This window comes from Lepus europaeus, chromosome 20, assembly GCF_033115175.1.
Source record: "Lepus europaeus isolate LE1 chromosome 20, mLepTim1.pri, whole genome shotgun sequence".
Lineage (NCBI taxonomy): Eukaryota > Metazoa > Chordata > Mammalia > Lagomorpha > Leporidae > Lepus > Lepus europaeus.
This window is the reverse complement of record NC_084846.1, coordinates 11,386,456-11,456,661: the sequence shown is the minus strand read 5'-3', so window position 1 is coordinate 11,456,661 and position 70,206 is coordinate 11,386,456. Positions and strand designations below refer to the sequence as shown.

General features: G+C 51.7%; 2 protein-coding genes and 1 pseudogene across 7 annotated transcripts; 1 reads left to right on the top strand and 2 right to left on the bottom strand.

Moving 5' to 3' along the window:
• The first annotated feature begins 17,148 nt into the window (after positions 1-17,148).
• On the top strand, positions 17,149-37,576 carry SLC1A6 (solute carrier family 1 member 6). 3 transcript variants are annotated; one of them, XM_062179029.1, is made up of 9 exons: positions 17,149-17,640; positions 18,681-18,818; positions 20,325-20,529; positions 21,222-21,264; positions 22,701-23,044; positions 24,847-25,080; positions 26,898-27,092; positions 35,071-35,205; positions 37,154-37,576. In XM_062179029.1, exons 1-9 carry the CDS (start codon positions 17,436-17,438, stop codon positions 37,347-37,349), a joined length of 1,695 nt encoding a protein of 564 aa, XP_062035013.1. In that variant the 5' UTR covers positions 17,149-17,435; the 3' UTR covers positions 37,350-37,576. The 3 variants fall into 3 exon arrangements, with proteins under 3 accessions (XP_062035013.1, XP_062035010.1, XP_062035012.1); XM_062179026.1 differs by lacking the exon at positions 35,071-35,205; XM_062179028.1 differs by lacking the exons at positions 35,071-35,205; positions 37,154-37,576 and adding an exon at positions 34,295-34,818 and having other exon boundaries at positions 17,152-17,640.
• A 2,167-nt stretch (positions 37,577-39,743) lies between these two features.
• LOC133749815 (uncharacterized) lies at positions 39,744-60,168 on the bottom strand. Of its 4 annotated transcripts, none has more exons than XR_009864617.1 (6): positions 60,083-60,168; positions 56,817-57,220; positions 55,864-56,025; positions 46,281-46,433; positions 44,787-44,862; positions 39,744-42,041 (listed from the first exon to the last, which is right to left on the bottom strand). XR_009864617.1 is itself a non-coding variant. In XM_062179162.1 (6 exons), exons 2-6 carry the CDS (start codon positions 57,144-57,146, stop codon positions 41,809-41,811), a joined length of 621 nt encoding a protein of 206 aa, XP_062035146.1. In that variant the 5' UTR covers positions 57,147-57,220; positions 60,083-60,168; the 3' UTR covers positions 39,744-41,808. The 4 variants fall into 4 exon arrangements, 2 of the variants coding, with proteins under 2 accessions (XP_062035146.1, XP_062035145.1); XM_062179162.1 differs by lacking the exon at positions 46,281-46,433 and having other exon boundaries at positions 56,817-56,933; positions 57,114-57,220; XM_062179161.1 differs by lacking the exons at positions 46,281-46,433; positions 60,083-60,168 and having other exon boundaries at positions 56,817-57,377.
• Positions 60,169-61,930: 1,762 nt separating this feature from the next.
• On the bottom strand, positions 61,931-62,829 carry LOC133749309 (olfactory receptor 7A17-like; annotated as a pseudogene).
• Positions 62,830-70,206: the final 7,377 nt, after the last annotated feature.

Genomic DNA, 70,206 nt, shown 5'->3' with positions numbered 1-70,206 from the left:
CAGGCCACAGCAGAGAGCTGGACTGGAAGAGGAGCAACTGGGACAGAATCCGGCACCTCGACCGGGACTAGAAACCGGGGAGGCTGTTACTTTTTCAAGCGGACCTCTTCCCTTTAAGAGTTTGACCTGAGGCTGGTATTGTGGTGTGGTGAGTTAAGCCACAGCGTGTGATGCCAGCATTTCATTGAATGCCAGTTCAAAGTCCCAGCTCCTCTGCTTATGATCCAGCTCCATAGTGCCTGGTTGGAGTCCTGGCTGCTTGGCTGTGCCAAACACCAAAACTCCCTAACACCAATGTTGACCCGATTTACCACCTTCCAAAACCCAGCTCTAGCTCAGGTCCCGGCTGCTCCACTTTCGATCCAGCTTCCTGCTAATGGGCCTGGAACAGCAGTAGAAGATGGCCCAAGAGCTTGGGACCCTGCACCCATGTGTGAGATCCAGAAGAAGCTCCTAGCTCCTGGCTTCCGATTGGCCAAGCTCTGGCCATTGCAGCCAACTAGGGAGTGAACCAGCGGATGGAAGACTCTCTCTCTCTCTCTCTCCTCTCTCTCTCTCTTTTTCTCTCTTTCTCTCTTTCTTCCTCCCTCCCTCTCTCCCTCCCTCTCTCCCTCCCTCTCTCCCTCCCTCTCTCCTTCCCTCTCTCTAGGTCATTGTAACACTGATTTTCAAATAAATAAATAAATCTTAAAAAATGAAAAAAGCCTTCCTAGCTTTCCTTTCTGCTTTTACTCTGGTATGTCACCTGGAGATGCCTTCTCTGAGGTGTGTAAAACAGAGACGCCCTCCCTGAGGTGTGTCACACAGAGACAACTTCCCTGAGGTGTGTCACACGGAGACCCTTCCCTGAGGTGTGTCACACAGAAACGCCTTTCCTGAGGTGAGTCACATGGAGACCCTTCCCTGAGATGTGTCACACACACACACACACCCCTTCCCTGGAGTGTGTCACACAGAGACACCTTCCCTGAGGTGTGTCACACAGAGACCCTTCCCTGATATGTGTCACACACACACACACACACACACCTTCTTTGAGGTGTGTAACACACACACCCCTTCTCTGAGGTGTGTCACACAGAGACCCTTTCCCTGAGGTGTGTCACAAGAAGACCCTTCCCTGAGGTGTGTCACATACACACACCTTCCCTGAGGTGTGTCACATGGAGACCCTTTCCTGAGGTGTGTCACACATGCACACCTTCCCATAGGTGTGTCACACACACACACACACACACCTTCCTTGAGTTGTATCACAGAGACATCTTCCCTGAGGTGTGTCACACACACACACACACCCATTCCCTAAAGTGTGTCACAGAGAGATGCCCTCCCTGAGGTGTGTCATACACACACATTCCCTGATGTGTGTCACACACAGATGCCTTCCCTGTGGTGTGTCACACACACACCTTCCCTGAGGTATGTCACACAGAGACACCTTCCCTGAGGTTTGTCACCAGCTTTGTACTTTCTTGTGTCACACAGAGATTCCTTCCCTGAGGTGTGTCACACAGAGACACCTTCCCTGAGGTGTGTTGCACAGAGACCCTTCCCTGAGGCATGTCATACAGAGACACCTTTCCTGAGGTGTGTCACACAGAGACCCTTTCCTTGAGGTGTTTCACATACACACACCTTCCCTGAGGTGTGTCACCCACACACGCCTTCCCTGAGGTGTGTCACAGAGAGACACCTTCTCTGAGGTATGTCACACAGAGACCCTTCCCTGAGGTGTGTCACAAGGAAACCCTTCCTTGAGGTGTGTCACATACACACACTTTCCCTGAGGTGTGTCACACACACACACCTTCCCTGAGGTGTGTCACACATGCACACCTTCCCAGAGGTGTGTCACATACACATACACACACCTTCCCTGAGGTGTGTCACACACAGATGCCTTCCCTGAGGTGTGTCACACACACACACACACACACCCCTTCCCTGAGGTGTGTCACACAGACACCTTCTCTGAGGTATGTCACACAGAGACCCTTCTCTGAGGTGTGTCATACAGAGACCCTTCCCTGAGGTGTGTCACACAGAGATACCTTCTCTGAGGTGTGTCACATAGAGACCCTTCCCTGAGGTGTATCACACAGAGACCCTTTCCCTGAGGTGTGTCACATACACACACTTTCCCTGAGGTGTGTCACACATATACGCCTTCCCTGAGGTGTGTCACACATGCACACCTTCCCAGAGGTGTGTCACATACACATACACATACACACACCTTCCCTGAGGTGTGTCACACACAGATGCCTTCCCTGAGGTGTGTCACACAGAGACACCTTCTCTGAGGTATGTCACACAGAGACCCTTCCCTGAGGTGTGTCACACAGAGACCCTTTCCCTGAGGTGTGTCACACGGATACCCTTACCTGAAGTGTGTCACACACACACTTTCCCAGAGGTGTGTCACACACACACACCTTCCCTGAGGTGTGTCACACAGAGACACCTTCCCTGAGGTGTGTCACACACACACACACACACACCCCTACCCTGAGATGTGTCACACAGAGACGCCTTCCCTGAGGTGTGTCACACAGAGACGCCTTCTCTGAGGTATGTCACACAGAGACCCTTCCCTGAGGTGTGTCACACAGAGACCCTTTCTCTGAGGTGTGTCACACGGATACCCTTACCTGAAGTGTGTCACACACACACTTTCCCAGAGGTGTGTCACACACACACACCTTCCCTGAGGTGTGTCACACACACACACAGCCCTTCCCTGAGGTGTGTCACAGAGAGACGCCTTCCCTGAGCTGTGTCACACACACACCTTCCCTGAGGTGTGTCACACAGAGACACCTTCCCTGAGGTGTGTCACACACACACACACACACATACACACACCCCTTCCCTGAGATGTGTCACAGAGACGCCTTCCCTGAGGTGTGTCACACAGAGACGCCTTCCCTGAGGTGTGTTGCAGAGACCCTTCCCTGTGGCATGTCACATGGAGATGCCCTTCCCTCAGGAAATCTTGGCAGGTCATTATCAGAGTCCCCTTTTTAGGGTCCCCAAAGTCTTCCCTTCTGGGGCAGTAGCTGCTACTTTTAGCAGGTGCCCCCTTTCTCTTGGAGATAATCACAGCACTTGTTCTTGCTCCAGGGGGATGTGACCCAGAATCCGATTTGTCTTTGAGAAATGAGGTCGATTTCCTTGGAGGAGGTGTTGGGGGTGGTGGGATGTCCCAGACTGGGAGAGGAAGTTCCTGCTGGTGACTGTGATGACTGTGCTAGCAAGTGAGTGTCCAAGGCTAGACCAGATGGCTGGACCCCCATCCATTCCCTGAAATGGCTCAAGCTCAGGTCCGCATGTCCTCCAGGTGTATTGATGCAAAAAAAAATGTTGAAATCCATGCACAGGTTTTTTTTTTTTAATAATATGCATTTTTATGAACTGTTGGAAGATCTCTTGTAGTCCTGGATTCAAAAAATTTTTGCACCCAAATAAATTTAACTTTTTATTCCATGTTGCAAGAACTTTAAAAGAAAAGATTTATTTTATTGGTTTGAAAGGCAGAGTGACACAAATGAAAGACACACACACACACAGAAGGAGAAAGAGAAAGAATTTTCCCCGTTCACTTATTCATGACCCAAGTGCCTGCAATGGCTGGGTCTGGGCCAGGCCAAAGCTGGGAGCCAGGAACTCAACCCAATTGGGTGGCAGGGCCCCAATTACTTGAGCCATCACTGCTGCCTCCCAGGGTCTGCATTAGCAGGAAGCTGGTGTCAAGATCCAGAGCTAGGGACCAATCTGAGACACTCTGATGGGGGATGTGGTCATTTTAACCATTGTCTTAAATGCTAGGCAAAATGTCTGCACTTGTGATCATGAGATTATAGTTATGAGGTGCAATATGTCACTTAATAATTATTGATTTGTATTTTGCATGAAAGGCAGAGAAGCAGTTGGCCTGTGGTACAGCAAGTCAAGTCACCACCTGTGATGCTGGCACTCCATATGAGCATTGCTCCAGCTCCTTGCTAATGTGCCTGAGACAGCAGCAGAAGATGGCCCAAGTACTTGGTTTCCTGCATCCATGTGGGAGACCCAGATGGAGTTCCAGGCTCCTGACTTCAGCCTGGCTCAGAGTTGGCAGTTGCAGCTATTTGGGGAGTGAGCCAGTGGGTGGAAGACCTCCCTCTGTCTTTGTATCTCTAACTCTGTCTTTCAAATCAACCAATCAATCAATAAATCCTCACAAAAATAGAGGCAGAGAGAAAAATAGGATAGATCTAGGCACAGACAAAGCCAAGCTGAGCCAGGATCTTGGTACTCAATTCAAGTCTCCAAAGTGGGTGGCAGGGGCCCGAGTACTTGGGCCATCTTCTTCTGCTTTCCCAGGTGCATGAGCAGGGAGCTAGATCAGAAGTGGAGCAGCTGGGTCTTGGACAAGCACTCCTATGGGGTGCTGGCATTGCAGGCAGGGGCTGAACCCACTGTGTCACAATATTGTCCCCTGTAAACTTTTTTTTTCAAACTACCCACTTCCAGGCATTTTGCTATAGCGGTGGAAAGACAGAGTAAGAGCATGAGCTGTCCAGTACCGGCTCCTCAGATCCTGGCCCCTGTGCACCTGCTCTATCCCATCTCCAGCTTCTGCTTTGTATCATGAAACACCAGTCATGCTGGGACGCACCACACTTGTTGAACCTCAAAGTTTCTGCATCTGATTTTCTCCTCTAGAATGTGTTCTTCTTTTTCTGGAATATTCTTTTTAAATTTTTGAGTCAACCTATTTTCAATTTACACTGCATCCCAAGGTTTAGTGCACCATTAAATAAAGAATCCAACAAATAAAAAGTAAGAAGACCACGCACAGCTCCGCAGGAATATATAGGGAAGGACTGTAAACAATTCTCAAATGAAAAGATGTGGTATAGATACACCCAATGCAATATTATACAGCCATAAAAAAGAATGATATTGCTATCATTTGCACCAAAATGGTTGCAACTAGAGAACATCTTGTTAAGTGCAAGAAGCTACACTCAGAAAGACAAATATTGCATGTTCTTCCTCCTAGGTGGGAGCTCAAACTGAGACAAAAATCAAAGACACAAAAAGAGAGATGCCTGTGCATATCAGTTTTGCTGCAAATATAGTGTTTTGTCAAACTTTGTTTTAAACTGTGGTCAAACAAGTCGTTAAGAATGATACACTATGATAGTTTTAATGAGTGGTGACTATTGTAAATTTACTGTCTAGGAGTGAAATAGTCATCTCCTTTGAGATGTTCTTATCCTTTTTTAAAAAGATTTATGTACTTATTTGAAAGGCAAGGTTATAGAGAGGTAGGAGCGGGGTGGGGGGGGGAGAAAGAGAGAGAGAGAGAGAGAGAGAGAGAGAGAGAGAGAGAGAGAGAGAGAGACTGACTCCCCAAATGGCTGCAATAGCCATAGCCGGGCTGATCCAAAGCCAGGAGCCAGGAGCTTCTTCCAGGTCTCCCACATGGGTGCAGGGGCCCAAGCACTTGGGCCATCTTCTGCTGCTTTCCAGGTGCATTAGCAGGAAGCTGGATCAGAAATGGAGCAGCCAGGACTCGAATTCGTGCCTCTAAGAGCTGTCAGGGTCGCAGGAAGCAGCTTAACCCACTGTGCCACAAATGCAGGCCCCCAAATATTACTTCTGTTCCTGGCTTCAGCCTGGTGCAGCCCCTGGCTTCTTATTTATTTAAGATATTTTTAATGAAAAATTTTCTTATTTACTTATTTTCATTTTATTTGAAAGGAAGAGACACAGAGATTGAAAAGAGTGAGAGAGACAGAGAGAGCTATCTTCCATCTGCTGGTTCACTCCTCCCAGATGCCTGTAACAGCCAGGACTGGGCCAGGCTGAAACCAGGAACCAGGAGCTCCATCTGGGTCTTCCACATGGGTGGCAGAGGCCCAAGCACTTGAGCCATCACCTGCTGCTTTTCTAGGTGCATTAGCAGGGAGCTGGTTCAGAAGTAGGGCAGCTGGGTCTCAAATGGGCACTTTGATATGGGATGAGGGCATTGCAAGTTGGTGGCTTAACCTGCTGCACCACAACCCCAGCCCAGATATCCTATTTCCCCACCATAACCCATCCCTACCCTCTCACTCCATGCTCCAGCCTCCCGTAAGCCAAACCCAGCAGCTCCCACAGGAGACTTGGGGGGCCCATCAGACAATCTCTTCCCAAACAGATTGATGGCTGGATGGTGGCTCAAGTGATTTGACTAGTGCAAGTGGATTTCTGCATCTGTGGATTCCACGTCTCCAGAGTTAACCAACCATTGGTGGAAAACATTAGGAAAAAACATTGCATCTGGCCCAAACACCTATAGGCTTTTTTTTTCCTTTGTCATTATTTCCCTGTGTAGTGTAACAGCTATTCACACAGCATTTACACTGAACTTGGCATTAGAAGGTATCTTTAGATGAAAGTATATGGAAGTGGGTAGGTTCTATGCAAATACAATGTTATTTTGTGTAGAAGGAACTAGGGGCTGGTGTTGTGGGTAATTTCTGCGAGCAGTGCCAGAGTCCCAAGTGGGCACTGGTTCAAGTCCCGGCTGCTCCTCTGCTGATCCAGCTCCCTGCTAATGCACCTGGGAAAGCAGTGGAGGATGGCCCAAGTGCCTGGGCCCCTGCACCCACATGGGAGACCCAGACGAAGCTCCTGGCTCCAGGCTTCAGCTTGGCCCAGCACTGGCTGTTGTGGCCACTTGGGGAGTGCACCAGGGGATGGAGGATCTTTCTGTCTCTCCCTCTCTCTCCTTCTCTCGGTCACTCTGCCTTTAAAATAAATAAATCTTTTTATTTTTTAAAAAATTTTAAAGATTTATTTATTTATTTGAAAGTCAGAGTTACACAGAGAGAAAGAGAGGCAGAGAGAGTGAGAGAGAGAGAGAGGTCTTCCATCTGCTGGTTCATTCCCCAACTGGCCGCAATGGCTGGAGCTGTGCCGATCCTAAGCCAAGAACCAGGAGCTTCTTCTGGATCACCCATGCAGGTACAGAGCCCAAGGACTTGGGCCATCTTCTACTGCTTTCCCAGGCTGTAGCAGAGAGCTGGATTGGAAGTGGAGCAGTCGGGACTCGAACCGGCGCCCATATGAGATGCTGACACTGCAGGGGGTGGCTCTACTTGCTACCCCACAGCTCTGCCCTGAGGGTTTTAAAAAATATTTATTTTAAAGACAGTATATATATATATATATATATATATAGAGAGAGAGAGAGAGAGAGAGAGGGAGGGAGGGAGGGAGAGAGAGCGGGAGAGGGAGAGGGAGAGGGAGAGACATGGAGAGAGGTCTTTCAACTGCTGTTCACTTTGCAGATGGCTGCAAAAGTTGGGATCTGGGAGCTTCATCAAGGTCTCCATGTGGCTGGCAAGGGCCCAAACACTCGGGCCATCTTCTGTGACTTTTCACAGGCCTCTAGCAGAGATCCAGATCAGAAATGGAGAAAGTGGGACTCGAACCAGTGCTGGGATCCTGGCATTGCAGGAGGCAGCTTTACCCACTATGCCATAGCGCCTGCCCCAAGACTGAAATTTGAGGTCAAGGCCATGCTTTTCCTCTCAGGCCATGCCCTCCACAAGGTAGATGTTAACAAATGTCAACTAAGTAATCAACAATAAAAACAGATTTTTATTTCAAAATTATTTTTATTTCTTGAATTCCTGATTGGGTAGAGTGATTAAACCTTTGACTATCATGTAAATTAAAAATACGTTATCTTAAAAATAATAAATGAATGGGGCTGGCGCTGTGGTGTAGTGAATAAAGCCGCCGCTGCAGTGCTGACATCCCATATGGGCACAGGTTCGAGTCCTGGCAGCTCCACTTCCGATCCATCTCTCTGCTATGAAAGCAGTAGAAGATGGCCCAAGTCCTTGGGCCCCTGCACCCATGTGGGAGACCTGGATGGAGTGCCTGGCTCCTAGATTTGGCCTGGCCCAGCCCTGGCCATTGTGGCCATTTAGGGGAGTGAGCCAGCAGATGGAAGGTGTCCCTGTCACTGTGCCTTTCAAATAAATAGAATAAATCTCAAAAAGATTATTTGATAATTAGAAACACACAGAGACAGGGGAATATCTTCCATCTGCCGGTTCACTCCCCAAATGCCTACAGCAGCCGGGCCAAAGCCTGAGCCAGGAGCTCCATCAGCTCCCAAGTGGGTGGCAGGGGCCCAAGCACTAGAGCCCTCTCCTGCTGCTTCCTAGGCACACTAGCAGGGAGCACAAGGAATTTTCGAGTTTGGGGCAGCAGTCCGGAGCTTTCATTTCTAACTCCCCCTCCTTTTCTCTCCTGGAAGTCTGCTTCTGCTCTTGAGCACCCGATTACATGTCAGCCCCATGTTGGTTATGGGGCTGGGAGACCTGACTTTCCCTAAGCCCGCCCCCCAGCTTCCGGCCCCGCCCCCAACTTCCAGTCTCATCTCTCGTCCCCCAGCTTCCGGCTCCTCCACTGCTCCTTGGGGTCTCCCCGGGGAACAGTGGGGAAGCTGCCAGATGCTAATGAGAGGCCCCCTCTCTTAATGACTCTGGGGGCTTCGGGGATGCCGCAGGCCAGCGCTGCCCTAATTAATTAATTAATAGCGAGAGCTTCCCACAGAGGAGTTAGCCTGGATTCCTCCTCCTCCTCCTCCTCCTCCTCCTCCTCCATCTCCTTCTCCTTCCCGGGCTGGTGGGGCCTGCAGCCAGGGTGGAGGCCCCACCTTGCAGTGGGGGCTGGTGGGCTGGGCCAGCCTGGGGTGCTTTGTTGCTGGATTTGGGGTGCTAAGAAGTTGATGTCATGGGGGCAGCATGAGGCATATGAAAGATAAGGGAGGGAACCGGTGCTGTGGTGTAGTGGGTAAAGCCACCTCCTGCAGTGCTGGCATCCCATATGGGCGCAGGTTCGAGTCCTGGCTGCTCCACTTTCGATCCTGCTTTCTGCTATGGCCTGGGAAAGCAGTGGAAGATGGCCCAAGTGCTTGCGCCCCTGCACCCGTGTGGGAGACTAGGGTGGAGCTCCAGGCTCTTGGCTTTGGCCTGGCCCAGCCCCTACTGGTGCAGCCATTTGGGGGAGTGAACCAGCAGATGGAGATGTCTCTCTCTCTCTCTCTGTAACTAGCTTTCAAAGAAATAAAAGTTAAAAATTTAATTACTTGTTAGAGATACTGAGATTCCAACTTCTACATGCTGTTTCATTCCTTAAATGCCCAGGGCAGCCAGGGCTGGGCCAGGCTGAAGCGAGGAGCCTGGGGCTCCATCCAGGTCTCCCACATGAACCATCATCCTCTGCCGCCCGGGGTGCAGGTTAGCAGGAAGAAGGATTTGGAACCAGAGCTGGGAAGTAGACCCAGGCACACTGATCTGTGGATCTGTGCTGCCCCTGTACCGTTTTTTACCCACAGCCAGGCCTCACCTGTCTCATCTTCCACAGAGCCCCAGAGAGTCATAGGAAAGAACTGCTACTATCCAGCCCTTCAAGTAACTCTCAGCACTTCCGCACAATGGTAATTCCAGTTATTCCCAGTTGTACAGAGAAGGAAACTGAGGCTTGAGGGAGTTAAAAGACCTATCCCCAGCTCACGGAGCTACCAGGTAGGAAGAGTTTAACTCAATCCCAGATAACCCCAGCCCAGGGGCCTGCAGCCTAAAACGTGTCTGTGGACTATGTGGGCGGTGCTGTTATACAGGTGGTGCTCAATATATGCAGGGGTTGGGGCTGAGGGAGAAGGATAAGGAATTCTGTCTCTGCAGGTAGAGTTTCAGTTATGCATACTGAAGTGTTGGTCTCTGTCCCCTACTACCCTGTTTCCTATCCAGCTCCCTACTAAAGCATCCCAGGAGGGAGTACTTGGGGCCCTGATACCCACATAGGAGACCTGGATGGAGTTCTGGGCTCTTGGCTTTAGCCTGGTAGTTGGGAGCATTGTGGGGGGCAGGTGGAGTGAACTATTGGATGGAAGATCTCTCTTTGTGTCTCTTTCTCTGTCACTCTGCTTTTCAAGTAGGTAAAAAAAAAAATCATTGACAAAAAGGTGCATGAAGTAGTAACAAGGATTCAGTGGGAGGGAGAGAGAGAGAGAATCTTCCACCCACTGGTTCACTCCTTAAATTCCCAGAAGCCGGAAGCTTATCCTAGTTTCCCAAGTAGGCGACAGGGACCCAGCTCCCTAAGCCCTCATCTGGTGTCTCCCAGGTGCATCCGCAGGGCACTGGATTGGAAGTGGAGCAGCCAGGACTGAAGCTGACACTCCAGCCAACATGGAATGCAGGTATCCTAAGGGCAGCTTAAGCCACTGCTCCACAATGCTTACCCTGAACATTAGAATTTTGAAGACTTGTTTTTCCACCCCTGTGATTCCTGATTATTGCGATTTTGTGATGACATTGCCAAGTGGAATTTTTTTTTCTGGTGTTGCAAAATGAAATGTGTTATATTTGGAAGATCTGTGTAATTCAGTGAGCTGAAACTTTTCAGATGACTAATGCAAGATGTTTCAAAATCACGCATGGGTAAAAGACGCGCCCAAGGCATTTTAATGGCAACGGTAGTACAAAAGGTTCAGCCTCTGCACCATAACTGTTGGTTAAGATGCTAAAAATGGGCTTAATCTTTTGCTTTTAGTGTGTATGTATTTATTTTCATTTACTCGAATCGCAGAGAGAGAGAAAGAGAGAGAGAGAGAGAATTCCCATCCATTTGTTTATGCACTGGTTGGGCCAGGCTCAGGTGGGGGCCAGGAATCCAATCCAGGTTTCCCATGTGGGCGGCAGGGACCCAACTACTCAAGTCATTACTGCTGCTCCCAGGTTCTGCGTCAGCGTAGGAAGCTGGGGTCAGGAGCCAGAGACCGTTTCCGCTTAAGAACCACTCGCCTGGTTGTTCGGACAAACAGCTGGAGTCGGGGAGGGTGGGGCAGGGTTTCCGGGCAGTGTGTGACCTTGGGCGAGCTCCCGAGCGCGCTCATCTGCATGCACTACACTAGAAGAGCTTGTCTCATCTCATCCGGGAGGTTAGAGCCGGCCACTGGTCAACACCCGCCACAGCCAGGCGCGGCCTCAGGACAGACCCCAAGATGTTGGAAGGAGCCGAGCGAGCGCCATCCGAAACATGTAGGTCGGCATTGCCAGCTGCAGCCTGCAGACGGCCAAGAAGAGGATTAATTACAACGCGAGCGGCAATGATTCGTTTCCCATTTGCTCATGCGCTGTTAATTGTCTCAGCTTTAATTCTCCGCCAGGTCGCCCGAGCCCAGGCTCCGAGAACAAGAACGGAGCGAGGGGGCCGGCCCAGGGGGACGGAGAGCCGGGCCGAGGAGCCCGCGCTGGGCCTGCTGCCACCCAGACACTGGCGCTCGTGTCTTGCTCAGACCTCCGTGGAGGACGTGGGCGCGGGCCCAGCGGTGCCAAGGCCGGGTCCCGCGCGCTCCCCACCCTCGACCCCGCCACAACACCCTAGGGAGACTCGGGAGTCTCGGAGGGCTGCGGAGGCGGCGGGGGGCGGGGGCTCGGAGCAGGGGGCGGGGGCTGGAGGCGGTCGCTCCCCCCCAACCCTCTCCCACCTCCCACCTCCCACCTCCTCCTCGCTCTTCCAACACGCGGTCTCTCCTTTCCCCGGGCGCGGCTGCAGCTCCTGGACTGGGCGCGGGGGAGGCAGGGGGCATCCCGGAGGGGATCCCGCCCCTTCCCCCCGCCTGGCCGCCCGCGCCCCCAAACCCACGTGAGCGCAGGGCCGGCTCCGGATCCCGCCGGCTGCACAGCGCTTCCCCGCTCTCCCGCGCCCGGCTCTGCACCGTCCTCGGCGGGTCTCGCGGCCCCGCGCCGGCCGCTTCACCGGGTTCCCTCCGGCTCCTGCAACCGCGCGCTGCGCCCTGGGCCCGGGCAGCCGCTGGGCCGCCTCCGCCGCTACCGACGCAGGTGAGTGGGGACCGTGCAGCGCGGCGGCGCGGCGCGGCGAGGCTCCGGCCGGGCAGGGACCAGGCTCAGGTTGAGCTCAAACCCGTGCCGGGCTCGCGCTGGGCTCGGGCAGGGTGGGGGTGTCCCCTGCGTCCACCTCCCCAGCTGCCGGCTGCTCTTTGTCTCAGCGCCAGCCTGATCCTTGGGGGTCTCCCTGGCGCGCATCCCCGTGCCTGGGTTACCCTGGGGCTCCGCATGCGTGGCCACGCGTGTTTCCAACCCTGAGCCCCACGCCTCCCAGGGCCGGGTTCCCTTACCCAGCTCCGCCCGCAGACACAGCCCGCCTGGCCAGGGTTTCTGCCACCGCCGCGCGGGGGCTCTGGGTATGAGAGGTGTCGCCCACGCGAGTGGGCGGGCGCGTGGCCGAGCTGTGTGTGCGTGAGGCTGCGTTTCTGAGTGGGCTTGCCTTCTGGAAGGGGGGAGTGTGGCAGAGGGCTGACAAGTGGAGGGGAATTTGAATGTCTCAAGTTTTGTGTGCTGGGGTGTGTGGGGGAGGTGCGTGCATGGAGGTGTGTGGTCACATGTGTGATGGTGTGCGCCCGATGTGTCACCTGTGCGGGAACTTTGTGACTGATGCTGTATGCGAGGAGATGCAGTTTTGGAGTGTGTGTGTGTGTGTGCGCGTGTGTGTGCATCTGATGCTGTGTGTGCATGTGTGTAATTGTGTGACTGATGCTGTATGCATGGAGTTGCATTTCTGGTGTGTATGTGTGTGCGTGTGTGCATCTGATGCTGTGTTTGTGTGTGTAGAAATTGTGTGACTTATGCCATATGTGTGGAATTGCATTTCTGATGTGTGTGTGGTTGTGTATCTGATGGTGTGTGTGTGGTTGTGATATGATGGTGTGTGTGTGTGGTGCATCTGATGGTGTGTACGTGGTTGTGCATCTGATGGTGTGTGTGTGTACAGAATGTGTGTGTGATGTATGCCTGGCACTGAGTTTCTGAAGAGGTGTGTGTGTGTGTGGCTGTGTGTCTGATGGTGTGTGTGTGTGTCCGATGGTGTGTGTGTGTGTGTGAGGTGCGTCTGATGGTGTGTGTGTGTGTGTCTGATGGGGTGTGTCTGATGGGGTATGTGTATGTGAGGTGCATCTGATGGTGTGTGTGTGTGTGTGTGTGGCTGTGTATCTGATGGTGTGTGTGTATAGAATGTGTGTGTGATGTATGCCTGGCACTGAGTTTCTGAAGAGGTGTGTGTGTGTGTGGCTGTGTGTCTGATGGTGTGTGTGTGTGTCCGATGGTGTGTGTGTGTGTGTGAGGTGCGTCTGATGGTGTGTGTGTGTGTGTGTCTGATGGGGTGTGTCTGGTGGGGTATGTGTATGTGAGGTGCATCTGATGGTGTGTGTGTGTGTGTGGCTGTGTATCTGATTTGTGTGTGTATAGAATGTGTGTGTGATGTATGCTCGGCACTGAGTTTCTGAAGAGGTGTGTGTGTTGCTGTGTGTCTGACGGGGTGTATGCATGTGTTGATTTCACCCCAGAAGCATTTGAGGTTGTATGTTCGAGTGTTGCCCCTGAGGTCTTGTCCTGTCTTTTCCTCCCTTCAACCCAACTCCTCATGCTAGCATAGCACTGACATGAAATGAAGGTATTTCAGTTGTGCCTATGGTGGCGTTCTTCAGCTCTGGGGATACAGGGGGCCTCCCCATCTTTCCCTTTGCCCTGGTCGGGTAGGGGTGGGTGGGCGGGCAGCAGTAACAGTCTCACCACATCTCTGAGTCTGAGGTGTGTGAGGGCTGGGGGAAGCAGGTGGGAGACCCATCCTTGAAGCCCTCAGATGATGCTGGAAGGGCCGTTTCCCAATCAGGAGGCCCAAGAAACAGGGCCAGGAGCAAGCCATGAAGGGAGGGATGGGGCTTCCCCAGGGACACCACCCAGAGCAAGACAGACCCCAGGAGGTCAAGGAGCCCAAGGAGGTCAAGGTTCTGGGAAAACCATTGGGAGTCAAGTATTTTTACAATGAATATTACTTTTTTTTTTTTAAAGAAAGATGTATTCATTTATTGGGAAGTCAGAGTTACAGGGGGTGGTGGGAGGAGAGAGATATCTTCCATTACTCCCCAAGTGGCTGCAACAGCTGGAGCTGCCAGGCTAAAGGCAGGAGCCAGGAGCTTCTTCTGAATCTCCCACGTGGGTGCAGGGGCCCAAGCTCTTGTGCCATCTTTGTTGCTCTTCCCAGAAGCATTAGCAGGGAGCTGGATTGGAAGTAGAGCAGCTGCACCACAACCCCAGCCAACAACTCTTTGGTGCCCGCCGGGTGCTGTCCTAAGTGTCTTGTGTATTGGGCCATCTGAACGATACAGTGGCCCTAAGCTGGCTCTTGCAAGGTGGAGGAGTTGTTTTTATTTTTTATTTGTGTGTGTGTGTGTGTGTGTGAGAGAGAGAGAGAGAGAGAGAGAGAGAGAGAGAGACAGAGAGGGAGAGAGCACGCAAGCAAGAGAGAGAGAAACTGCCAGACACCAGTTCACTCCTCAAATACCCACAATGGCCCCTGCTGGTGCCAAAACAAGGCATCTGGAAGTCCATCCAGGTCTCCCATATGAATGGCAGAGACTCAGTTACCTGAGCCATCACCTACCTGCCTCCCAGGGCCCGCAGGGAGCTGGAGCCAGGAGGTCAGAGCTATGGGTATCTTAACTGGTATCTTAACCGCTAGTCTAAATGCTCACCCTTCAGCTTACCATTGCATTTGGTTTTCCTGGTGAACTGGACATACCCTGGTCTGAGCAAGGTGATGGGAAACCTACAAGGCTGGGGCAGTCCCTGGGAACCAGCATCCTCTGGGGGAGCAGTTAGTGTTCCAAGGGCAGGGGAGGGAGCAGGGAGAGCACTGCCTGCCCCTGTCCCTGGAGCTGGGGCTTTAGGTGGAGGGACAGAGCCTCTGCCACAAAGGGACTTGGCTGAATAGCTGAGAACATCAATCCAACCTCCATTCTTCAGACAGCTGGTGGGTGGAGCTTGGGAGCTGGTGGGCGGAGCTTGGGAGGGGAAGGATGAACAGAATTCTCAGGTGCACCTGGCCCAGGGGCCTCCCAATGTTCTGCTGGGGAGGGGGTGGTCAGTGCAGGGCAAGCTGGCTTCCCCCCCCCCCCAGACGGGGGGGTGGGGGTGAAGGGTACTTCTAGAGAACCTCCCACCCCCTTGTCACGTTCTCATTTGTTCAGAATGAATAGACTTTGAGGTCAAAGAGAATGTCATAAGATTTGGAATGTTAAGGTGCCCATTTGTCACTTTGAAAGCTGGGTAACATAAACTCACCACTTCTCAAGGTAGCATCCCGCACCATTTAGTACTTTCACGATGTTTGCAGCCATCATTTCTTTGTAGTCCTTTTTTTTCTTTAATGGTTTATTTATTCATAAGTCAGAGTTACAGTGAGAGAAGGAGCGATAGAGTGAGGTCTTCCATCCACTGGTTCACTCCCCAAATGGCTGCAACCACGAGGGATGGGCCAGGTCAAATCCAGGAGCCAGGAGCTTCTTTCGGGTTTCCCACATGGGTACAGGGGCCCAAGCACTTGGGCCATCTTCCCCCACTTTGCCCGGCCATAGCAGAGAGCTGGATGGAAGAGGAGCTGCTGGGACATGAACTGGTGCCCATGTGGAATGCCGGCGCTTCATACCCACTACACCACAGTGCCGATCTCATTTCTTTCTAGTTCTAAAGTCACAGGCAGATGTGCCTATGCCCCTGGTGAGTTGAAAGTATCATTAGTCCAAAGTGCATGGAGTCCAGCTAACGGATTGCACAGCAGCAGTGTAAGGTGGAGGCTGCGTCCCCTTGTGGCTATGGGGCTGACTGGGAGCTGTGCTCCGCGTCACTGCCCAGCAGTAAAAAAAAAAAAAAAAAAAAAATCCAGATGCAAAGTTGGCTCCTACTGCATGCACATGGTATTGCAAGTCAGCCCATTATCAGTGGTAGCCGGTCTGTATTGTGCTTTATTCCAGTGCTGTTGCAAAAAAATATAATTTAAATATATCGCCTTTTTAAAAAAAAATTTTTGACAGGCAGAGTGGACAGTAAGAGAGAGACAGAGAGAAAAGTCTTCCTTTGCCATTGGTTCACCCTCCAATGGCCGCCGCGGTAGGCACGCTGCATCCGGCGCACCGCGCTGATCCGATGGCAGGAGCCAGGCGCTTATCCTGGTCTCCCATGGGGTGCAGGGCCCAAGCACTTGGGCCATCCTCCACTGCACTCCCTGGCCACAGCAGAGAGCTGGCCTGGAAGAGGGGCAACCGGGACAGGATCGGTGCCCCGACCGGGACTAGAACCTGGTGTGCCGGCGCCGCAAGGCGGAGGATTAGCCTAGTGAGCCGCGGCGCCGGCCAATATATTGCCTTTTTTTTAAATGCAGGCAGTGGTGCAGGTAGGGAAAAATTCCTCAGATCCATGAAAGTCACCATTTCTAAATTGCTCTGTACCTATGAGATTGGGAAATAGATGGACATCTTTTCATTTTTATTTGTAATTTAGTTGATGTTTATGAAAAATGGAACTAACATTTCCCATAGCCTTCTAGTTTCCATTTTAGACTTTAGATGCTTTTTTTTTTTTTTAAATCAAGTGAAAGGACACAAAGATAGAAGAGCACTCCTGGCTGCTGGCTCACTCCCCTAAATGTCTGCCAGTGGGGGGCTGGGCTGAGGTGGAAGCCAGGAGGTGGGAACTCCATCTGGGTCTCCCACGTGGGCAGCAGGGAGCCATCACCTGCAGCCTCCTAGGGTATGCACTAGCAGGCAGCCGGAGCCCCAGGTAGAACATAGACTCACAGCTGGGCACTTTGCATATAGTACGCAGGTGCATCCCGAGTGGCGCCTTAACCAAACAGCTATGCCAGACACCTGACACATTTTTTAAAAAGACAAATAAATAAGCGGACCTGGGAAAATGCCCAGATGCCAAAGAGCAGACACAAAGCTCTGGTCTTCAGGAAACGGAATGTCTGATACCCCAGGGAGGCTCAGAAACTAGCACCACTCACCTCCCAAGGACTGCCTCTCTCCTGTAGCTCACTAAGCCACTTCGCAACCTCCACTGCATTCCCAGGGCGCCCCCCGCTATGTGCCAGGCACCTGCTGATTCTCAAGGCACCCAGGTGTATTACTCTGTGCCCCGAGGTGCCTGGCTAGGGCCCTGCCTTAGATTTGTTCTCTGCGAGAGCCCCTCCTACTCCTTGCCTTGTTGGAGCCTTGGAATGAAAAAAAAAAAAAAAAACGCCCGTCTTTTGTCTAGTTTTCTGCCCGGCCACTTTGCGATCACACCGTTTCCTGTCTGGACTCCTTGAACCCCAGGCTGGGGCGCAGGTGTCCGGGTGGGTGGGGCGTGCGTGCGCAGGTGCATCCCCAGCAGACTGGCGCGCCCCTGACCCCCCAGCTTCCTCCAAGTGTCCTCCCCCCCACCCCTTCATCCCTCACTATCTCTTATCTCTCCTCCCAGGCCCGCCTCTGATCGCTAGCTCTGCTGACCCGGCCTCTGTCCCGGACCAAATAGACGATGAGCAGCCACGGCAACAGCCTCTTCCTGCGGGAGAGCGGCGGGCGGCTGGGTGGGGCGGGCTGGCCGGGGCGGCTGCGGGAGCGGCTGCGGCAGAGAGCGCTGCGCACGCGCCTGCAGCTGCAAACGTTGACCCGCGAGCACGTGCTGCGCTTCTTGCGTCGGAACGCGTTTATCCTGCTGACCGTCAGCGCTGTGGTCATTGGTGAGCGCCTGTCCGCCCCGGCCCCTCTCTCCCCCACGCTGGGGATTGCACCGTGAGCGTCTCTCCTGGCTTCGTGCCCGGCCCCCCTCGCACTTGCCTGCAGTTGCAGACACAGCTGTGTGCAGGGGCCAGCTCTCGTAGAGGAAGGGGCTTCATAAAGTCCATTAAAAGTTGTGTATTTGGTGCAAAAATATTGAAATTCATACATTTTAAAAAATATTTATTTGAAAGGCAGAGTTTTATACACACACAGAGAGAGAGAGAGAGAGAGAGAGAGAGAATCTTCCATATACTGGTTTGCTTCCTAAATGGCTGCAAGATCCAGGAGCTTCTGCAGGGCCATTTTCCACTGCTTTCCCAGGCACATTAGCAGGGATCTGGATTGGAAGTGGAGCAGCCGGGACTTGAACTAGTGCTCAGATGGGATGCCGGCACTGTAGGCTGTGGCCTAACCCTCTGTGCCATAACACCAGCCCCATTTCCCCCAGCTTTTTGAAGTAATGTGCATATATTCAGTGCACACACACATGTGCACATATGTGTTAGCATGGCCATATTTTTATGCCTGCACAGAACTTACAGGTGCAAACACAGAAAATCACATATGCACCCTTGAACACATGTACATGCATGACATGTTCACGTGGGTGAGCCCATTCTCTCACATGCTCCAATACACATGCACCCTCATGTGCAAATACAAAAACACAAGTCACACCCAAGAAAAGACAACATGTGTAGCCACATGTGTGGGCTTACACATACATGCTCACCAATGAACACACATGGCCACAGATGCACATGAACATGCACACAGACCCCATACATTAACACATGTAACACATGTGCACACACGTGTAACACATGTAACACACATACATCATTTCTCCCCTGTACATGCATCCCAGTGCTGACACAAGTATACTCTTGGAATGGTTCTGTCTCTCTTCCACCTACACACCTTTCTTGGGGGTGGACAGGCTCTGCCTGGGACTGGGTGACTCAGATTCCAGTCCACGGACCCCTGTCTTTGGCTCTAGGTGTCGGCCTGGCATTTGCCTTGCGTCCATACCAGCTCACATACCGTCAGATCAAGTACTTCTCCTTCCCCGGAGAGCTTCTCATGAGGATGCTACAGATGCTAGTGCTGCCGCTCATCATCTCCAGCCTGGTCACAGGTGAGAGATCTGAGGCCGCCATTGGCCTCCAAAACCTGTCCAGGGCCCAGGCTCACACCTGGGGCCCAGGCTTTCCCAAGCACGGGGCCACCTCCCCAGGACGGCTCCTCAAACAAGGAGCCTGCCCTTAGCCTGGATCCTGATCAGCCCCTGGTTGACCTCCCGTGACCCACACTTATCTCATCAGAGTTGCATCTCCAAGGGGCTCAGGATCACCTGGAGGTGAAAAAGAGGCTGTGGGAGGAGGCGTGGCATCCAGGGAAAGCAGCTGGGATAAGGGGTGAGGTGCAAGTGTTCGAGGTGGATGAGAGGGCGGTGGCAGGTTGGTGGGCAGAGCATGGGATGGGCATGTGGATGGATTATTCAGAGCTCCACAGACGTTTTCTCAGGAGGGCTTCTCAGCTTCGATGGCCACATTGCAACAACTTGGTTCTGCTGGCTTTGGACAAGACACAGTCATGCAACAAACATGGTTGCATTGTAGTCAAACTTTATTTACAAAACAAACAAAAAAAAACAGGCAGTAGATCTACAGCTGGTCTAAATTCCAGTTCATGGACCCCTCTTGTTGGACATGTGGTTAGCCTGGCATTTGCCTTGTGCCCGTACCAGCTCCCGTACCTGCCAAGATCAAGTACTTCTCCTTCCCCAGAGAGCTTCTCACGAGGATGCTCCACTCCGCAGTGTAGTTTGCCAGCTCCCCGGATCTGCCAATTGGGGATGTAGATTCAGGCAGAGAAGAATGGTTTTCTTAGGTCTCCCAGGAGCAGAGCCCAACCTGGGGGGGGGGGATATTTGCACAAGGAGGTTTATGGAGGAATAGCTCCAAACAAGGAGAAGTGAGGGATGCAGGGTTGGGGGAGGAAGAAGCTAACCAAAGGTGTGTGATGGGGAGTTACGCCCTCAGCCTGGTTCCCTACAGAGGGGAGCTCCGAGGTGTGAATGGCATCGTAGAATTGTCCTTCCGATTCGGCCCCTAATCTGGCCTTGTGCAAGTTGGGCCGTTGACCATAAGCTTCCCCTGGGACTTGGCTGGGCAAGGCGGCTCCTGTGCCACTGAGGGCAATCTTTGGCAGCTGGAGCTGCCAGTAGCAGCCAACACCTGCAGAAACAGGTGCATGGATAGACTTGTTAAGGGCGTTTGGGGGAAGCACCAATAGTATCTACTGCAGAGGGTGTATGTTGAGGTGGGTTGGAGGGAGGTGTGGTTTGGGGGGTGGATAGTGGGATGATGAGGGTGAACGAATCAAAGGAAGCTTAGGGTACAACATAGGGTTCCATGGAAGGTGGGTGAAGGTTGGAAAAGTTGGCTTGGGGAAGATGGAAGGTTGTAGGCTTGGTAGGGTTGGTGCTTGGGGTTACGGGTGCAGGGGAGTGCAAAGGACACATGGAAGACAGAATGGGGGTAGAGCGGTGGGCTGGGTGGATTCCAGGGATGGGGCGGTGGGTGGTAGGGTCCGGATCGGGTCCGTCCGTGGGCAGCTGTGCTAGTGTCCCGCCCTGCAGGGATGGCGTCGCTGGACAACAAGGCGACTGGCAGGATGGGCATGAGAGCGGCCGTGTACTACATGGTGACCACCATCATTGCCGTCTTCATCGGCATCCTCATGGTCACCATCATTCATCCTGGCAAGGGCTCCAAGGAGGGGCTTCACCGCGAGGGCCGCATCGAGACCATCCCCACAGCTGATGCCTTCATGGACCTGGTCAGGTGCTGTGCTCCCTCATTTTGATGACTGGGGACAACCTCTACTCAAGGAGTGACCCCGGGGGGAGGAGTGGGAGGAGGTGGGTGACACCCATTGGCCCTGTTTTCTTTCCTCTGGGGATTCTTGGGCATATCCACCCCTAGGATGTGAGCTCTCCACACCGAAGCTGGGGTGGATGGAACTGCAGTGCCTAGGGGTGCAGTGAGAAGAGCAGGTGTCTACTCAGCTCCATCAGAGGGTGATGGATTCTCTCAGAGCAGCCAGAATCAAGCCATAGCTCTTCCCACCTGCTGGTTCAGTGCTCGAAATGCCCGCAATGGCAGGGGGCGGGCCACGCTAAAGCCAGGGACCAGGGACTCATTCCAGGTCTCCCAAGTGAGTGGCAGGGATCCAAGCACTTGAGCCATCACCTGCTGCCCCCAAGGTACACACATCTGTAGGTTGCTAGAATTGGGAGCAGAGCTGGGACTCAAACCCAGGCCCTCCAATATGGGATGCCTGCCAAGTGGGCACTTAATTCCATGTCCTACTGTAGTGTTTAAATCCACTAATATAAGTGAGGCACTTTGCTGAGTGCCTGGCATAATGTATTTGTTCAGGTGTTGCCCCGATTGTGGCTGTTAGTGCTCCTGTGGTCACGTGACCTCACTTTTTTCAGGTCTAACCTCTTTCCTTCCTCTGGTGTTTTTTGCAGAAATATGTTCCCACCCAACCTCGTGGAGGCCTGCTTCAAACAGGTCAGGGGGTGGAGCTTGGAGGCTGGGGCGGGGCTTCCTGTGGGGACAGGCTTGCTGCTGAGTACACAGGCCCAAGGATCAGGAGTGGGTGAGAGGGGTACTGGGAGAGCTGTGGACAGGGGCTCTTGAAGGAGTCTGGGAGAACCAGTGCATTTCTCATTGGTGTGTGTGGGTATCAAGAGGGGTTAGCGACAAGGATAGACCGAAGGCTACCTGGATATGGGTGGGAGAGCCTGGGATTTATGACCACCCTAGGTGGTTGAGGGGAAGGGTCCATCCCCAGACTCAAGCTGGGCGTTGCCTGAGGAGCTTGTGAAAACGTGGAGTCTGTATTCACTCTTCCCTGCGTTGGGTTTTCACCCCCTCATTCAGGTATGCATGTGTTCATCCATTCCTTTACATTTTTATTAGAATTTGTATTAAAAAATAATCAATTAATTTAGAGAGAACGAGACAGAGAAGGAGAGGAAGAGAGAGAGAGAGAGAGAGAGGTCTTCCATCTGCTGGTTCACTCCTCAACTGGCTGCAATGGCCAGAAATGGGCCAATCAAAAGCCAGGATCCAGGAGCTTATTCTGGGTCTCTTATGTGGGTGTAGGAGCCCAAGCACCTGAGCCATCTTCCACTGCTTTCCCAGGCCATAGCAGAGAGCTGGATTGGAAGTGAAGCAGCCGGGACTAGAACTGGCGCCCATATGGGATGCCGGCACTGCAGGCAGCAGCTTTACCCGCTACTCCACAGTGCCGGCCCAGGAGATACTTCTTTGACATATGGATTTCATTTCCTTTGGCTATATACCCAGGGGGACACTGGCTTATACAGCAGTCCTATTTTTAACTTTTTTGAACAAGATTTATGTATTTATTTGAGAGGCATGGTTAACTAGAGAGAGAAGTTTTTTTTTTTTTTTTTTTTTTTAAGATTGATTTATTTGCAAGGCAGAGTTATAGAGAGAGAAGGGAGAAACACACAGAGTTGGGGAGAAATCTTTCATCCTCTGGTTCACTCCCCAAATGGCTGCAATGGCCAGGCTGAAACCAGGAGCCAGGAGCTTCTTCTGGGTCTCCCACGAGGGTGCAGGGGCCCAAGTACTTGGGCCATCTTCCGCTGCTTTCCCAGGCACATTAGCAGGGAGCTGGATCAGAAGTGGAGCAGCCAAGAACTGTGCCCACATGGGAAGCTGCTGGCATGGCAGGTGGCAGCTTTACCTTCCATGCCACAACACCAGCCCCCTATTTTTAATTTTCTGGAGTGCATTCATACCATTGTCCATCATGGCTCTAAGGATCACTTCATTCATTCCTCTGTGCATCGGTCCGATCATTCATTCACCTCTTCAGTTTTGTCGAAAAAATGTCCCAGTGCGTGGGAACCAGGAGTTCGTGTACTCAAGGCATTTCTGCAGGGGGTCCTGAGTCCCCTGTCTCCATGTTCCAGTTTAAGACACAGTACAGCACAAGGGTGGTTACCAGGACCGTCGTGAGGACAGAGAATGGCTCTGAGCTGGGCGCCTCCATGCCTTCCCCGTCCTCGGTGGAGAACGGAACCAGCTTCCTGGAAAACGTCACCCGAGCCCTGGGCTCCCTCCAGGAGGTGCTGAGCTTCGAGGAGACGGTCCCCGTGCCTGGCTCTGCCAATGGCATCAACGCCCTGGGCCTGGTGGTCTTCTCAGTGGCCTTTGGACTCGTCATCGGTGGCATGAAACACAAGGGCCGGGTCCTCAGGGACTTCTTCGACAGCCTCAATGAGGCTATTATGAGACTCGTGGGCATTATTATTTGGTGAGTGTGGACCTGAGCCCCTGAAGGGAGGGGGGAGCCAGGGCCAGGAGGTCAGGCTGCAGGGAAGCTGCTGAGTGGTTTGCTGGGGAGGGGGTCTGGGGCCAAGGTTATCTATGTGTTGGTTAATTTGCTAACTTATTCATTCATTTCCTTCTGCAATGGTCACTTTGCTTGTTTGTTCATTCACTTATTCTTCTGTGCATTCATTCATCCACTATTTTTAAAGATTTATTTATTTATTAGAGAGAGAGAGAGAGAGAGAGAGAGAGAGAGATATCTTCCATCTGCTGGTTTACTCCCCAGATGGCCAAAATGGCCAGAGCTGGACTGATTTGAAGCCAGAAGTCAGGAGCTTCTTCCAGGTCTCCCACGTGGGTGCAGGTGCCCAAGCACTTGGGCCATCCTCCACTGCTTTCCCAGGCCATAGAAGAGAGCTGGATCAGAAGTGGAACAGCCTGGACTTGAACCGGCACCCACATGGGATGCTGACATTGCAGGTGGCAGCTTTACCCGCTATACCACAGCGCTGGCCTGTGTTGTATGTCTTTATATTTTATTCATCTACACTCATTCTTGCATGCATTGTTGCATTTTCTCAACCATGTATTCACTTAAAAATCTATTTTAGTTAAAAAACAAAGGGTGCTTTTATAGGATAAAAATATTATAACATAATAAATATTATAATGACAATATGTTAAATACAGCATATAATATGATGTTCAAAATATGTTTATATTGTCAAACGGCTACACTGGGCTCATTTATGTTGGTGTCACCTTACATACTAATCTTTTGCAATGAGACCTGCTGTTTTAATGATTTTCAAGTATACTAAACATTGAAATATAGTTATAGTGTTGCATTTTTTTTTCATTTATTAAACTTTTATTTAATGAACATAAATTTCCAAAGTACAGCTTATGGGTTACAATGGCTTCCCCCCTCCCATAACTTCCCTCCCACCCGCATCCCTCCCCTTTCCCGCTCCCTCTCCCCTTCCATTCACATCAAGATTCATTTTCAATTCTCTTTATATACAGAAGATTAGTTTAGTATATATTAGGTAAAGATTTCAACAGTTTGCCCCCACATAAGTGTTGCATTTTTTTTAAGATTTATTTTCTTTGTTATTTGAAAGAAAGAGTTACAGAGAGAGGTTAGAGAGAGAGGTCTTCTATCTGCTGGTTCACTCCACAAATGGCCGTGACGGCCAGAGCTGGGCTGATCCAAAGCCAGGAGCCAGGAGCTTCTTCTGGGTCTCTCACATGGGTGGCAGGGGCCCAAGCACTTGGGCCATCTTCTATTGCTTTCCCAGGCCATAGCAGAGAGCTGGATCAGAAGTGGAGCAGCTGGGACTTGAACTGGTGCCCATATGGGATGCCGGTGCTTCAGGCCAGAGCATTAACCTGCTGTGCCACAGTGCCGGTCGCCAGTGTTGCATCTTTTGACTCACTTCTGCCTCCAACCTCCCAGCCCCAGTATTCCCATCCTACTCTTTGCTTCTATGAGGCCAACCTTTTGAGAGTCCAACATGGGGAGGGGAGGGCTAGGATGGGGAAGTTGCTTGATAAGGTTGTATGCCAGAGCTGTAGGGGTGTTTCTGCCCTTCAGGGGGAGCTGGGGTGAGCAGGAGGAGGAAGTGGAATAGGCGTGTGGAGTGCACACCTATTTCTTAGTGAGTGGGGGGATGTGGGATGGACTCAGGTACTGCGAGGTGGGCTGTGTTTGGTTCCCGGGTGGGCTCTTGACCTGGGAGGGGAGGCCCCTGAGAACCCTGACAAGGCACGTGGCTCACCCAGGTACGCGCCTGTGGGCATCTTGTTCCTGATTGCTGGGAAGATCCTGGAGATGGAAGACATGGCCGTCCTCGGGGGCCAGCTGGGCATGTACACGCTGACTGTCATCGTGGGCTTGTTCCTCCATGCCGGTGGTGTCTTGCCTCTCATCTACTTCCTCGTCACCCACCGAAACCCTTTCCCCTTCATCGGGGGCATGCTACAAGCCCTCATCACCGCCATGGGCACGTCTTCCAGGTATGGTCTCCTCCCCACATGCCTGCTTCCCTGGGGCCACCTCCAAAGGCTCCAAATGTCCGCAACAGCCAGGATGGGCCAGACTGAAGGGCTGAAGCCAGGAGCCAGGAATTCCATTAGGATCTCCCCTGGAACTTGGGCCATCCTCTGCTGCTTCCTCAGGCACATGAGCAGGGAGCTGGATTGGAAGTGGAGCACTTGGGACCCCAACCAGGGCTCTGACATGGGATGCTGGCGTTGTAACTGGTGGCTTAGCTTGCTGTGCCACACTGTCAGTCCCCCGTGTCATTTGTTTTTCTAACAGGCAGAGTGGACAGTGAGAGAGAGACAGAGAGAAAGGTCTTCCTTTGCCATTGGTTCACGCTCCAATGGCCGCCGTGCTGCAGCCGGTGCACCACGCTGATCCGAAGCCAGGAGCCAGGTGCTTCTCCTGGTCTCCAATGTGGGTTCAGGGCCCAAGCATTTGGGCCATCCTTCACTGCACTCCCAGGCCACAGCAGAGAGCTGGCCTGGAAGAGGGGCAACCAGACAGAATCCGGTGCCCCGACTGGGACTAGAACCCGGTGTGCCAGAGCCACAAGGTGGAGGATTAGCCTAGTGAGCTGCGGCGCCGGCCTCCCCTGTGTCATTTTTATGGTCCCTAATGCTGATGGGAGAACTTGCCTTTTGGCTTGTGCCCAAGATTGATGACCCTGCACCCAGGAATTAAACTCATCTCGTCGCCATTGAGTTGGACACTCCAAGGCTGTAAGTGTGAATCCAGGATTCTCACTGCCCAATGTAAAGCTGGCCAGACAGAGTACATGTTCTGATGCCAAATGAGATGTCCACTCTTTTTTTTTTAAAATCCCATTAAAGGGATCAATGCTGTGGCATAGCAGGTAAGGCCCCCATCTGCAGTGCCAGCATCCCATATGGGCACCAGTTTAAGTCCTGGCTGCTCCACTTCTGATCCAGCTCTCTGCTATGGCCTGGGGAAGTAGTGGAAGATGGCCCTGCACCTGTGTGGGAGATCTGGAAGAAGCTCCTGGCTCCTGGCTTTGGATTGGCAATTCGCGCAGCTCTGGCCATTGTGGCCATTTGGGGAGTGAACAAGCAGATGGAAGAGCTCTCTCTCAGTCTCTCCCTCTCTCTGTATGTAACTCTGCCTGTCAAATAAATAGAAAAAAATCTTAAAAAAAAATCCCATTAAAATTGTTTGAAGGACACACACACACACACACACACACAGAGAGAGAGAGAGAGAGAGAGGATCTTCTATGGGATAGCTTACCCCCCAGATGCCTGCAACAGCTGGAGTTGAGACAGGAATGCAACCCAGGTCTTCCATGCAGGTGGCAGGGACCTGACTCCTTGAGCCATTACCTGCTGCCTCCCGGGGTGCACCTCAGCTGGAAGCTGGAATTGGAAGCAGAGCTGAGACTGCAACCCAGGAACTGCAGTACAGGATCTGAGTGTTCCAAGTGGCAGCCCAACCACTCGGCCAAATGCCTGTCCCTCGATGCCTACTCCTTTGGCTAGACTTGCCAATCAATTAAGTCGGCTTCCCTTCTCTGTGAGCTGGTAGGAAGAGAGACTGATGGGGTTAGGGTAGCAAGGTCCCTCCCTGTGTCCGGGGAATGAGAGTCTTCTCTTATCCCCCAGGGTGTGTGGGGGTCAGTAGACCCAGTATGGTGCTCTCTCTCTGAAGGGTCATGCACCTGCTCCCTCCTCTTGCTTGAGCTCAGATCTTATTCTCAGTGTTCTCAAGGGGAACCCTCCATTGGTTACTCCCTTCTCAGTCCCCATCTCTCTCTGCCCCCCACCCCCGCCCCCAGCTCTGCGACTCTGCCCATTACCTTTCGCTGCCTGGAAGAGGGCCTGGGGGTGGACCGTCGCATCACCAGGTTTGTGCTGCCTGTGGGAGCCACTGTCAACATGGATGGCACTGCCCTCTACGAGGCCTTGGCCGCCATCTTCATTGCTCAAGTCAACAACTACGAACTCAATCTGGGCCAGATTACAACGATCAGGTGAGGGGACTTGGGGGTGACCTGCACAACAGGTGACATTGTCAGCTGGCCGGGGCAGGAAGGGAGCCCTACTGGAGAACAGAGGAGACCTCGAAGGTGGGAGTAGCCTGCTGTTGAGTGAGAGCCCAGTGTTGGTGGGTTTTCCTTACATGCTATCCTGGGCGATTCCTTTGTCAAGAGCTTTGTTTGTTTTCTAACTATTTATTTATTTGAGAGGCAGAGTTACAGACAGAGAAAGGGAGACACACAGAGAGAGGTCTTCCATCTGCTGGTTCACACCCCAAATGGCCACAATGGCCAGAGCTGAGCTGATCCAAAGCCAGGAGCCAGGAGCCTCTTCCGGGTCTCCTATGCAGGTGCATGGGCTCAAGCACCTGGGCCATCTGTGATTGCTTTCCCAGATGCATCAGCAGAGAGCTGGATCAGAAGTGGAACAGCTGGGACTCGAACCAGTATCCATATGGGATACCAGTGCTACAGGCAGAGTCTTAACCTGCTACACCACAGTGCTGGTGCCCATGGAGAGTTTTTCAAAGTGTGGCTGGTGCATTCTGATCACCCCAGGCTCCTGCTATAAATGCAGGTTCTTGGGCTCTGTCACCCAGATGTTCCAATGCGGTTCTTACAGGCTGAGCCACCCTAATCCCAACAAATCCCGAGTCCCTGAATCTGAAACATTTTGAATGTGGACATGTGGGAAATCCCACCCGATGGTTCAGTGGACACACAAGCTTGGTCTTATGCACACAGTCATCAAAAAATAGGTTGAAGGTATATATGAGATATGAATGAATTTCAGTATCATCCCTTAGAGATCTCTGTATGTAAATATTCAAAAATCAGTCCCAAATCTTAAACACTTCTGGTCGCAAGTATTTCAGATAAGGCAGAGGTAGGGATGTAATTTGGTGGGGCCCTGACAAGGCAACCACGGCTGGGGGGGACTTGAAATTCAATAAATCTTTAGGGGCCGGCACTGTGGCATAGTGGGTAAAGCCACCGCCTGCAGTGCTGGCATCCCATATGGATGCTGGTTTGAGTACCAGCTGCTCCACTTCTGATCCAGCTCCCTGCTACGACCTGGGAAAGCAGTAGAAGATGGCCCAAGTGCTTGGGCCCCTGTACCCACGTGGGAGACCCAGAAGAAGCTCCTGGCTCCTGGCTTCCAGTTGGCCCAGCTCTGGCTGTTGCGACCATCTGGAGAGTGAACCAGCGGATGGAAGACCTTTGTCTCTGCCTCTGTCTCTCTCTGTCTGTGGCTCTACTTCTCAGATAAATAAATAAAATCTTTAAAAAAATGCATTAGGGGCTGGCGCCATGGCTCACTAGGTTAATCCTCTGCCTGTGGTGCCGGCATCCCATATGGGCACCAGGTTCTAGTCCCAGTTGCTCCTCTTCCAGTCCAGCTCTCTGCTGTAGCTCGGGAGGGCAGTGGAGGATGGCTCAAGTGCTTGGGCCCCTGCACCTGCATGGGAGACCAGGAAGAAGCACCTGGCTCCTGGCTTCAGATCGGCACAGTGCTGGCCATAGCGGCCATTTGGGAAGTGAATCAATGGAAGGAAGACCTTTCTCTCTGTCTCTCTCTGTCTGTAACTCTACCTGTCAAATAAATTTTTTAAAAATGCATTAAAAAATTCTGTAGCAGGCTAATTTTTAAGTGGATCTTGTTAGTATGAGCCATGTTGTAAATGTCCAAAGGGGCCTTGGCATAGAAATGTTCCCACTCCTGAGACAAGGGATCTTCCACCTGTAGGAAAGTTATAGCAAACATTGTCATGTTCAGGTCTTGCCTCCATTGTCACTTTTTCAGGGAAGCTCTGTTTAAAATTGTATGTCTGGACTTTCCAAGGACAAGCCATTTCCCCAAATAGCACCATCATCTGTCTTAAGATGTATTGTGCTCCAGCCTGCTGCTTGCTTGCTTCTCCCACTACTGTTCTCACTAAGTTCTATTTGTGCAGGGATTTTTTTTTTCTACTACAGGTGGACTCTGACTTAGGATGGTTCCACGTCAGATGTTTCTGACTGTACAATGTTGCAAAAGCAATAGGCGTTCTGTGAAAACTACAGGTGTTGAATGTGGACATTGTCCTGGGCTTGCGATGGGTGGCATGATTCTCCATCATAATGCTGAGCAATTGTGGTAGTGGCAGCTCCAGGCCAGCCTTGCAACAACTGGGGTGGGGGGTGGGGGCGCGCAACCAGTGCTCTATGTGAGTGCTGAGCTGGGATAGATTTGATTCATTTTCGACTTACGATTTATTGAGTTTTCGGCTTAGAATGGGCTTATCAAGACAAACCTTGTAGTAAGTGTAGGAGCTTCTGTAGGTATCTAGCAAGTATCAGATGTTCAATAAATACGTCTTGAATGAACAGATTTATTGGGCATTCTGTAGCCAGTCTTGGTAAAATGCACATCCTTTGCTAAGGTAACCAAGGATATGGGAAAGAATGAGATATGAGGGGTCTTCAGAAATTAATGGAAAATATGCATCATGAAAAAAATTATGCATGATTTTCAAAAGTTTGGTATTTTTTTTTGCAGCAAAATAAGTCAATCTTTTAAAGAAGTTTATCTATGGGGCCGGTGTTGTGGCCAGTGGGTTAAGCCACCGTTTGCAATGTTGGCATCCCAGTTCAAGTCCCAGCTGCTCAAAATCTGATCCATCTCCCTTCTAAAGCACCTGAGAAGCCAGCAGAAGATGGCCCAAGTCCTTGGGCCCCTGACACCCACATGGGAGGCCAGGATGGAGTTCCTGGCTCCTGGCTTTGGCTTGGCCCAGACCTATCTGTTGCCAGCATTTCGGGAGTGAATCAGTGAATCAGTGATAGAAGCTGTCCCTCTCCCTCTCTGTCACTCTTTCAAATAACTCAGAGCCTGCGCCGCGGCTCACTAGGCTAATCCTGCACCTTGCAGCGCCGGCACACCGGGTTCTAGTCCCGGTCGGGGCACCGATCCTGTCCCGGTTGCCCCTCTTCCAGGCCAGCTCTCTGCTGTGGCCAGGGAGTGCAGTGGAGGATGGCCCAAGTCCTTGGGCCCTGCACCCGCATGGGAGACCAGGAGAAGCACCTGGCTCCTGCCATCGGATCAGCGAGATGCGCCGGCTGCAGCGCGCTACCGCGGCGGCCATTGGAGGGTGAACCAACGGCAAAAGGAAGACCTTTCTCTCTGTCTCTCTCTCACTATCCACTCTGCCTGTCAAAAAAAAAAAAAAAAAAACCTCAAAAAATTTAAATTAACTTTTATTTATTTTAAAGAGAGAGAGAGAGATTGAGAATGCTTCCATTCGTGGGTTTACTGTCAAATGCTAACACTGGGCCAGGCTAAGGCCAGGAGCCTGGAACTCCATCTTGGTCTCCCACGTGGGTGGCAGAGGCCCAAGCACTTGAGTCATTATCTGCTGCCTCCCAGCTTGGAGCCAGATTGGAAGTGTGGAGCAGCAGAGACTGCAGTATGGGATGCAGGAGTCGCAAGTGGCAGCTTAACCGGCTGTGCCCAATAAACCTGTCTTTAAATTCCATTCTTCATTAGCTTTTGGAAGCACCCTCCTGAAGATACTTTCCAAGGAACACTTTTTGGTCAGAGTCTCAGATGCAGCAATGATCACCTGTCATGGGGAATTTTGACATCATCGGGAATAGGGGACTTATCACAGAGGCTAATGATGTGAATCTCCAGTGTGGCGTTTTTTAATGAGCCAGGGGCTGAAGCATCTTTGTCAGCTGCTTCCTGGGAACCTGTGCAGAGTGGCTAGAGCTGGAGGCCAGCCCGACACTTGCTAGGTCACACTTCAACAGTTGGCAGCAGAGAGGGCTTGCTTACCTGCAGTCTCCTGGCTTGAACCAAGCCTAAACTTCACCTGGAGAAGTCCACGTTGCCTTCTTGGGTCTGGGTGGAATGAGCTCATCCCGTGCAAGGTTTCCATGTTCCCCACCTCCCGCGGGCATGCACAGGTCATGGTGGACGCCAGGGCCGGTGTGGAGAGGTGACAGGCTCCTTCACAGAGGGCAGTGGGCATAGTAGTGTTCCCCAGAAGCTCCTGCAGAAGTGGAATTCAAACCCGAGACTGTTTCGGTCAAAGGGTTTTGTAATCTTTACAAAGCTTGTGCAAAATGCATCAGACCAAAAAAAAAAAAAAAAAAAAAAAGGATCCATGGATGTCAAGATTGTTTTGCCCCAGAATGAACTCATCTGGAATTTTATCTTTCCATGCTTGTTTTGAACCATCTCCATGAGACGCTGTCTGTGCAACCCTGTGCTCATTTACTTCTGTCATCTGCCTATCCATCTATCATCTCTTTATCATCTACTTATGTCTGTCATCTACCTATTTCTATCTATATCCATCTATCAACCATCTGGCTATATCTATCTTCTATTATCTGCCAATCTATCATCTATCATCTATCAATCATTTATTATCTAACATCTCTTTATCTATCTATATCTATCATCTATCTATAGCTATCATCCATGGATTTATTATTTATATCTATCGATGTTGACTATCTATCAATCTATCTATCATTTATCAATCTATCATCTATCTATTTGTCTATGAATATCTGTATTAAGAAAACCAAATCCAAATAAGGTAAACTGAGAAAAACCAGGTGACCCTCTTAGGATATGAAATTTTCTTTTTCTTTTCTTTTTTTAAAGATTTACTTTATTTATCTGAAAGACAGAGTTACAGAGAGAGGCAGAGAGAGAGAGAGGTCCTCCATCCACCAGCTCACTCCCCAGATGGCTGCAATGGCTGGAGCTGTGCCGATCCGAAGCCAGGAGCCAGGAGCCCCCTCCAGGTCTCCCATGCGGGTGCAGAGGCTCAAGGACTTAGGCCGTCCTCCACTGCTTTCCCAGGCCATAGCAGAGAGTTGGATCGGAAGTGGAGCAGCAGGGACCAGAACCAGTGCCCACATGGGATGCCAGCACTTAAGGCCAGGGCCTTAACCCATGTGCCACAGCACTGGCCCAAAAATTTTATTCCTTGAAACTTCTCTGGACAGCAGTAACTGACATTTTCTTCTTTCCTTCCTTTCCTTCCTTCCTTCCTTCCTTCCTTCCTTCCTTCCTTCCTTCCTTCCTTCCTTCCTTCCTTCCTTCTTTCTCATCCTCCTCCTCCTTCTTTTAAAGATTTTATTTATTTATTTGAGAGGTGGAATTACAGACAGAGAGAAGGAGAGACAGAGAGGGAGGTCTTCCATCTGCTGGTTCACTCCCCAGATGGCTGCAATGGCCAGAGCTGGGCCAATCCAAAGTCAGGAACCAGGAGCTTCCTCCAGATCTTCCACATGGGTGCAGGGGCCCAAGGACTTGGGCCATCTTCCACTGCTTTCCCAGGCCAAAGCAGAGAACTGGATCGGAAGTGGAACAGCCGAGACGCAAACCGGCACCCATATGGGATGCCAGTGCTACAAGCAGAGGCTTAACTTTCTATGCCACAGCACTGGCCCCAGTATACATTCTTAACTGGTGGTTTGACAGCTATAAAATGACTGACAAAATTGTATTTGTGGCAATACTGATACAGAAATTTCTTTCTTTTGTTTTTAGAATTTTTCTTTTTTTAATTTTTAAAAAAGATTTTATTTATTTAAGAGATAGAGTTACAGACAGAGAGGGAGGAAGGGAAGGAGAGAGAGAGAGAGGTCTCCTATCTGCTGGTTCACTCCTCAAATCTGGGCCAGTCTGAAGCCAGGAGCCAGGAGCTTCTTCCAGGTCTCCCACATGGGTGCAGGGGCCCAAGCACTTGGGCCATCTTCCACTGCTTTCCCAGGCCATAGCAGAGAGCTGGATCGGAAGTGGAGCAGCTGGGACTCAAACCAGTGCCCATATGGGATGCTGGACAGCCCCTGCTCCACTTCTGATCCAGCTCCCTGTTGATGCTCTTGGGAAAACAGCAGATGGTGACCCCGGTACTTGGGTCCCTGCCACACATATGGGATACTTGGATGGAGTTCCAGGCTCTTGGCTTCAGCTTGGCCCAGCTTCAGCTGTCACGGTCACTTGGGGAGTGAACCAGCAGATGAAAGATCTCTTCATATTTCTCTATGTCTCCCTCCTTATGTCACCCTGCCTCTCAAATAAATAAAAACAAATCCTTAAAATAAACAAACAAACAAAAAATAACAAGTTCATAGGATATGGAGTGAACAATAACTTTATCTTGGTTCAAAATAATTGGAAATACATTTGTATGAGAAGTCTTCAAAGAGTTAATGAAAAGTGTGTACCCTTAAAAAACTATGCATTTCAAAATATTTTTGCACTAAGATAAATTTCTCTTAATTCTATTTTCCGTGGACATTTTTAAGTGACCTCATTTTATTTTATTTATTTTAAAGGTTTTATCTATCTATCTATCTATCTATCTATTTATTTATTTATTTATTTTATAGGGAGTTTGGATAAAAATAGGAGAAGCTGGACATGGTTTGGTAATATACTAATAAGAAATATTAACAATAGAGGGAGTAGGGCGAGAGTACATGGACTCTTCGTATTACTACCTCATACTTTTTGTTTTGTAAATTTAAAACTGTTCTAAAATGAAATGTCTTAAAAGAGGAGAAAAACAGAGAGAGAGAGAGAGAGAGATAGTGAGACCTTCTGTACATTGGTTCACTCCTCAAATACCTGCAACAGCCAGGGCTAGTCCAGGCTGAAGTCAGGAGTCTGGAGTTCCATCCAGATCCCCCACATGGGTAGCAGGGGCCCAAGCACTTGGGCCATCCTCCACTGCCTTTCCAGGCACATTAGCAGGGAGCTGGATTGGAAATGATTCAGCCGGGACTCAAAACGGTGTTCCCATATGGGATGCCGGCACTGCACCAAGCTTAGTTTACTGCACCGCCACACAAGGCCATGCATGGCCCAGTGCTTGAGCTGTCTCCTGCTGCTTCCCAGGGTGCACATCAGGGAAGCTGGGATTACCAGTGGAGCTGGGACTCCAGCCCATGCGGTGTCCTGTTAGGCCGGACGCTGGCCAGGACCCTGGGTCAGTCTGTCATCTGCTCAGCTCTGCAGACAATCCCTCCTTTTGAGTCTGAACGTGGCCCGGCTTCCCCAAGTCCATTCGCAGCACCTGGGCCTGGCTGTCCAGACCCCCTCCTCCTCCTGGTGTGTGTGTAGGGAGATGGGCAGCTCCCCTGGGTGATGCGTGGCTGCTGCCTAGTTTGTTGCATCCCTGCTTCTCCAGCCCCTAGATGCAGCTGGTGAGACACCTGCTCTTGTGTCTACATTTTCCCTGGATCCATTGAACCGACTTCCACTCAGAAACCTGGGTTCCAGGAGGGCCCCACCCTCCACAACCATCCATGACAGCCACTGGGGACCGGCGACTTAGGATGTGCATTTAATTCCTGAAACCCTCCCGTGTAGTATGAGTTTAAAATTCCTTTTATTGTACAAGCTCAAGGTGTAGCACACGATGTTGTAGTAAGCACATGTGCAGGGAAATGACTGCTACAGGTAAGCAACTTCATCTACCCATCATCTTCCTCTCTCTTGTTTTGCAACTAGAAGCTTAGAAAATTTCTGACATATAATATTACTACTAACCATGGCCCTCCCATTAACCATCCATCTCAGCCTTGGTGGCACCACAACACTGCAACTTTGTATCTTTTTTGATTCATGCTATACAAACTGCAACTTTGTATCTTTTTTGATTCATGCTACACAAACTGCAACTTTGTATCCTTTGAGCTGCCTCTCCCCCCCCCCCCCCCCCCCGCTCCTGTTCTCTAACCCAGTTCCAGTGTCTGTCTCTAGGTGTTTGAATTTTCTTCATTTTGATTGCACAGAGAAACAAGCATTGTTCTTTCTGCATCTGACTGGGGGTTTAGGATGCCCTGGGGAAATTGACTATTTCTCTTCTTTGTATTGGCCTCTTTGTCTCTGCCTTGCCTCTCCTTCCTGGCCCCCTCCTCCTGTGGTTTCCATGCTCTCCCCCCACTGCCCCTCCATGTGCAGCATCACAGCCACAGCGGCCAGCGTTGGGGCTGCTGGCATCCCCCAGGCGGGTCTGGTCACCATGGTCATCGTCCTCACGTCGGTTGGCCTGCCCACGGAGGACATCACACTGATCATCGCTGTGGACTGGTTCCTGTGAGTGCTCTCCTGTGCCCTCCCCTGGGTCCCAACCAACCCCACGGGCTCTCCTTCTGGCAGAATGAGTTCTAGAATGTTCCACCTCTAGAATTTTATTTTAAAATGTTTTTATTTATTTCATTTTTAAAAGAAGGTTTGTTATTATTTAAGAGAGAGAGAGAGAGAGAGAGAGAGAGACAGAGAATATCTCCCATATGCTCCTTCACTCCCCAAATGGCTGCAATGGTCAGAGTTGGGCCAGGCTGAAGCCAGGAGCCAGGATCTTCTTCCAGGTCTCCCATATGGGTGCAAGGGCCCAAGGACTTGGGCCATCTTCTGCTGCTTTCCGAGGCCATAGCAGAGAGCTGGATCAGAAGTGGAGCAGCTGGGACTTGAACCAGTGCCCATCTGGGATGCCAGGGCTGCAGGCAGTGGCTTAACCCGTTACACCACAATGCCAGCTCTCAAAGCCTCTCTTCTTACCTGTTTTATGTAGCAGTCACAAAGAGGTGATTCATGGGACAGAGCTGGCTGGCAAATTTTTTTTTTTTTTTTTTGAATTCTCAACTTTTACTAACAGTTTTCTTTTGGTGAAATATTTTAAAGACAGAACAAGGACTTTCTGGGTGAGAAAGGAACATAGGTTACCCACAAAGGCTTAAAAAGGGAAAGAATTTGCAAAATTGATCTCTTAGGATGGACAAAATAACTTTTTGTTGAGCCAAGTTGGTTTTGTTTCGATTAATTACTCCACGTGGGTGGACTGTTCTCAGATTTCTAGTCTGAGCTCCAGTGGTGGCATCAACACACAATGTTAGGAGGAGAGAAAAATTAGCTCTGGCACCAGAAAAAAAAGGAAGATGAAAACTCAGATGATAAACCTCAAATCTCACAAAATTGTAAAACTTTTGCTCAATGACTTTGCCACTCGGGAAGCATTCCTTAGAGGTCATTATAGGGACAGAAGAGCAAAATGTGCAAAATTATGATTGCAATGTGGAAGATGGCCCAAGTCCTTGGGCCCCTGCACCTGCATGGAGACCCAGAAGAAGCCCCCGGCTCCTGGCTTCGGATCGTCTCAGCTCTGGCCAATGCAGCCATTTGGGGAGTGAACCAGCGAATGGAAGACCTTTCTCTCTCTCTTTCTGTCTGTCTGTAACTCTGCCTCTCAAATAAATAAATAAAATCTTTAAAAAATAAAAAATATTGTGATTGGAACAAGATAGTGGAGGAACACCACAGAGAAAGCAGGTTCAGAAATGAGCTGTGAAGAGGCATGGGGGTGTCTGCCTTTATTGCTATCAGTTAAAGATGACAAAAGCCTGTCTTTACATTATTTTCTGAATAGCCTCTCCACCTTTCCTAGTGGCTGAACAAATGGATTTATGATCTGAAATGTTATATGGCTACTAAGATGTCACTTATGTAGAAAGAAAATAGGAAAAAAAAAAAAAAAGAGCAGGTTTACACAGAAACAAACCTGGGCTCCCAGCCGTGAGTGGGAACCGCCCGCTCCAATTTGAGTCCTAGTCCTGGCTCTTTCTTAAAAATTTATTTCTCTATTTATCCTCATTGTATTTGAAAGAGAGACAGTGAGAGTCATTCATTGGCTGCTTCACTCCCACCCCTCCCTGTCCCCCAGATGCTCCCCTAACAGCCAAGGCTGAGCCAAGAGCTCCATCTGTGTCTCCCATGTGGGTGGGCAGGGACCCAAGCCCTTAAGCCACCACCTGCTGCCTCCCAGGGTGTGCGCATGCGCAGGGAGCTGGACTTGGGGGCAGAGCTGGGACTGAAGCCCAGGCCCTCCAGACGGGGAGCCCTGAGCGACGGGCCCACTCTCCCCTTCCTTCTCCATGCTTTTCGGGTCACATCCCCAAGAAGAATCGCAGAGGGGGCCGAACCCTAACAGGGGATCTCTCTCTCTCTCCCTCCCTCTCCCTCCCTTCCTCTCTCTCTCGCCCACCAGCGATCGCCTTCGCACCATGACCAACGTGCTGGGGGACTCCATCGGAGCGGCGGTCATTGAGCATTTGTCCCAGCGGGAGCTGGAGCTGCAAGAGGCCGAGCTCACCCTCCCCAGCCTGGGGAAGCCCTACAAGTCGCTCATGGCTCATGAGAAAGGGGCCTCCAGAGGGCGGGGCGGGAACGAGAGTGCCATGTGAGGGGAGTGGGGACTTCCAGCTCCGCCACGCAGTGAGGACAGAAAGGGGCCTTGGGGAGGGAGGGGGTCCTGATGGTGGTTTGGGTGCAGCAGGAGCGCGCGCGCGCACACACACACACACACACACACACGAGCTCTGCCTGGCTTCTTTTGGGGCAGGGGGCAGCTGGGAGAACCGAGATAAAGGAGCCGGTGTGGAAGGTGTCTGAAGCCTCTGTTCCCTCTTTGAGCCCCCGCAGGAGGGGTTGGGTGGGGTGGGGTGGGGGAGTGGGGGAATCTTCCGGATCTCTGGCAGGTGGAGGGGGCACAGCTCTCATCCTCAAGGAGGAGCCCAAGCAAAGAGCTCAAAGCAAACCGCCTTTGTTTCTCGCAATGAAATCAGGGTCCCCAGGCCTTGTAGGGGTGGGGTGGCAGCCTCCCGAGCAGCTTTGGGGTTCAGGGACCCAGGAACCAGAGACAGAGGACTCAGAAAACAAACAAGCAAGCAGACCGATTTGTGCTCAGGTTGCTGGTTTATTCCACCGAAAGGTGCAGCTTCAAGTCAGCAAAAGGCAAAAATAAAAAGTTTCCGATGAGAGGAGACGCGAGGATCTACCTGAGCCCCTTTCCCAGCCTGATGTCGCCGCTATACACAGGGGGTGGATGTTGGGACACTTAGTATGATTTTTTTTTTCTTGGAGCTGAAATGAACCCAGGCTGTGTGTGTGTGTGTGCACGTGTGTTGGTAGTGTCTTAAATAAAGAGTGTTCTGTTGCTACAGCAGAGTCCCTGAAACCTTTATTTGGGCTCATGGTTCTGGAAGATGGAAGACTTTTTTTTTTTTTTTTTTTTTTTTTTTGACAGGCAGAGTGGATAGTGAGAGAGAGAGACAGAAAGGTCTTCCTTTTTGCCGTTGGTTCACCCTCCAATGGCCGCTGCGGTCGGCACATCGTGCTGATCCGAAGCCAGGAGCCAGGTGCTTCTCCTGGTCTCCCATGTGGGTGCAGGGCCCAAGGACTTGGGCCATCCTCCACTGCCTCCCCGGGCCATAGCAGAGAGCTGGCCTGGAAGAGGGGCAACCGGGACAGAATCCGGTGCCCCAACCGGGACTAGAACCCGGTGTGCCAGCGCCACAAGGTGGAGGATTAGCCTGTTATGCCACGGCGCCGGCCTAGAAGATGGAAGTCTTAACAATTGGGAGGGGCACTTGGGCGTGAGAAAAGGGGCGGAACTCCCACAGCCCTAACCCCACCCAGTAAGACCCCACCTCCCAACACTGCTGCAATGAGTTAAGGTTCTCATATGACTACCACGGACATCACTCAGATCACACACTGCAGAGAGCTAACATGAGCTTAGCTCTTGGTCCATGGAACTTGACATTAACTTAAAAAGTACAATCATTCAGGGCCCGGTGCTGTGGCTTAGTGGATTAAGCTGCAGCCTTCAGCGCCCGCATCCCAAATGCATACTGGTTCAAGTCCTGGCTGCTTCACTTTTGATCCAGCTCCCTGCAAGTGCACCTGGGAAAGCAGTGGAGGATGGCCCAAACGCTTGTGCCCCTGCGCGCATGAGGGAGACCTGGAGGAAGCTCCTGGCTCCTGGCTTTGGCTCAGTCCAGCTCTAGCCATTGTGGCCATTTGGGGAGTAAAATGGGGGATGGAAGACCTTTCTCTCTCCCAGTGTCTCTCCCTCTCTCACTGTAACTCTTTCAAAGAAATGAAATTTTTTTTAAAATTATTCATTAGAGAGGTAACTCCAATTGGCTGGTTCAATCCCCAGATGCCTGCAACAGCCAGGGCTGGGATGGGAACCATGCTAGGGAGTCAGGAACTCCATCCAGGTCTTTGGAAGCAGCTGTGGCAAGTACTCAACTACCTGAGCCATCAACCTTCTGCCTCAGCAGGAAGCTTAGCAGATTTGGGAGCCAGGGCTGGGAACTGAACCCCGGGCACTTTTTTTTCCCTTAAAGACTTATTTATTTATTTGAAAGGCAGAGTTACATAGAGGCAGAGAGAGAGAGAGAGAGAGAGAGAGAGAGAGGTCTTCCATCTGCTGGTTCACTCCCCAGATGGCTGTAATGGCTGGAGCTGGGCCAATCCCAAGCCAGGAGCCAAGAGCTTCTTCTGGATCTCCCACGAGGGTTCAGGGGCCCAAGAACTTGAGCCATCTTCTACTGCTTTCCCAGGCCACAGCAGAGAGCTGGGTGGGACGTGGAGCAGCCGGGACCCAAAGTGGTGTCCACATGGCATACCGGCCCTGCAGGCAGCGGCTTTACCGGCTATGCCACAACACTGGCGCCCACCTCCCAGCACTCTTGATATGGGCTATGTGGGTAGCATAGTAACCAGAGCCTTAATTACTAGGGTAAATGCCCACCGGCTTATTTATTTATTTTTTTTAAATTAAGGTGGGAGAACTAGTCAACAGTAGGGAGGAGTGAGCCTGGGCCCCCCTCTCCCAGGGGGTGGGAGAAGTAGACGTAGTAGAATGGAGTTAGCCTGGGTCCCCCTCTCCCAGGTTGAGGGAGAACTAGACAACAGTAGGAAGGAGTGAGCCTGTGTCCCCCTCTCCCAGGAGGTGGGAGAACTGGATGACAGTAGGAAGGAGTCAGCCTGAGTCCCTTCTCCCAGCAGTGGGAGAACTAGATGACAGTAGGAAGGAGTGAGCCTGGGTCCCCCTCTCCCAGGAGGTGGGAGAACTAGACGACAGCAGGAAGGAGTGACCCTGGGTTCCCCTCTCCCATTTTGAGGGAGAACTAGATGACAGCAGGAAGGAGTGAGCCTGGGTCCCCCTCTTTGCAGGAGGTGGGAGAACTGGATGACAGTAGGAAGGAGTCAGCCTGGGTCCTCCTCTCCCAGGAGGTGAGAGAACTAGATGACTGTAGGAAGGAGTGAGCATGGGTCCCCCTCTCCCAGGAGGTGAGAGAACTAGACGACTGTAGGAAGGAGTGAGCATGGGTCCCCCTCTCCCAGGAGGTGAGAGAACTAGATGACTGTAGGAAGGAGTGAGCATGGGTCCCCCTCTCCCAGGAGGTGAGAGAACTAGATGACTGTAGGAAGGAGTGAGCATGGGTCCCCCTCTCCCAGGAGGTGAGAGAACTAGACGACAGTTGAAGGAGTGAGCATGGGTCCCCCTTCCCAGGAGGTGAGAGAACTAGATGACTGTAGGAAGGAGTGAGCATGGGTCCCCCTCTCCCAGGAGGTGAGAGAACTAGACGACAGTAGGAAGGAGTGAACATGGGTCCCCCTCTCCCAGGAGGTGAGAGAACTAGATGACTGTAGGAAGGAGTGAGCATGGGTCCCCCTCTCCCAGCAGTGGGAAAACTAGATGACAGTTGAAGGAGTGAGCATGGGTCCCCCTCTCCCAGGAGGTGAGAGAACTAGACGACAGTTGAAGGAGTGAGCATGGGTCCCCCTTCCCAGGAGGTGGGAAAACAAGACTACAGTAGGAAGCAGTGAGCCTGAGTCCCCCTCTCCCAGATTGTGGGAAAACTAGACGTCAGTAGGAAGGAGTCAGCTGGGTCCCCCTGTCCTAGGAGGTGGGAGAATTAGATGACAGTAGGAAGAACTGACCCTGGGTCCCCCTCTCCCAGTAGTTGAGAGAACTAGATGATAGTAGGGACGAGTGAGCCTGGGTTCCCCTTTCCCAGGAGGTAGGAGAACTGGACGAGAGCAGAAAGGAGTTAGCCTGGGTTCCTCTCTCCCAGGGGATGGGAGAACTAGATAATAGCAGGAAGGAGTGAGCCCTGGGTTCCCCCTTCTCCTCGGGCTCAGATCTATTGTATGTCCAGTTGTTGGGGAGGAGCTTAGGGTTACCAGTGGGTCCCAAGAGTGTTCTGGAGTTTCTAGTGTGGCCAGTTGTAGGTTCTGTTCTGCGGTCACCTTGCAGCTTCTGATCAACAACTGATGTTGCTGTCGGGTGTGTGCCTTCCCGACATCAACACTGCCCATCACGCTGCCGAGAGGACATACTCAATGCTCCCTGAATGCTTAGAAAATAGTGCAAAATAACGAAAGAAATACATTGCATGGCTAGATTCACAGCCTGGTTGGCATGCATGCCTTCCTGTTGTGCTACGGTGGGCTTAGCTCCCCACCTTCCCGTGGGGTGCCCAGCTGCTGGCCATTGGCTGGTGGGCTCAGCTCCTGGGCACTGGGTAGGAGGTTCAGCTCCCTGCCTTCTGGTGGGTAGTTCAGCTCCTGAGTATTGTGTGGTAGGCAATGCTCCTGGCCGCTGGGCAGTGGGTTCAGCTTCCTGATTTCACATCTGGTGCTCAGCTCCTGGCCATTGACTGGTGGCAGGCTCAGCTCCTGGCTGTTGGCTGGTGGTAGGCTCAGCTCCTGGCCGTTGGCTGGTGGCAGGCTCAGCTCCTGGCCACTGGCTGGTGGGCTCAGCTCCTGCTCTTCTTTCAGTGGGCACAGCTTTTGTATAAGGGTTAGCTCCACGCCAGCTTTGGGTGTGCCCTGCTGCCAGCCACACTATGCCATGCTTGGCCGCTGTGGCCCCTGCTCATTCTCCGATGGGATGTGGCTGATGGAGGGCAGCAAGCTCGTTGACTCCAGGGACCACGCGATACGGACAGTGCTCTGTGAGAAGCATGGCGAGGGGTTTTCTGAGGCCAGCACCTCGTGCAGGACCTGGATGGTGCTGGTGGTGGTGGTGATGGTGGTGGTCTTTGGCCTCGAAGATGCTGGCATGGCATTCTCATTGTCTGCAAGGGAAGAAGTTTGGCCCTGAGCTCAGCTTTACCTGTGCTGAAAGGCTGGGAGCTCTGGGTTGGGGGTTAGACCCTACAGCCTGTTCCTCTGTCCTCCCGGGGAAACTCACCTTCTCCTGGCTGGGTGTAGGGGCCTCCCCTGGAGTGAGGCTACTCCTCCCGGCTCCCAGCCCTAGCCAGCTTAGAGAGGGCTCTGAGTCTGTGAGTAGGGGTCCTCTGACAGTGCTGCTGACTTCTCCCACCCACCTCTCCCTAAGTTCCTCTTGTCTCTGACCCTCCAGGCTAGGCCCTTAGCCACCGCCTGTCAGCTGCCTCATTGCTCCAAGCCTCAGGTTGGTGCTTCTGTTTGCATTCACGGATCTGCTTTTTCAAATGGTGTCCAATCTGTTAGCAGATCTGTCAATCAAACCTTTTTAAATTTCCGTGATCACATTAAATCAGAGTACATTTAAACCTTAGCGAGGGTCCGGCGCTGTGGCACAGCGGGTTGAAGCCCTGGCCTGAAGCGCTGGCATCCCATATGGGTGTCGATTCGAGTCCCAGCTGTTCCACTTCCGATCCAGCTCTCTGCTATCTCCTGGGAAAGCAGTGGAAGATGGCTCAAGTCCTTGGGACCCTGCACCCACGTGGGAGACCCAGGGGAAGCTCCTGGCTCCTGGCTCCTGGCTTTGCATCGGCGCAGCTCTGGCCCTAGAGGCCAATTGGGGAGTGAACCATCAGATGGAGAACCTTTCTCTGCCTCTCCTCTCTGTGTAACTCTGACTTTCAAGTAAATAAATAAATATATCTTAAAAAAAAAAAAACAACAACAACTCAGTGAGACTTTTCATTTGGTGCTCGTTCAAACTGATTGGCAGTTAAAAACCCAGTTTCCTGCTCTCTTCATCTGCTTTGAACTGGGTTTCCTCTCTCTCTCTCAACTGGTCTGAATACTTGTCGCTGTGTTTTTGCTGGGGCATCCACCCTGCCCCCAATCTCCATGAGTCTGCTCCCACTGTAGCCTCTCCCTGGTGCACTGTGCCCTCCTACACCCCCCCCCTGCACAAAACCCTCCCCCCACCACCAGGAGCTGCTTGCTTCAGGCAAGGACCCTTACAGGCCCACAGTGAGGTCAGTGAGGTCAGTTCCTTGCAGGGAATTCTGCCTGGCACCCTGGGGATGCTCAGCACAGCATCACTCTGTGGCTACTTTCTGTGGGCTGAGGTCACCCACCTAGCACCAAGGCAGCCAGGGAAAGCCTGCTGCTTTCCCAAGGACTTGGGCTGTCCAGTCCTGATCGCCCTGGGGTGGAGGGAGTGGGTCAACTCAGTTCCCTGCTGCCATCAGGGGCTCCCTGTGGGTACTGACTGGCCTCCTACTCTGCCTCAGCTCTGAGCTCCATCTGCTCTTCGCACTTCCTGTATAGCTGCGAGAGTTAAGTTCACAGGCCCGGCCACATCTTCCTGTGTTTCCCCTGCCTGAGACGCTGGCCTGGGAATTCCTTGTCTTGTCAGTACACGATGTCTTAAGAATACTTGCATCCTGGGTCCGGCGCTGTGGCGCAGGTGGTTAAAGCCTTGGCTTGCAGTGCTGGCATCCCATATGGGCGCCAGTTCAAGTCCTGGCTGCTCCACTTCTGATCCAGCTCTCTGCTATGGCCTGGGAAAGCAGAAGAGGGCCCAATTGCTTGGGTCCCTGCACCCACATGGGAGACCTGGAGGAAGCTCCTGGATCCTGGCTTTGGATTGGCACAGTTCCAGCCATTGTAGCCATCTGGGAAGTGAACCAGCAGATGGAAGACCTGTCTGTCTCTACTACTCTCTGTAACTCTTTCAAATAAATAAAATAAGTCTTTAAAAAAATAATACTGGCATCCACATGGACACACACACACACTCATGCACAAGAACAGGCATGCATGTGTGTGCACATGTAATGCCTATCTGTTCCCCACATATTGATTGGCCCTGGAAGCTGCCCTGCCTGTGACATGATTCTGTTTTATCAACATTTTTTTTTTCCTTTTACCTCCCCTTTTTTCATTTATACCACCTGTTTGGGTTTTATGAGTCTTGAAATCCACTTTAAACCTAGAATCATGGAAGAGACTCAGATGCTGGGGTCCCCCACCTACTTCAGTTGGGATGGACGAACAGCATAGTCTAGCTTCCGGGCCAGGCTCCCCTGACTGGACGCAAGGCGACAAGTGGCTGGGTGCCCCTGTGCGTGACGTCAGGTCCCTTTGGCCTGGCAGTGAGGGGGCCAGTCTTGGTTTCTACGTGTGACCAGTGCTTTAGGGCCAAGTCAGTTTCCAGCTGCTCTGTGGGGAATCTTCCCAAGAGCCGGGACAGGTAGGCTAAGGGTAGGCCCCCACCTTTTTTTTTTTTTTTTCCAAAAGCCATTGTAATCCTGAAGGCTTCTATCACTTCTGAAAGTTCTTCCATCAATGTCTTTGGGGGAAAATTGATTCTCAGCCAAGCCTTTGAGATGTGTATAAATCCAGGCAGTCTGTACCTGTACCTGTACCTGTACCTGAAGTTGTCCACAGAGACAACTTGTCTCTTGTCTGTCCCAAGAGACGGCAGACAGAAATATGCTGCCTGGGGAAGTGGGGTAGACATGGGGAGGTGGGCAGCAGCATTCTGGGGTCCTCACTGGCAGAGACAAGGGCATGAGCAGTGTTCCAGCCCTGGACTGTCCACTGGTGAGTCGGTTTGTCTGGGTATACCTCCACGTTGACTCAAACTGCAGAAGTCTTACCTGAAGCTAGCCTCTCATCCGTGTCACTGTCTTCTGCACTGGGCTCACTGGATTCTCTGTCCTGGAAACTCAGAGCCTGCAGAGAAAGAGAGAAGCTGTGGAGGATGCAAGGTGCGGCGTCTGTTACCCCCACAGAGGGGCCATGCAGCACTGTGGGTGCACGCCAGCTGGGAGACCTGAGCCATTGCTTGTCCTCTCTGCAGCCTGGGCACTCATCACCACACGAGCACCCCTTCCTCTATGTCCTGTGCACCCATCACCACGCAAGGAGCGTTACAAGGCTGCCTTGGCAGACGTAAGATGTTTCCTCCTGCACCAGTCCCTGCATCAGCATCCAGCCACGCTGTGCTCTGCTGAAGCAGTGAGGTAACGGAACCACAGGAACAACCTGTGGGGTCACCCTGGGGAGGCAGCAGCTGCTTAGGGATGGGCAGAGAACGGTCAGGCACTTGTATGCTGCAAACACTTCTGGAATGCATTGCCAATGACAGGCTGTGTGCCTACAGACAACAGCCATGGGTGCAGTGATCTTGGTAGGGTCAGGGCAATGCAAGGAAAACAAACAAAAAAATCAATGGAAGGAAGTGGCAGAAGCCGTGCTGTGTGTCATGTCACATGTGTGGTTTGTGCTGTGCTGTGGCATGTCACATGCTTAGTTCATGCTGTGCCGTGTATGTCACATACATGGTTCGTGCTATGCTGTCACATCACACGGGTGGTTCATGGTGTGCTGTGTCATGTCACATGAGTGGTTCATGCTGTGGATGTGAGACTGGACAAGGGCTGGGCATGAGGGAGCCCTGGGTGAGGGGGTGGAGGACGGCTTTCTATAATCAACAGACACATGCCTCTGGGTACTGACGTCTGAGGGTCTTTCTGCTCCCCTCAGGGAGAACTCAAACCAATGCCTCTCTATCTGGGTCATTCATGGCTGAGTCCATGGACCCTTAGGGCTCGGTATGGTGCCCCATAAGACTCATGCTAGCACTCTTCATTGTACTTTCCAGGAAAACACCAGCGCCAGCATCAAGGCAAGACCACAGGAACCACAACGCTAGGGGCGACTATGCAGTGCACTTTTCAAGGGCTACGTGGTGACGTGGTGTGTGGGTGACCTGGGGTTGACAAATGGGGTCTTTCTCAGCAGAGGGCATCGATTCTGTGCCAGATGTTGCTGGCACAGGTACAGGCTGGGAGTTGCACTAGAGACCAAACAGAAAGATGGGAAGCCCACTCTCCTGGCTCCCTGCATCCCCTCTGGCTGAGGGATGAGGAAGCTTGCAAGGGGGACAGCACCTCTGGGGTGGTGCTTTTCCAAGTAGAGCCCCCTCGTGCTCCTTGTGCTCTGCCCTTGCCAACGGATCCTAGTTTTGCTACGAGCTCATGTCTAGCCCAGGTTGACCGGGAAGCCATCTGCCTGGGGCGCCAAGCTGAGCATGCTGGGGATAGTGGGCAGTGCTCAGACCAGGGTGGGGAGTGGGGGGAGGTACATACTCAGATATATGTGAAAGAAAATCAGCTGCACCAGCATCAGCATGATGACAAAGCTGAGCAGCAGCACGCCCATCCCAAGGAACACGACCACAGCGGTGTTTGCCCACACGGTGAACACGGACAGGAAAAGCAACCAGGTGTTCTCTCCAACCTCTGCCAGAACAAGGGAGACACAAGTGGGGCTGGGTGAGGCCAAGGGGTGGAGCCTTGCTCCGGGAAGGGTGGAGTGAAGCAACCTTCTCCCTCCCTGGCCCGAGGGATGCCCAGGTGTATGCCCTGCCTTACCAGAGTGCCCTGGGCTCCCCCCAGCCCCCCTGCCCCGCCTGGCTGGTGTGATAACCCCACTCTGGCTCTGGAGGGTGAGGCCAAGTCCCCAGGTCTCATCCCTCCTCCCTGCTACTGACACACATACACACACACCTGAGCCTTGCCATGCCACACCCAGCTATCCTCCAAACAGAATGGGATGGCTACAGTCCTACCCTGCTCGCTCCTAGGACCCTGTCCTCTGCACCCCCAGAGTTGCCTACACTCAAAGCCGCATGGCTTTCCAGAAAGCCCATGTTGAGAACATTACAGGTGGGCTTGTATGAGGTGGAGCACGGTGGGACTGAGCTCCAAGGGGTGAGGTGCTCGCTTCCTTGCTCGGCTACCCTAAGGGACACCTGGCAGACATGGCCCTTGGTGGCGTGGCCTGTGTGGTACACTGGGCTGGACTGGGAGGCAGCCGAGCCACAAGGGTCCCCTCTAGCAGTGACCTGGTAGCCCTCTGCAGCCCGAGAGACACTTTGGTTGGGAAGCACCCTCCCTGACTCCCTGTGGAATTTTCTGGAACAGCAAAGCCAGGCAATTGCATACATACAGGAGTGGACGCTGCTGTCTCTGCTCTGCCATGGCCTTGGGGAGATAGGTCTCACAAGGACCAGGAAGGGGGGGGATCTGAGGCCTGCATCCTATGGCCACTGTGCCAAATGGGGGAGCCTTAGCACCGTCCACCCCCATGTCTGCAGCCTGGTGGGAGAGCTGTGTTCCCTCTGGGGGCCCTGGCCCTGGATTCTTCCCACCTCTTTTGACTCCTGGGGGCTGTGGGTTCTCCCAGGCTTGTGGCACGTTGGCTTCTCTGGGTTGGTGCCTCTGTCTCTCCTGTGTCTCATAGAACAGCTGCCACTGGGCCTGGGCCCACAGGACCACCCACCTTCAGTCACATCTGCAGGGACCCTCGGTTGGCATCAGGGGAGTTGCCACAGGCCCTGGGGTTGGGACATAGGCACATCTTTCCCCCTTGCTCGATGCAGACAGCGGTGCTCATGGTTGGGGCTCCTGGACCTGCTCAGCTCAGGTGTCCCCAGCTTCCTGTCTGGCCCCTTTCCTAGATGGCTGACTCCTCCAGGACAGCCCCACTTCCACCCCACCCTGCCCGTGCCCACCAGGGACCGGCACAACTTGAACATCCCAGGACTGACTGTGCAGGGGATTGAGGGGTAGGGAAGGCCCCTCTCCCATACCTGATGCCTGGCACCACAGCCCCCTAGCAGCCCTGGTGGTGCCAGATAGCCAGAGTGGCTGGCAGAGGTGTAGACACAGGGCTGCAGTGTAGACAAGGGGTAGTGGTCCTCAGACGAGGTCCAGAGCCTCAGATACCCCTGAAAGAGCAAAAGGGTCTGCTTCTGCTCCAGCCTCTTTTCCTGGGACAAGATGGGGTGACCACATTGCAGCTCGAGAGACTACGGGCTGGGAAACAGCTGACCTAGCACCCTGGAACCCAAGGGAGGCAGTGCTGGGAGCTGCCCCAGTGCCCTGGACCCCAAGGGAGGCAGTGCTGGGAGCTGCCCCAGCATCCTGAACCCCAGAGGGAGGCAGTGCTGGGAGCTGGCTGGCAGGTGCCCAAGGACCTTTGTATCGGTAGTCAGTACGGAGACTGTTGGGGTCTGTGATCTGCTTTACGAAGATATACGCCATGATGGACATTACAAAGAGTCCTTCACATGCATCTTTTGGTGGAGCAGAACAGGTGTCTTCTTCAGTCCTAAGAGGTGGTACTGTGTGTGTGTGTGGGGGGGTGCTTCATCCTGGCACCTCCCCCCAAACCCATCATCCTTCCTGTAGCAGGAAGGGTGCAGGATTCCACTTTCCAGATAGGACGGGTCGGCTCCTGTAAGAAACTCCCCACGGGGCTGCAGGGGGGTGGTTTACGTTTCTACACTGACAGCCAGGTGGCGCTGTGGCCCTCAGGCCTTGGTCCCCAGGGTGTGAATGCCAACTGCTTTGGTGGGGGAGGGGGTTGCTGGCCAAAGTCAAGACCTCAGGATGTTGGGAGACATGCCCAGAGCTCTCGAATCATCTCCTGTTCTGGGCTTCCTCTGTGCCGCAGGCTGGGGACAGAGGCTGCCAAGGGTGTGTGAGGGCATCCAGGGAGCTGTCTGTCCATCCCCACCTCAGGGTGCACACACACACCACACACCAGACACACCACACATATACCATACACACCACACACACACCATACGCACCACACACATCATATCCACTATACACACCATACACCACACACACAATACACACCACACACACACCATACATCACACACCATACATCACACACCATACACACCACATACACTAAACACACTATACACTACACAGCATACACACACACACTATACACACCATACAACACACACATCATATACACCACACACAGCATACACACTATACACACCAAACATTACACACCATACACACCACACAGCATACACACACACCATACACACTATACATACCACACACACAGCATACATAGACACTATACACACTATAAACACCACACACACCATACACATCACATAAACTACACATACCATACACTACACACACCACACACCATATACAATATACACCATATACCACACACACGTCTTACATACAACACACACCATACACCTCACACACCACACACACCATACACACCACAGAGCATACACACACACCATATACACCACACACAACACCATATACACCACACAGCATAGACACCATACACACTATACACACCATACGCCACATACATACCGTAAGTCACACACCATACACACCACACAGCATACACACACACCATACACACCACACCCATACCATACACCACACAATACACACCACATAGCATACACACACACCATATACACTATACACACCACAGATTACACACCACACAGCATACACACACACCACTCTATACACACATAACACACACCATACATCACACACATCATACACACCACATGCCACACACACCTACCACATGCCATACACACTACGCACACACCAAACACTTTGCACACCACATAAACACCATACATCACACACCATACACACTGAACACACACCACACAGCATATACACACCATACATTACACACCATAAATATTACACAGCATACACACACACCATACACACTATACACACCATACATTACACACCACACACCATTCACACCGCACAGCATACACACACACCGTACACACTATACACACCATATACCATACACACCACACACACACCATACACCTCACACACCACACACTACACACACACCATACACACTATACACAGCATACACCACACACACCATACATTACACACCATATACACTACAGCATACACAGACACCATACACACTATACACACCATATACCACACACACCATACACACCACATGCCATACACACTCCACACACACCTTACTATACACACCATACACCACATACACACCATACATCACACAGCATACACACTACACACCATATACCACACACCATACATACCACAGAGCATACACACACACCATACACATGCTACACACCACACACACACCATACATCACACACCATACATACTGTATGCACCACACACACTAAACACCACACACCATACACACCACACAGCATACACACACACACTCTACACACCATATACCACACACACACCACACACCATACACGCACACCATATTCCACACACACACCATACACACCACATATACCATATACATTACAGAGCATACACACACACCACACACACCATACACCACACACACATCACACTACACACCACACACACACTATACATACCATATGCTACACATACACTACAACCATACACCACATACAACCACACACACACTACACACCACACACATACACATCACACCACACACTACACACCACACAGCAGACACACCCCACCCATGTACCAGACACATCTATCACACACACACAACTACCACATATATATAACACATTCACTACACACAGAGCTACCTGATATACCCATACCTCCATCACACACATACCACTCCCCCATTATACACACACCACATCCTATATGCACACAACATACGCATATACACTACACACCATCACAGTACATGAACACACATGGTTTTTCAGGCCTCAGAACCCCTCTTGCTGATGTCACCCTGCATCCTGGGGTGGGGGCCTCCAGCCCCTCCCCATGCCTGGCTAGGGGCCACCTCTGGCAGGCTCTCTGGCCGCCTGGCCTCCACCCTAGCACCCCACGACTCCAGTGGGCTCATCCTGTCGAGTGCTTGCCATGAACCTCTTGGAATCCCAATTCTGGGATTCTACGGCAGTCTCAGAGACTGGTCACTATGGGGTTGGGACCCAGTGTCTCCCAGTCACATCTGTGCCCCATTTTGGACCCTGGTTTTCATCTTCCTGGCCAGGGGGATGGGAGAGGGCTCTGTCCTGTCTCAGTGGGAGGGGCCAGCATCTGGTCAGCTACTCTGCTACACTGCTCAGGGCGAGGGGCCCTGTGTGGCCCCACCAGTGTGCATCCTGGCCTCTACCCACTCCTGGGAGGGGCCTCAGCCACCTGCTATCCACTCCCACCTGATGCACTGACAGCCTCCTCCCTCACTAGCCACCACCCTTGTAAACAGTGTCAGGATCTGCACCCTAAGGTTCACACCATGGGCATCCCATTCGGAGGCGTGCTGGTGGTGCCTGTCCACCCCTTGGCCACTCTCGCTACCCCTGCCCCTACTGCCTGGGGCAGCCCTGCCTTCCCATCTTCCACCCCCCCCCCCCCCCCGGAGAAACAGCTCTTCAGCTCAGCATCAGCTCCCCATATGCTCCCCCCACACCTGGGTACCAGAATCGCTAACTCACAGCAATTGGAATACAATCTGGACAGCGAAGTCCAACCAAACACTTCTCGCTCAGTGAAGGCTGACTTGAGAAGTGAGGAGGGGACCTGTGGAGTCACACGGAACCCAAGGCACCTCACAGAGCCCATGACTCGGCAACCATGGCAACGCCCCCATGGTGGTGGGGGGAGGGGAATGGCTCTGACCTGGCGGGGGAGGGGAGAGCTGGAAAGGGGCTGTGGGATGGATCTCCCAAGTCCCTCCTGAATCTGGTTCACAACTCTGTTTTTTTTTTTTTTTTTAAAGGTTTATTTAGTTATTTGAAAGTCAGAGTTACACACACACACACACACAGAGCGCGCGCGAGAGCGGGGTCTTCCATTCTCATCCAGCAAATTTATTTGTCAGATACTTTTTTAAAAAAAAACTTATTTATTTATTTGAAAGTCAGTGTTACACAGAGAGAGGAGAAGCAGATTGAGAGAGGAAGGTCTTCCATCCGCTGGTTCACTCCCCTATTGGCCGCAATGGCCAGAACTGCACTGATCTAAAGCCAGGAGCCAGGAGCTTCTTCTGGGTCTCCCACATGGGTGCAGGGACCCAAGGGCATGGACTATCTTCTACTGCTTTCCCAGGCCACAGCAGAGAGCTGGATCAGAAGTAGAGAGGCCAGGACTTGAACCGGCGCCCATATGGGATGCCGGCACTGCAGGCAGTGGCTTTACCCACTACGTCACATGCTGGCCCCCTTGTAGGTTTGGGTTGGGGGACCTGTGGCACCGGCCTGAGCCCAGGCCTTCCTTTCTGCTGCCAGCACTCTGGGAAGTGGCCTTGGCCACACAGGGTACATGGCGTCCACACGGATGAACATCGAACACGTGCTCAGCAGATGTGAGACACAGAAGGGCACCTGTTCCGTGAGCCCACTGGTGCACAGGGCCCAGGACAGCACAAGTCCACAGGTAGAGGATGGGGCTGATGAGTGCCAGGAACTCACAAGGGTTGCAGGGCTGGGGGTGAGGGGATGAATGCCAATGGGCACGGGGCTTCCTTTTAGGGCAGAACGTTCTGGAACTTGAAAGAGGTGATGGGTACACAGCACTGTGAAGGCACCAAATGACAATGGAAGTAAAATAGTGGTCAGGTTGGCGCTGTGATGTAGTGGGTGGAGCCACCACCTACAGTGCCAGCATCCGATATGGGCGCTGGTTTGAGTCCCAGCTGCTCCACTTCTGATCTAGCTCTCTGCTATGGCCTGGGAAAGCAGTGGAAGATGGCTCAAATATTTGGGCCCCTGTAATCACGTGGGGGACCTGGAAGAAGCTCCTGGCTCCTGGCTTCAGATCAGCACAGCTCCAGCCATTGTGGCCATTTGGGGAATAAACCAGTGGATGGAAGACCTCTCTATCTCTCTGCCTCGCTGTAACTCCTTCAAATAAATAAATTTTTAGGCCAGCGCCGTGGCTCAATAGGCTAATCCTCCACCTAGCGGCGCCAGCACACCGGGTTCTAGTCCCAGTCAGGGCGCCGGATTCTGTCCCGTTGCTCCTCTTCCTGTCCAGCTCTCTGTTCTGGCCCGGGAGTGCAGCGGAGGATGGCCCAAGTCCTGGGACTCTGCACCCGCATGGGAGACCAGGAGAAGCACCTGGCTCCTGGCTTCGGATCAGCGTGGTGTGCCGGCTGCAGTGGCCATTGGAGGGTGAACCAACGGAAAAAGGAAGACCTTCCTCTCTGTCTCTCTCACTGTCCACTCTGCCTGTCAAAAATAAATAAATTAAATAAATAAATAAATTTTTAAAAAGTCAGTGGTTGATTTTATGCCTTGTGAAACTGTATCAAAATGGACTTTTTGGTTTATTTACTTGACAGGCAGAGTTATAGACAGTGAGAGAGAGACAGAGAGAAAGGCCTTCCTTCCGTTGATTCACTCCCCAAATGGCCGCCACGGTGGTTTTTTTTTTTTTTTTAAAGAAAAGGCAGGCACTGTGTCTGATGAATGCTTTGCTTCCATCCTGAACAGCAGGGTGGGCTGGGGGAGATGGGCGCAGTCCTGGCCAGGGCTGTCAAATGCCCCATGTGGCCACTATACTGCCAGGCCCTGGAGTAGGGTTCACCAAGTCATAGCATCTCCAAGGGAGACCAGGCCCACAGTCACCACCTTCCGCTGTCTGGACCACCCATGTCCCAACTGACCACATTTGATGGGGCCCCAAAGTGGAGCCCGAGCCAGCCACGAGGATCTGGGCTCAGGCCTGGTTCCGTCCTGTCAGGCTGTGCACAGCGTTCCTGGTACCCACTTGCTGAGTGCCCAGGACTCACGGCCGTGTCACAGGCAGGCTCTGGGGAGGGCACTTCTGTCCTGCCTTCTGAGTCCTGTGGGACCGCAGGCCGTGCCCCACTGTCCGGCCTTTCCAGCAGCTGGGGTGCTGGCCTGGGGGAAGCCTGGGGACCAGCCACAGGAGCGAGCACATGGCAGCGTAGGGGCCAGGACTTTGGCTGCAGCTCCCCCCACACCCTTACCCCCCGGGGGTGAGGGCCCCTTCCCCAGCCCCTGTAACAAACTCCTCTTCTGCTCCCTGTGGCCATAGCTGCTCCGTGATCCTTCCTTCACAGGCTGAACAGTTTTGCTGCCCTTTCTACTGGCATCCATTGGGAACCTCTCCGAGGACCCTTCTCCAGTCCAGTACTGCAGTCAGGGCGCTGCCCACTGCCCAGCCCCCCACCCCCACCCCAGGGAGCGGGGTGTCTTCTCACTGGCTCCCTGGCACTTCTGATGTGCTCTTTCATATCCAGCCACCCAGAACCTGCCCCCATCACCCCTTGCCCGGCTTGGTACCGTGTGGTTAAAACAATGTGGTCCCAAGGATAATGCAATCAAAAGCATGGGGCTTGCAAACTCTGCCTGAAGAAGGATCCACACCTATAGTAGGGTGTACAGGTTAGCGCATGGAAGGAGTGGAGGGCGCACCTGGTGCCCTGTGCTGTGGCTGAGGTTTCTTAGCCAGGTGCCCTCCAGTGCTGGGCCCACCGCTCCCCAGCACACAGCCCTGCCTGCCCAGGGCACAAGCGTCTCCCAACAGCATCACCCGGACATCAGGGTTTACAAGAAGGGCGCTGTACTGCTGACAGCGAGGACCGGGAGACCCCGCTCTCAGCCTGCGGGGGACCTCTGTTATCAAGGGGTAGCTCCCTCTTTACCTCTTTTCCTGTGGGATATGGAGCTGGTCAGCCCCGGGGCCCCTGGGATCAGCACGCCAAACGCTCTGTGAGCTGTGCTGGATGAAAAGTATCCGAGCTTGGAGGCCCAGGTGACTGAGTGGGAGTGGGTAGGTGGTAAGGGAGGCCTCCAGGGCAGGGGTAGCAAACACCCAGAATCCTTTTTGTAAGTCACGCCCCATGGTCAGACCTCACACATTCACGGCATGGTGAGCTTCGGCTGCAAAACCAGGGACCAGACTGGCGTGAACCTCCCGTCATAAGCAACAAGAAAATGCCCTGCACAGGCCCGGGGCAGGTTCCGGCCATGGCCAAGGCCACAAAGGGAACACAGCAGAGAGGCAGAAAAGAAAGCCAGGAACTGCACTCACTCCCTTGTCTCAGTCAAACCCCTCCAGCCTGTCCACAGCCTGTGAGAAGGCACAAGCTGGCTATGACAAGCCAGGAGCTCACACTCAGCTCATGACCCATGTCCCATCCCTGGGGGGCATCTGGCCAGGACCTCAGGCTCTGCCTGCGCCCGACATCAAAGAGCAAAGAGGGCTCTGGGTGCAGCCAGACAAAGCCTGGGAAAGGGTCCTGGGAACTTCAAGCCACCCAACAGCCCTCAGGAAAAGGGGCTTCGATGACTTGAATGCGCAGGCGCCCAGTCCAGGGCCCGGATGCAGACCCCTGTGAGGTTCCAGCCTGCAGAGAAGCAGGGGGCGAAAACTCAGTGAGGAGGTGAGCGGTGAGCAGATGGCGATGCTCCATGTGTTCCTGAAGGCAAAGGAAACCCAACCATGCAAAGTGGACAGGGCCATGGCCAACAGAGGAGGGAACTTTGGAAGGCTCAGGGCTTACACGTGTCCTCAGAATCGGAGGCCAGGAAAAGGGTGGTGCTGACTGCTGAAGACCTCAGAGCCCAGGCTTTCCCTATTCGATGAGAGCTTTTATAAAAATCCCTCTGTCTTGGGGCTGGCACTATAATGTAGTTGGTTAAACCTCTGCCTGCAGTGCCAGCATCCCATATGGGCGCTGGTTCGAGTCCTGGCTGCCCCACTTCCAATCCAACTCTCTGTTGTGGCCTGGGAAAGCAGTAGAAGATGGCCCAAGTTTGTACCCACGTGGGAGAAATGGATGAAAGGGTAAGAGGAAGCAAGTGTCTCCTGGATACAGACACACAGAACTCCGACTATCATCCCAGAAGTCGAAGTCCGTTTACCTTGAATGCTGTGACTGACTTGTGCTCAGGCAGGATCTCGTCTCTCTGTGTCGCACAGTCCATCGGGGGTTTGATTATCACTGAATATCCAGGAGCACTCACATCCATCTCAGGAAAAGCAAAATATCCACGAAAAGGTATCTCTACTGAACACAGATGAACCTGAAACATAGATTTCTTTCTTTCTTTAAATGTATTTTGAAAGAGTTACAAAGAGAAAGTGAGAGGGAGATGGAATGGGAGAGAAGGAGAGAGATATCTTTCATCTGCTGGTTCACCCTCCAGATGGTCACAGTGGCCAATGCTGGGTCAGCCAGAAGCCAGGAGCCAGGAGCTTCATCTGGGTCTTCCATGTGGGTAGCATGGCCCAAGGACTCAGGCCATCCTCTGCTCCTTCCCCAGATGCATTAGCAGGGAGCTGGATTGGAAGTGGAACAGCTGGGATATCAGTCATCGTCCATATAAGATGTTGGCATTGCAAAAGGCGGCTTTATCCACTATACCACAATGCTGGCCTCAAACCTACATTTCTAAATGACAGATGTCCTTAAAATACAAACAGTTAATACCATTGATCAAAGTTTGTTTTCTAGAAATAAAAAACTGGGGTGACATTGTATTAGAGCAGGTTTGGCTACTGCTTGCAATGCTGTCATCCCATATAGGCAGTGGTTCAAGTTCCGGCTGCTCCACTTCTGATCCTGCTCCCTGTGAATGCACTTGGGAAAGCAGTGGAAGATGGCCCAAGTGTTTGGAGATCCACACCCACATGGGAGACCCAGATGAAGCTCCTGGCTCCTGATGCCTGGTTCCCCGCTGACCCAGCGCTGGCCATTGTGGCCATCTGGAGTGTGAACCAGCAGATGGAAAATCTGTTTCTGTCTCACTGTTTGTCACTTGCCTTTCAAATGAATAAACCTTTACAAATTTGTTAAAAACTATAAAATACATACCTTTAAGAGAGGGACAGGTATCTTGGCTACAGCAGAAGGTCCACCAACAGTGTTGTGGCTCCGGCCTTGACACACACGTTCACGGCATCCCTGACACTCCACGTGGCCTTCCCGTGTCTGGGTGGACGGAACAGAGGGGTCTGAAGCCCTCCTGCTCTGCTGCATGCCTTTGAACCCTGTCTCCCACGGTCCACCATGTCTGTCTACCCAGGGCCGGGATGGGAAAAGGTGTCTGCTCCACAGCTTGCAGGGGAGTGGGTGGGGTTGACCCCTCAGAAAAGAAAGATGGCACCTCACATGTCCCCCAGAGTGGGCTCCTTGGAGAGCCATGGGTACATCTGGAGTCGCTGGAGGAAATGTTCCAAAAGCTGTCGAACAGGCGTGCTCCCATTGTCAGCTGATAACTGAAGAAAAAAACAAGTGAAAAACGAAAATTGAATAGAAAACTGAAAATTGAATAGAAAAATGGAAATCGAATAGAAAGCTCTTGGTCCACAGTGTTTACCGTTTGCAGCTTCATAGCCCTGTATCAGAACTGGGGACACCGAGCTCCACCAAGACCCAGTCTTGGCTCCCACAAAACTCAGTGGGGTGGGAAGGGGGCACCGACAGTGTCGGTCTCACAGATCCCATAAAAAGAAGCACCAGGATGGAGCCACCACTTGTCCATGCATTTCCAGCGCCTACTGTTCTGTGCCTGACAGGCCCACACCATGTGCTGCCTGTGCACTCCAGAGAGAACTCATGCAAATGGGGGAGGGGCGGGCCAGGTCCTCCTCCAGGCATAAATCCCTGAGAGCCAAACCCAAGGTGGAGAAATGTCTGGAGAGCAAACAATCAGAGACTTGCGGGGGTGGGGGGGGGGGTGCTGAGAATTCCAGAATCTTCCTTCAAAGTGCTGGCACAACCCACAGGGCCGCTGCTCGTCTGGATGCCTGCCCCCAGCATGGCCTCCTGCTCAGACACCTGTTTCCCACCGGACGCTGCGGGTCACTAGGAGGGGATGGCCTTCGCCATTAAGCACGAACCCGTGCCTCAGTCACAGCAAATCCTGTGCACAACGAATGCCAGGTTCTAAACCAGGGCTGTCGGGTGAGGATTCAAGCCAGGTGGGACCCTGCAGATGGCGCTCATGACACAAGCAGCCCCAGACTTCCTTCTTCCCAGCTCGGGGTCCCTCTGAAGTGACAGCAGAGCCACCATTTGGGCCTTCAGAGCCCCCTTCCCTGACAGGGGCTAGCTGTTACTTTGTTGCTGTGGGTGTTCCCTTATGAGCCTTGCCACTGTCCTGATGCTGCCCTCCTTCAGGTGGCTAGGGTGGATTAAAAAAAAAAACAAAAAACAGCCCAGGCTGGACCAGCCACATGTGGTTGGCATCTGTGGCATCCACTTTTCGCTGGTCTTCAAAAGCACAGAAATCACTTTTCCTGGGTTAAGACAAAAAAGGAAAAGTTTCAATAACCACAAGCAGTCACTGGCCAGGCCCTGCCTGCTCTTGGTCCAGGTCAGCTGAAGGTGGGAAGCTCAGGTCCAGGTTACCCCTGGCATGGGCCCTGGGAGAGGGCGTGCTAATGCTCCTCCTTCCCCCTAGGAAGTAGGGAGAGCATGGCCAACCCCCAGCTTCCCAAGGACAGGCTCTGACGCTTGTCGGGGAGCTCTGGGAAGCTGGACACCTGGCCAGGATGTGTCCAGCAGGCTCTCAGTGGCCGGTCCCCGGGCTGCTTCCACCTCCACTTTTTTTGCGGGAGTAGTCATTTGCCTCCTGTCATATGCAGAGCCCCACTCCCAACCTCCACTGGCCTCTGACTCTCTTCCCTGTCACTTCCTCCTTTCTTCACCATCAAGCTGTGAGCTCCAAGTCCCCTCCAGGCCTCTCATCCTCACTGAGAGCAAGACTGGGACCCAGGAGCGTCAGCTCCCAAGCCCCTCCTCCCAAGCAAGGTACAGCTGCTGCAGGACCACGGGGAGAGACAGAAGCAGATTCACAGGACATCTCCCGGGGATGGTGCTGTGGTGCAGCAGGTGCAGTGCCGGCATCCCATAGGGGCACCGGTTCTAGTCCCAGTTGCTCCACTTCCAATCCAGCTCCCTGATAATGCTCCTGGGAAAGCAGCAGAAGATGGCCCAAGTGCTTGGGTCCCTACCACCCACATGGGAGAGCCGGATGAAGCTCCTGGCTCCTGGCTTCAGCCTGCCCCAGCCCTGGCTGTTGTGGCTATCTGGGGAGTGAACCAGCAGACACAACATCTATCCCTTTAACTCTGTCTTTCAAATAAAATAAATCAATCCAAAAAAAACACAAAAAAACAAAAACAAAAAAACAGAGCTCCTCCAAGTTCCCAGCAAGGCCAGCACATTCCCACCCCCCCCCCCCCAGCCCCTTTTTTTTTGTCCCCCAGGACTGGGCCAGGAATCCTCACCCAGAACAAGAATCCCTCCCATGCCCCAGACCCAGGGAACTTCCAGGAACCAAGTGTGTGGTCCCAGGCCCACCCAGTGCCCAGCCCCGCCCACCTCCCCAGGAGTCCCTGGGGCCCTGAACCCCGGGACCCCACCCACCATCCCTGGGACCCCTCAGTTCCTAAGCCCCGCCCATCACCCCTGGACCCCCATCCCCCCAGCTCCTGAGTCCGGGATCTGCACTGAATGCTGGGACAACCTCCTCTCCATCCCCATGCTGGGGCCTGCCCACCATCCCGGACCCTCTAAGCCTCACACCTGGGACCCTGCCCACCATCCACCTAGGATCCCTCAACCGCCCATTATCCCGGAACCATTTAAGCCCCATGCCCTTGACCAGGCCACATCCAGCCAGCACCCCATCCCCCCGCACCCACTATCCCAGGATCCTGTAAGTCCCATGCCCGGAACCCCGCCCACCACACAGCTGGGACCCCTCAGTCCAGGGGCTCCGCCCACTATCCCGGGGCCCTTTAAGCCCCATTCCTGTGACCTTGGCTACACCCAGCCGTGACCCCCCTCACCCACTATCCCGGGACCCTGTAAGGCCCATGCCCGGAACCCCGCCCACCACTCCAGGAGTCACCTCTGCACCTGAGCCCGTGGCCCCGTCCACTACCCCCGGACTCACCCTGGCTCCTGTGCCCGGGGCCCGCCCATCCCCTCAGAAGCCCCTCAGGCCCGGGCTCAGGACCCCCCTCAGGCCCGGGCCCCGCCCACCACCCCGGGACCACTCCTCACCCCGCCCCGTGCCGGACCCGCGCTCCTAACGTCCCCCGGCGCCTTAACAAGCGCCGCCGCCTCACCCTCGCCCAGGAGCGCCGCCCTGTCTCCCGCTTCTGGCCCACGGCGGCCGCTCTGGTGGGGAGGGGGCGCCGCGCCGGGGGCGGCCCCGCCGCCGAGCGCTTCCGGGTCAGAGGGCGCGCGGCGCGACGGGCCGAGCTCGGGGCAAATTCGGAGGCGGAGTCCGGGGCGGGAGCAGCGCTGGGCGCGGGGCTGCGGCGGGGGCTCCTCTGCTCGTGGCGGCGCCGTGGCGGAGGCCGTGGGCGACCTGAAGCAGGCGTCGCCCCGCGTGGCTGACCCCCCCTGAGGGGCGCGGCCCCAGCACCGCCAGGGAGGCCCGGCAGGCCTGGCCCGAGGAGACCCCCCTCCCGCCGCTGCCCCGATCTGGTTCTTCTGAGGACCCTCAGGCCGCCCTGACGGGAGCAGGAAGTTGGGTGTAGGAAGGTCCGGCATTAGGAAGAGCAGGAAGCACGGTGACGTCACAGCGGTGACGACGTCACAGCGTCTCTCAGGGCCTGTCCCCTGGATTTGCCATCTCTCCATCCTCAGCCTGTCTCCCTGCCTTGTGACTTGGAGCCGGGGCAGGGCCTGGCTTCTGCCTGTCCTGGGCAGCGGGGTCGCGTAGAGCTGCTCCTTGGCGTTGGCTGCGTTCACCCCCGGTCTCAGGAATGCGGAGGAAGAGACCTCCTCTACCAAACAGCTGTTCTGTGGGCACAGTTCTGGGTTCAGGGTGCTGCACGCAGGTGCAATTAGCTCCAGACACGCCTACGCGCCAACTGCACGAGTGTTCAGATCAGAGACATCTGTACACAACTGCACCACTGGGGACAGCACAGGGCAGGCAGAGGTGTGACGTCAGAACCAGCTTGGGGGCTAGGGCTGTGAGCTAGTGGGCTAAGCCTCTGCCTGCGGTGCCGGCATCCCATATGGGCACTGTTTTGAGTCCCAGCTGCTCTACTTTGATCCAGCTCTCTCCTATGGCCTGGGAAAGCAGTGGAAGATGGCCCAAGTGCTTGGGCCACTCTACCCATGTGGGAGAACCAGAAGAAGCTCCTGGCTCCTGGCTTCAGATCGGCCCAGCCCTGGCTGTTGCAGCTCTTTGGGGGAGTGAACCAGCTGATGGAAGACCTCTCTCTCTGTCTCACTCTCTGTATATCTGCTTTTCAAATAAACAAACATCTTTAAAAAACAAAACTCCACTCCTGTTTATCATTACATGTCGATATGGATTCATAATTGATAGATGATAATAAACACATCTAAGTAACATCAACCAGTAACACTGGTTGAGGGAGACACTTGGATATAAAACAGAAACAGGACCCTAAAGGAGAGAATCAAAGCTAATGACCAGTTAGAAAACACAGATGTATTAAGTTCAGCTATCGGGAAGAACCGTTAGTGATAGACCCAGGAATGATGGAGAGAAAGGAGAAAGACAGCGGCCTCAGATTTTCCTAACCTACAATCAGTGAATGACCTTAGTTGCCAGCTGTAGTGTGACTATGGGAGTAGCAAAACACGTAACATGTTTTCCAGTAAAACAAAAATCTACTCAGTATGAACACATCGTGTGTAGAGAACTTATTCTTTTGATAGCCTACCATCCCTTGAGACAATGGTGAATTCCTACTGTTTCTGTGTTTGGAAAGTCTTTGGGAAAGCAGGAAAGTATGAAAAGGAAAGATTTTTAGATACTGAAGAGAGCAGAAGGTGTAAAGAGCAAGTTGCTTAAATTACACGGGTGGAAATCAGAGTAACACCAACTCCAGGGACCAAAATGAAGGAGAAAATCCTACTTTCACAATTTGGTCATGGAATCAGGATTTCTGGCCCAGGCATTCTTGAGTCCTACAATTATCAGTGCTTCCTTAGCTCCAGAGCAATGGACCCTTGTGTAGTTTCCAGAGCCTTTTGTCTTTATTCCTCAGACTGTAGGTGAAGGGGTTCAGCATGGGGGTGACCACGGTGTACATCACTGAGGCCATGGCAGGTGAGTGTGAGTTGTGGGTAACAGCCGAAGTGAGGTAGACACCTAGGCCTGTGCAACAGAATAAGGAGACAATGGACAGGTGAGAGGCACAGGTGGAGAATGTTTTATCCTTCCCCTGAGCAGAGGAGACTGCACGGATGGAGGAGATGATCTTAGAGTAGGAGTACAGGATCCCAGCCAGTGAACCAATAGCTAGCGGCACAGGTGTGAAGTATATGACCATGTCATTAAGAAAAGTGTCAGAGCAGGCAAGTTGGGCCACCTGATTCAGTTCACAGAAAAAGTGATGAATTTCCAGGGGTACGCAGAAGGACAGCCACAGCACCAGTAGGATTTTTAACAAGGCATGCAGTACACTGATGACCTGGTACACCAGGACCAGCTGCACACAGAGCTGAGGGTTCATGATGACCGTGTAGTGCAGGGGGTGACAACCAGGAGAAAATTGTCCAGCTCTGCAAAAAGCAGGAAGAACATCTGGGTGATGCAGCCTGCGTAGCTGATGGCTTTGCTCTGTGTCTGGATGTTCACCAGCATCTTGGGGACGGTGGTGGAGGCGAAGCAGACGTCCACCAAGGACAGGTTGGAAAGGAAGAAGTACATGAGCATGTGGAGGTGGGGCTCTAAGAGGATGGCCAGAACAATGAGCAGGTTCCCAGCCATAGTGACCAGGTACATGGAAAGGAAGAGCCCAAATATGAGGGGCTGCAGTGCTGGGTACTCTGAGGATCCCAGGAGAAGAAATCTTGAAGTTTGTGAATCGTTCCCTGATGCCATTGGTTGAGACGACTACCAGGAAAGAGATAATTACATGATTACTGAGGAGCCATTGCTCACATAGGGGAAATCTACCATTTATATGTTGCAGGCAAACACTGATTTATATACACTGTGCATGGATCTGGTCCCATGTAGGACTCACTTAGTCCATTTGAAACATCTTATTAGCATCTCTGAGCAGAGTTTCCTTCCCACTTAGCATTTTCCCTAAAGCACATGTATGTATTCTACTATTTTAATAAGTAATGATTTCCTATAGTTGAACTGTATAAATTGACTTCCAATCATATTTCAAGCAGTGGCCAGTCAGAAGTCTATCTTAGAAGAATAAATTGTCCACATTCCAGTGATGGAGATGAAATATAAGAGAACAAATAAATGCTGTGAATAAAATGGAAGCAGCTATAAAGAAGAATGGGTCCAGGGTGTTCTTTTAAATTAATTTATTTATTTGAAAGACAGACTTACACACAGAGAGAAAGAAAGGCAGATAGAAAAAGAGAGAGAGAGAGAGAGAGAGAGAGAGAGAGGTCTTCCAACCACTAGTTCACTCCCTAATTGGCTGCAACAGCTGGATCTGCACCAGTCTGAAGCTTGGAGCCAGGAGCTTCTTCTGGGTCTCTTCTACTGCTTTTCCAAGCTATAGGAGAGAGCTGGATTGGAAGTGGAGTGGCCAGGACTTGAACCAGCGCCCAGATGGAATGCCGGCACTGCAGGCGGTGGCTTCACCTGCTATGCCACAGCACCGGCCCCCCCAGGGTGTTCTTTTCTAGTTGTCCAAGTAGGGCTAGAAACGGAAGGGGTCATTGCCCAGAGACCAAGAGCCATGAGGTACTTTGTGGAAGAATGGATCATATCAAGGGTATGATAAAGGCCAAGAGCCCTGGTGGCTGTTATTACACAACAGGCGCATTCCAAAGGAAGTGAGGATGGCAGTGGTGATGAACAAAAGGTAGAATGGGGTGGAGTGGGGACATAGGATGCTGAGGTTGAGGTGCATCAACACAGACTCCATCATCCTCACAGGAGCCTCCTGCACCTCATTCATCTTTTAACTTTATTTATTTACTCTAACATAAGGAGAACAGATCTAACGCAATTCATGGATACAGTTCTAAGAATAGCATGATATTTTTCTTCCTCCCTGCTCCTCCTCCTTCTCTCTCTCTCTCCTCTCTCTCTCTTCTCCTCCCTCCCTCTCTCTTTTCCTCCCTCCCTCTCTCTCTTCTCCTCCCTCCCTCTCCCTCCCTCCTATCCTTCTTTCCTCTCCCACTCTCTTTCTTTCACATTTTTGAGATGCTATATTTGTACTATTCTGTGTATTTCTTCAGTTTTCCAAGATTGAAAAACTCCTTTAAATATTAAAAAATTTAAACAGATGCAAAAATTTTTGAGGTTCCACGGGATATGTGAGTACCTGCCTACACTGTGCTATGTCCAATCAGTGCGTGTCTATGGGTACATACATCTATCTACTAAAAAATGAAGCATTTCTTTGGGGTCTAAAACATCCAAACTCCTACCTTCTAGTTCTGTTTCAGAGAAATTTGTCATACATTTCCATGATCTATAACTGTCCTATTGTGCAACAGAACCCAGCACTGTCTTACTTCTCCCTAACTGTAACCTAATGAACATGGAACAAGCTTTCTCCACCCTTGGCCCATATTTCCCTCTCCATTCTCTAATATCCACCATTAGACTTTAGCATTGTGTTTAAAAAGGCACCCAGTGATTTGAATGGGATTCATTCTAACTATTGTATATTGATGGAGTTCCTGACTGAGTAACATTAAGTGTCACCTTGGAATAATAATTCCAGGTAACTCAGCTTGAACACTGTTCTCATCTCACAGCAGGTACACACAAGCACACAAACACAGAGACAAACACAGACACAGATACTATGGCCTTTTGGGGCCGTGTTTGTACCATGCCCTTCTCATCCCTAGCTGCCCTGATAGGGCAACATGTGGACATGACACACGCGGGCCAAATTATTTCCTGTAAAAAAGTGCAAATTTCACCCAGAAGTTCCAGCTTGAAAACCTCCCATGAACAAATAAATATGGAAGTCTATTCTGGTGTGATCATTTTCACTCTTCTGTTTTTGTTCATTTTTATTTGAAAGGTAGACAGAGGGACAGAGAGAGATGCCAACATTGTGGTGTAGCAGAGTTAAGCCCCCGCTTGCAATGTCGGCATCCCATATAGGTGCTGGTTCAAGACCCAGCTGCTCCACTTCGGATCCAGCTCCTTCCTAATGCACCTGGGAAAGTAGCAAAGATGGCCCAAAGCTGGCGCCGCGGCTCAGTAGGCTAATCCTCCGCCTTGCGGCGCTGGCACACAGGGTTCTAGTCCTGGTCGGGGCTCCGGATTCTGTTCCGGTTGCCCCTCTTCCAGGCCAGCTCTCTGCTGTGGCCAGGGAGTGCAGTGGAGGATGGCCCAAGTCCTTGGGCCCTGCACCCCATGGGAAACCAGGAGAAGCACCTGGCTCCTGCCATCGGAACAGCGTGGTGCGCCGGCCGCAGCGCGCCTACCGCGGCGGCCATTGGAGGGTGAACCAACGGCAAAAGGAAGACCTTTCTCTCTGTCTCCCTCTACTGTCCACTCTGCCTGTCAAAAAAAAAAAAAAAAAAAAAAAAAAAAAAGATGGCCCAAGTGCTTGGGCATCTGTGTCCTCACCAGAAAATCTCAATCTGCACCATTTCAAATATTAAAGATGGCAGAGCTGGATGTCTGGTGCTGCATTTAAGATGCTGCCTGGGATACCCACATCCCAGATCAGGTTGCCCGGCTGTCAGTCGTGGCTCTGCTCCTGATTCCAGCATCCTGCTAATGCGCCCTCTGGGAGGTTGCAATGACGACTCAGCTATGTGGATTTTCTGCCAGTCACACAGGACACCCACACTGAGTTCTGGGCATGGGACTTCTTTGGCCTGGCCCAGTCTTAGCTGTTGTAGGCATTTTCAGAATGAAACAGAGGAGAGTGGCTCTCTCTTTTGTCTGTATGTCTTCGTTTATTTCTTTTTGTTTCTCCCCCATTCAAGTTCACTCCCAAAATGGCTGCAACAGCTGGAGCTCTGCCAATCCAGAGTCAGGAGCCAGAAGCTTCTTCTGGGTCTCCCACATGGGTGCAGGGGCCCAAGGACTTAGGCCATCTTCTGCGCTTTCCCAGGTGCATAGCAGGGAGCTTGATCAGAAGAGGAGCAACTGGGACAAAAAGCAACGCTCATTTGGGGTGCCGGCACTGCAGGCAGAGACTTAGCCCACTATGCCACAGTGTCGGCCCCCACCCTCTTTCTTTACACCCCTTAATTGCCAAGATTCTCGGATCCCTGTTCTACTTTTACAGAACTGCTTTGTGCTTCTGAATTCCTACTCCAACTGCACTTCCACGAGGATCATCTAATTGTCAACAATGAATTCCGTGTTGCTGGTTTCAGTGGACACTCCTGTGTTTTAACACCATGAATAAATACATAATTAAGCATGCAAGCAAATGAATACCACAATCTCTTTATCTGAAATACACTGGTTTGGCTATCAGGTGACCTTGGGTAAGCGTTCTCAGCTTTCCTGCAGGGCCCGCTGGGCTCTCAGAATCACTGCATGGGTTCTCTGGGAGGAAGGTCTCTGGGTAGAGGTGTGACTCCTCTAGGGATGGCTGATGATGGACACTGAAGCTCTGTCCCACTCAGACAGCAGGAAGGAGTGACACATCAGTCCTTGAGCCAGTTGAAGATTGTGGTGAATTTACAGCTCCCCGTCTCTGTACAGTCGGCACATCTTCTTCTCTGACCCATGAGCACCTGATTTCCCGGTAGGGACCCTGGTCTGGGCAGAAACTTTCTGGCCGATCCTCTGTTCCCAAGAGACCAAGTTGAAGTCATGTGTGCTCAGAGTTGATATTCCTTCTCTGTGGATTCTCTTGCTTCCCAGAGGGCAAAGCTTTCAGCCACTGACCCTATTTGATTCAACACTTTCTCCAGAATGCAAGACAGAAGAGCTCATCTTCAAGGAGTCCCTAGGGTTCTCCAGTCCAAAAGTTTGGTTGGGGACGCAGCACCAGACACGTCTGGGACAATGGTATTTCCATCTTCAGGAATGGGAAAACTGTTTCTCAATGTAAATCAAGGGCTCCTCACTTGCAATGAGTAAGAAATTTTTTATAAATATGACTTTAAGAATATAGTGGCTCCTCTGGCCTCAGAATCAGCCCTTAAGGCATTCAGATCCGGTTGAAAAGCCCATGAGAGTATTTCAGGCATGGAAAGCCAAGACACTCTGTCAAAAAAAAAAAATGACTTAAATGAAAGATCTCCGCGAGTGAGATCCCAATGGAAAGAAGGAAAGAAGGAGGTACCTTTCTCTGAAGGGAGGAGAGAACTTCCACTTTGACTATGACCTTGTCTAAATATGATCAGAGTCGGTGAACTCAAAAGGCTTCCATAGCCTTGGCAACTCATGACAAGAGCCTTGGGTGATTACTGATGTCATAAACAAGAGTGTCAATTTGTTAAGTCACTGTGCACTTACTCCTCATGTGGGATCTATGTCCTTAATGTGCTGTTCATTGTGATTTATATACTCAAACAGTATGTTTCACATTGTGTTTCTATGTGGGTGCAAACTGTTGAAATCTTTACTTAATATATACTAAACTGAACTTCTGTATATAAAGAGAATTGAAAATGAATCTTGATGTGAATGGAAGGGGAGAGGGAGCGGGAAAGGGGAGGGTTGTGGGTGGGAGGGAAGTTATGGGGGAGGGAAAGCCATTGTAATCCATAAGCTGTACTTTGGAAATTTATATTCTTTAAATAAAAGTTAAAACAAAAAGGTATGCATTCTCTGAAAAAAAAAATATAGTGGCTCTTCCCAGCATTCCCACCCTCCCACCATGAATTAGAAATTATATTGCAAGTTAGGAGCTGTCACTTAGTTTTCCTTATGTCTGTGAGTTAAAAGAGAGGTATTTGTATTTTATTTTATTTGCCACAATTTATGGGGGACACTGAACATTGGCTACATGTATACACTGTGTTATGATCAAATCAGGGTAATTAGCATATCGATCACCTCAAACAAGGAGCATTTCTTTGAGATGGGAACATTCAGAATCCTCTCCTGTAGATATGTTGGGATATACTGAGCCTTATTGTTAGCTGTAGTCATCCTACTGTGCAGTAGACACCAGAATTTATTCCTCTTGTCCATCAGAATCTTATACCAATTGACCAGCCACTCCCCAGGCTCCTCTTCCCTACACTTCCTGACATTTGCTAACCACTCTTTCCTTGTCTATTTCTGTGAGACCAACTCTACAAGATTCTACTTACCAGTGAGTCATGTGGTATTTGTCCTTCTGTACCTGGATTATTGCTCTTATCCTGATGTCCTGCAAGGGCATTCATGTTGTCTAGAATGACAGAATGTCCTTCCAATAGCTGAACAGTATCCCATTGTGTTTTAACAAACAAAAAGCTATTGCTTTTAAAACAAATTGCTTTAAAACAAATTGCTTTTAAAACAAATTGCTTTAAAACAAACAAAAGACAATGCCTTGACTGAGAAAGAACTTCTAAGATCAATCCTATTCACAACAGCTACAAAAAAATTAAATCTCTTGGAATAAATTTAACCAAGGAGGTCAAAGATCTCTATTATCAAAAAAAAAAAAAAAACTTTAAAGAAAGAAAAAGAAGATACACACACAAAATGGAAAAAATCTTCCAAGTTTATGGATTGGAAGAATCAATAACATCAAAATGTCCATACTACAGAAAGCAATTTACAGATTCAATGCAATCCCATTCAAAACACCAAGGACATTCTTCTCAGGTATAGAAAAAATGATGCTGAAATTCATATGGAAACATGAGACCCTGAATAGCTAAGGAAGTCTTACACACACACACACACACAAACAAACTGGAGGCATCACAATACCAAATTTCAAGACATACCACAGGGAAGTTATAATCAAAATGACCTGATACTGGCAAAAAAAAATAGATGCATAGATCAATGGAATAGAATAAAAAAACTCCAGAAATCAGTCTACACATCTTGAACCAACTTATCTTTTGACAAAGGAGCTAAAAGCAATCCCTGGAGCAAGGACAGTCTCTTCTATGAATGGTGCTGGGAAAGCTGGGTTTCCACCTGCAGAAGTAGAAAGCAAGACCCCTACCTTATACCTTACACAAAAATCCACTCAAAATGGATCAAAGATCTAAATCTATGACACGATACCATCAAATTACTAGAGAACATTGGAGAAACTCTGGAGGACATTGGCATAGGCAAAGACTTCTTGGAATATACCCCAGAAGCATAGACAATCAAAGCCAAAATTGACAAATGGGATTACATCAAGCTGAGAAGTTTCTGCACTGCAAAAGGAACACTCAGCAAAGTGAAGAGGCAACTGACCGAATGGGAGAAAATATTTGCAAACTATGCAACTGATAAAGGATTAATAGCCAGAATCTACCAAGAGCTCAAGAAACTCAACAACAACAAAACAACAATCCAGTTAAGGAATGGGCAAAGGACTTGAACAGGCGTTTTCCAAGAGAGGAAATTCAAAAGTCCAACCACACATGAGAAAACATTCAATCACTAGCCATCAGGGAAATGCATATCAACTTTTGCAAGCATGGGGATTAATTTATGTGTGTGCAATTCTTTCCAAGTCAACCTGGTACCATGTAAACTACAGCCAATCACGTGTATGAACATAAACATGCATGTGAACATAACACACATTGCAAGTTCACCTGAAGGCATAAAAACACCCAGAACATCTTGGGACTGGCAATGTTGTGTAGCAGATTAAGCTGCTGTGTGGAACCAACATCCTATATGAGCCCATACAAATTTTGGCTGCTAAACGTCAGACCAAGCTCCCTGATAATGCACCAGGGAAAGCTACAGAAGGTGGACCAAGTTATTGGGTCCCTGCACCCATGTGGGAGACCTAGATGGAGCCCTGAGATTCTGGCTTTGGCTTTGCCCAGCTCTGTCCATTGCAGCCCTTCGGGGCAATAAACAAGCAGACACAAGATTCTCTCTCTCTCTCTTGCTCTCTGTCAACCTTCTGTAAATCTATATTTCAAATAAACAAATAAATCTTTGAAAAAAATACACACATGACCACAAAGTTTGGTAACTGATTTTCTCCGTGCAGCAGGTCTGGAACATAAATTTACCTGGTTTGACAGTTCCATCAAAACTGTGCCTTTGCAAGTGGGAGGAATCAAAGCTGCTCTGATTGACACAGTTACAGCCCTTTACAGAGGACAGAGTAGGAAATTTACGTCAAATGGAGGAAGGAAGGAAATTTTTCTCAAGGATTTTGGGTGTTTT

What these genes read in the sequence shown, in the direction of transcription:
- LOC133749815 (XM_062179161.1), bottom strand. Translation starts at nt 57,146, where the DNA reads ATGGCTCTCCAAGGAGCCCACTCTGGGGGACATGTGAGGTGCCATCTT. An exon ending in AGTCAGTCACAGCATTCAAG is followed by an intron (nt 44,863 to 55,863) that starts GTAAACGGACTT and finishes CTTTCTCTGCAG; the next exon opens with GCTCTGAGTTTCCAGGACAG. An exon ending in GGATGAGAGGCTAGCTTCAG is followed by an intron (nt 42,042 to 44,786) that starts GTAAGACTTCTG and finishes CTTCCCTTGCAG; the next exon opens with ACAATGAGAATGCCATGCCA.
- SLC1A6 (XM_062179029.1), top strand. Translation starts at nt 17,436, where the DNA reads ATGAGCAGCCACGGCAACAGCCTCTTCCTGCGGGAGAGCGGCGGGCGG. An exon ending in GCCTTCATGGACCTGGTCAG is followed by an intron (nt 20,530 to 21,221) that starts GTGCTGTGCTCC and finishes TGTTTTTTGCAG; the next exon opens with AAATATGTTCCCACCCAACC. An exon ending in TGGAGGCCTGCTTCAAACAG is followed by an intron (nt 21,265 to 22,700) that starts GTCAGGGGGTGG and finishes TCCATGTTCCAG; the next exon opens with TTTAAGACACAGTACAGCAC.